The 65,830-nt window shown below is 51.8% G+C and overlaps 1 protein-coding gene across 1 annotated transcript; it reads right to left on the reverse strand.

The window, feature by feature from the left end:
• Positions 1-32,633: 32,633 nt before the first annotated feature.
• On the reverse strand, positions 32,634-36,888 carry EN1 (engrailed homeobox 1). Its single transcript, XM_049615734.1, has 2 exons — positions 36,012-36,888; positions 32,634-32,950 (listed from the first exon to the last, which is right to left on the reverse strand). Exons 1-2 carry the CDS (start codon positions 36,886-36,888, stop codon positions 32,634-32,636), a joined length of 1,194 nt encoding a protein of 397 aa, XP_049471691.1.
• Positions 36,889-65,830: the final 28,942 nt, after the last annotated feature.

Genomic DNA, 65,830 nt, shown 5'->3' on the forward strand with positions numbered 1-65,830 from the left:
GCACGGGGCCTGCTTGGGATTCCCTCTCTCCGTCTCTCTCTCTCTCTCTCTGGCTTTCCCCCCACCCGAAAAAATAAATAAACTTAAAAAAATTAAACACGTCTGTTTGCATAAAACTGACAAGTGCACTCACTTGCTTCGTGGAATGAAGGCCAGAGGGACACAGAAGACTTTACCCTTTCTCTCTACTTCCAGCCTTCTCTGCTACCCAAAACAGACAGGAAGCAGGCCTGGACCCCAAAGACAGAGCCGTACTGCGTGTTCAAGCTTCTCCACAGGACACGGTGTTAGGGTTAGATGGGACATCCAAAAGCACCTGTTTCACAGAGCTTCAAATGTGCTCCAACGGACCCAGGAGGCCCTGAGGCATGGCTGGCACAGCATCCAGACAAGGCTGGCTGACAGGCTGCAGGGAACCTTCCATCTTCAGCCAGCTCAGGGCCACTGTTGTCTTACTAAACTTTTGAATAACATGCTACTTAAACAATGGAATCGTGGAATCCAGTGGGCCCCAAATGTTTAGAAGCCACGATGAGGTCTGAGCCCCTCGTAGGGTCCAGCAAGAGGATGCCGTTAGTCAAGCTGCTTCGGATGTGGAGGCTTGTGCTGTGCGGAGCACAGACTGCAGGTGTCTCCAAGGAATCCCCGTCCTCAGCCTGGGAGCACCTGTGAGAGAGCTGAATGGCTGGGGATACCTGCTCCTGGCAGGCAGAGCATGCGTCAGGGTGCCAGCAGCCCAGGGGGGACCAGGGGGCTACAGGGACTCAAGGTATCTGAGGGTCTCCAGCAGAAAATGCCTGTGTTTCAGGTCAGAAAGCCTGGGTTCAGGCAACAGCTTACACACAGCATGAATGCAGTCAAGGGTCTACACAGGCCACGCCAAGGCCCCTGCATGCCCATGGACTGGCCAGCCAAGTGCGGGTTTCCGCACACGTCTAAGTGACCCTCGATACTTTGGTCTCTCTGGGCTTCATGTTCCTCAGCTGCAAAACTGATCCTCTCCTCCCTGCAGGATCAGCGCTCACCCTGGGACCTCACGCACGTAATTTGAACTCCGTGTGCTTCAGTTTCCTTCTCAGGAAAAAGGGCTTAATAATTCCCCCACCTCATATTCTCACAGCAGTTAAATGACATAACATGCGTAAAGCACCTAGAACAGTGCCCTGCGCATAGCAAACACTTACACATAGTAGCTGCTGCCATTGTCATTACTGATCGTGTTAAACCATCATGGCTGCGTTTGGGTGTCTGGGGGTGCGCTGGGACCCTGGCGGTGAGGCCCTCATCTGCTAAGCTGCTCGGTGCCCCTTGTGGCGTCTGGAATGCTCTTCAGCCTGCCTGGATAACCCGGCACAAGCGTTCCTCTTCGATATCCCCTCCCTGAACACCTCTCCTATGTCAGTGGGCACTGAAGACATGCAGGTTCCCAGAGGGCCTGGCAGGAAGCCGTTGCTATTTTGAATTGGCTGAGTAAAAATCATAATTGTGCCCACACTGCCGGGACGGTCGGGGCCGACTTTAGAAGCCCCTTGACTTTCATAATGGGTTCAAATGACACTTTTCTGGAGAACGGCCCCGACTCTCCACCCCAGTGGACCCACAAGAGAGAAGCAGGAGGTATCTTCTGCTTCTCCCATGGCATAGAAGAAGGCCTGTCGGGAGTGCCCCAGCCCTGACCGCCATCCTGCCCTGGGCCCTCAGCCCCCTCCCACCTCCAGCAGGCCCAGAGGTGGGGGTCTTGGAAGCGGCAGGCCCCAACCCTGGGCTCGGACTCCTGCCCATCCGCACTGGCATTGTTCCTTCCAGCCCTTTGTCTCTGGCTTTCTTCTCATGCAGCTTCACGAGGCTTCCAGGAGGCACCCTTCTGAGTGTGGGTTGCCATCATGTTGCACGCGCGTGCTCATACACACACACACACACACACACACACACCACCTGCCTCTGTCGGGCTCATTTACACAGAAATTCCACCCAGCCCCCCTGCCTGGGCTGCAGTCCCGCTTGGCAGGCCTCCACTTGCCCCCCAGCCATGCCCTGGCAGCCTCCGACAGCCCCGCGCCCTGCCACGGCGTTCGCCCCTGCACACAGGCCCTTTAGAAACTGCGGCAAGAGGTTGTGCACGCTGAGCACTTGCGGAAAATCTGCCGCTTCCGGAGTTTGATCCCGGAGTTTGATCCTGTCTGCCTCTGGAGCAGGTAGGCCAGCGCCCTCTCCACAACAGCCCAGTTTGCTTTTACACCCACAGTTCCCACAGGGCCCTCCACGGCAGCCGGGCCTCCTGACACGAGCCCTACACCATCCCAGACGGCAGGGAGGACTGCTATCCCTGCACGTGCCTCCACCGGGCTGCGCAAACGGGGTGCTCAGGAAGCTCAGAGGGATAATCCACCTGCCTCCGGGCACATTATTGCAGGACCTCAGCTGGGTTTCCACAAAAATCCATTCCAGAATGTCAGAGCTGGGGGGTCAGTCTTGGCACCACCAAATCTGAGGCGCTCGTGCCTGTTTCCTGTGTGTGACAAGGCAGGAGCCCAGCTTTGGGGGTGAGCATGACAGTGGCCAGCAAGGCGGCCTGCTGGGCACCTGCTAGGAGCAGGCACTGTTCATTCAGTCCTCACAACAGCCCCACCAGGAAGGCTCTGTCAGCCTCGCCCTCTTAAAGATGAGGAAACTGAGGCACAGAGTTGAAGGAACTTGCCCCAAGATCCCTCAGAAACGTGGATTAGGGAGTCAAGCCCGGGCAGCTTAGCTTCCACACTCTTAGCCACCCCACTGTGTGCTTAAGTAGGATTAGACCCAAGTCCTGGCTCTCCACTCACTTGCTGTGTGACCTCGGGCAAATCACTCCACCTCTCTGACCTGCTAAGATGGTGAGAATAATACTTATTTCGCAATAGCGAACAACAATGCAGACCAGACCTGCCCATAATGAGGGCTTGGTAAATTAACCCACTCGTTCTTGCCTGATCCTGGGGAAATCTGAGGAAAGCCCACCTCTCACCCTAGTGTGGCTTAATAAGGTTGCTACCCCTGTTCTCATAAATCCATTATTAACAGGAACTGGTTCCCTAGCTAAAACACCCAGCCTCGTGATGGAAGCTGGCCTGAGTACTTGGACTTGCCTATGAGGCACACCCCTAACCCGGACCGTGCACCTCATGTGCAGACACTTTAAGGCAGCCTGTGACTATCCACTTAAAGCTTCTGTGCCTTCACACATGCCACTCCCTCTTCTTGCGTCCTTCAAAATTCAGCGCGGACAGCATCTCCTTCAGGAAGTCTTCCCTGACTGCATCCGTGTTCACACATCCCCGCTCTGGGTTTCCTTAGCACTCTGTCCCAGTACTCACCACCCCACTTTCTTCTAGCACTTCCCACTCCATCTCAGGGAGTGACTTCTTGTCTTCCCTCTCGGTGGTCCTCAGGTTTCCAAGTGCAACTATATCCCCTATGGAGCTTTTTAAACAGACGCACGCCAAGGTCGCCTCCTTGAAGCTTTGAGATAGGTGGGGCTGGCAGGCCACCTGTGGAACCTGGGTTTGAAACGCCGCAGGGGTCGGGGTGCCTGGGTGGCTCAGTCGGTTGAGCGGCCGACTTCGGCTCAGGTCATGATTTCACACTCCGTGAGTTCGAGCCCCGCGTCGGGCTCTGTGCTGACAGCTCAGAGCCCAGAGCCTGTTTCAGATTCTGTGTCTCCCTCTCTCTGACCCTCCCCCGTTCATGCTCTGTCTCTCTCTGTCTCAAAAATAAATAAACGTTAAAAAAAAAAAAATGAAACGCCGCAGGGGTGGTTCTGCTGGGCACCAGCAGTGGGGAGCCTTCAGGGCCAATCCCGTATCCTGGTCTCCATGGTAACCACAGCATCTAACAGAGAGCTGAACCCCGTTGGCCCCCAACAATTACTCACTAAGTTAACAGGTTTCTGCCTCAGTTCCTCCTATCCCCCAATTTGTACCAATACCCCTCTGCACAAGTTTGAGAATACAGTGGCAAAGGGGTGGGGAGATGGGGAGGGAAAAGAAAGGAAATGAGGGATTTAACAATCACCCGGATAAATGAGGCCGCTGAGTTTGAATCTAGTTATTAACCACTATAATCCTTTTTTTTTTTAATTTCTAACTGACGTGCGGGTGATATATAGTCTTAGTTCCAGGCATATCACATAATGCCTGAACACTTATATACCTTATGAAATGGTCGCCACAGTAAGCCTAGTTACCATCTGTCAGCACACCAACTTACAACAATATTAGTTTTTATTGTTTATTTATCTATTTATTTAGAGATAGCGTGAGGGAGGGAGGGGTGTGGGGAGAGAATCCCAGGCAGGCTCCATGCTGTCAGCAGAGTCCGACGTGGGGCTCAATCTCACGAAAGGTGAGATCGCAACCTGAGCCAAAACCAAGAGTAGGACACTTAACCGACTGAGCCACCCAGGCGCCCCTTATCACAGTATTATTCACAGTATTCCCGAGGCCGTACTTTTCATCCCAGTGACTTATTTATTTTATAACTGGAAGTTTCTATCTCTGAATCGCCTTCACCTCTTTTCTGCACCCCAACGCCCCACCCCTCTAGCAACCATCAGTTTCTTCTCTGGAGTCATGAGTCTCTTTCTACTTTTTGTTGTGGTTCGTTTGCTTATCCGTTTGTTTTCTTTTTTAGATTCTACTCTAAGTGAGATCATGTGGTGTCTGTCTTATTTCGTTTAGCGTAATACTCTCTAGGCCCATCCATGTTGTTGCACATGGCAAGATTTCATTCTTTTTTATGACTGAGTAATATTCCATTGTATACATATGCCACATCTTTGTTTAATCCGTTCATCTATCAATGGACACCTGGGCTGTTTCCATGTCTTGGCTATTGTACCTAATGCTGCGATAAGCATAGAGGCACATGTCTCTTTCCAAATTAGTGTATTCCTTTTCTTCGGGTAAATACCCAGAAGGACAACCATAATCTTAACACCCTTGCTTCGGTGGTTCTTGACGAGTCTCAAAAGGGGTTCTTCCTGTGAAGAAAGCAGGGCAAGGATGATCAACCCCATTTCACAGATGGCCTCAAAGAATTTTAGAGAAGGCAGAGATCGAAGAGATTTTTCTGGTGGTATCCCATTCAAAACCCCATTTCACAGATGGCCTCAAAGAATTTTAGAGAAGGCAGAGATTGAAGAGATTTTTCTGGTGGTATCCCATTCATTCTGAGATCAGGAAGTGAGGCCCATGGAGAGTGAGGGGAGCTCCTGATGGCCAGGGTTATAACTCATGCCTCCAGATGTCCCTTGCTGACAGAGGGGGCTGTGTCACTCGTCAGCCGAGCGGAAGGGGGGCCAGTCGTGCTGCCAGCTTGACAGGGCAGTTCTCCCGTCACCCTGCCCCCGCCTCACTCTCTTCCTTTTTGGCTCTCGATGATGTCACGTTGAGGGATGTCCTGGCGGGTGTCTGAGGCTCACTGGCCCACTGAGCCAGCAGCATGAAGTTCAGTCCCTAGTAGCTTTATGGGTGATTCAGATCTCCCCTCTGGTTAGATCCTCTGCTCAGTGGACACACCAGGCTGTGTCCCTTCCCTGGAACTTGCCTCCGTCCCGCGGCTTCCAGGACCTCCTCCTCGCCCCCATCACGGTGTCCCTGCCTCTGGTCCTCCCTTGCATAGCAGTGCTTCTCAGGACTCTCCTCTGGGCCTCTTCTTGGCCCCCTGGGCAACCTCCCCCGAGCCCACTTTTGCTCCCGCCCATGCAACAGACCCCAAACTTACACCTCTGAGCCATACTCTCTCCCAGACCCTACCCAGGACCGCCACGGCCATGCCCAACTAAAAGGCTCCCTGACACCCAAACTCAATACATTTGTGACAAATCTCACTCTCCATCTTCACAAAAGACAAGTCTGCCCTCTTCCTGCATTCCCAGCCTCAGTCACCCCACACCCAAACCTGCCCTGAGCCTCAGCTTTTGCCGCCCGCCCCCCCCGCCAACCCACCCACCGGTCCTGTCAACTCAGGTTTATAAGCATCTCCTGACTCCTCCCTCGGCCAGCCCTCCAGACAATGCCAGCCTCACCCCTCCAGCCACCCCGAGTCAGGGCCACAACTAGGCCACATCACCCAGCTCCGCGAGGGTTCAGGCTCCCCACCAGCCAGCATTTCCGGAGGACACGGAAGGGGAAAGGGCTTCTTATACTGCCCATCACAGTGCTACACTAAGAAACAAGGTTTTGTGGTGCTTTTCAAACATTTTTTGCCACAAGTCACAGTACAAACAAAAACAATTACACGGCAGTCTAAGACACACACACACCTATCTTTCCGGGGGAAGAAAGCTCACAAAATTACGCTTCTCCTTACTACGCAGGACCAACAGACTCCTATTTCCCATCCTATTATCTACTGCACCTTTTTTGAAAGTTAGTTGCAACCCAGTGAACTGGTCTCCTGACTCACGAAGGGGTCACGAGCCACCTTCTCAAAGCCACCTGTCCATGGAATTTGCATGTCAGGACCGGTGGGCGGTGCATTGTGCCCAGAACTGTGCCTCCGAGGGAGGGTCCAGGAGACCAGAGATCTTCTGCTGGCGCAGCCTTTTGTGTTGAACGTTTGGATGTGAATCCATCAGATGAGGTGAGTTGCATATGGCAGCGCAGAAGAGCGTGCAGCCAGGGTCTGGTGGATGGGGCTCATGTGCGCGGTGCTACACCTAAGAGGAGCTGTACGCGGGCAAGAAGCCACTCCAGCTGATGTGACCAGAAATGCCCGAACGTGTGTACCCAGGTGAGGTGATAGCCATGCACTCGCTCCGAGAGAATCAGAAAAGAATCACAACAATCCCACCGTATTTCCCAGTGTTCCCTGGAGACGCGAGCCTTCTTGCGTCCATCCCTTCCTGGTGGAAGCAGGGACAGAGAAGATTCGAGAGAAGCAACAGTGGCCAGGCCCTGGGGACCCAAGGAAATTCACAAGTGCCATGGGAGAAGGTACGTGAGCCTGAGGCCCGGGAGAAGATACGTCCGCGGACACAGGTCATTGACCGGGGGAGCCACACCAGAAGGAAAAGGAGAGGCATCCAATGCCCAGAGGACCCCAGCCCACCGCGGCCACAGCATTCCTTTTCCCCATGCTTCACTCGCTGTCACTTGCTGTCCCCCACCCAGGCTTCTCCCAGAAACCTCCCCAGGTCTCCCCTTAGCCTCATGGTCACAAAAACATCACAACCACCGCGCCTCTTCCGAGCCTCTTCTTGGCCATAGCTCATAGTCTACTTACACCAGTTCACATTCTATTTCACCCAATAAGACGTGGCACAGGTGACATTCCCAGGGAGACCTGATCACACCTCGGGCTGTGTTCATACTTACCACTTCATCTGAAATATCTTACAGCGTGTAAACGTCTAAACCCTGAGTCAGATCAGGGCACCCCAGCTCGGCTGAGAGCCCCCCCATGACTCCGTGCACTGAAAATCAAACCCTAACAGCCTCCGGCTTGACCCGCAGGCCCTGCCCGCTCAGCTTCCCCATGCCCTCCCTCACCACACCCTGCCCCGTCTCCCCACACCTCCCGGAGAGCTCTCCCTGGCCCCACACCTCTTCCCCCAGAACCTCACGTGCTGGTTCCCTCTCGTCGTGCAGAACTTGGCTCAAACACTAATCATCCCCTCAACGGAGTTGGCGCTAGGGGCTGGGCTCTGGGGGAGAGCATACACTAGCTTCTTCCTCTCATAAAATCCTAAGCGGCTCATTCCAAATCAACATCGCAAATAAACTCCCAAGGACACATCCAAATAAACTCCCAACTCAAGAAAAATGCATTTGGAGACAAAAACCTCTTGCCTGCTTTCCGCCCAGCTGCCCCTCCAGACCCTGCCACCAGTGAACTCCCAGTTTAAGCATCTGGTATCCTTTTCTAGAACTAACGTGATGGCAAATTCTTATCTTTGTGTTTACCTGTTGCTTGGTTGCATCTCCGACTAGACTGTAGGGTCCACGTTGCCTGTCTCATTCAGGCCCATATTCTGGAGCGTAGCAGGTGTTCCACAGGCATCTGTTGAATGACTGGGCCGACCATCATTTCGCCAGGCCCACAGCCAAGGCCTCCTTATACAGAGACAGCAGTCTTCATCAGCAACCTTTCTGAGTTGCTCAAGACCACCTAAAGGAGAAGGGAAGAAAACACTAATGTGTATTGAATGCTAGACACTTTGCACACATGATCTCGTTCAATCCTCCTAACGGTTGCAAGAAATAAACATCAGCCACCCTGGCAGCGACACCCCATTCTCCAGGCTCCCACCAGCCACATATACCCCCGAGGCATCGGTCAGTGAACTTACTGCCCATCCTATTCCCCTCCCCGGGCAGCCCAACCCCTCTGTGCTCTGTTCCCACTGTCCCTGCCCACCTCACATGTCCCTCACTGACAAGATCAGCTATAAAGGACCCCCCCTCAAAATGCAGCCTCGGTGACTGGCTTCAATCCATCGGGGCATCCCTGGGCCCGGTGGGATATGGGCAACCATTGATAATGTTGTGGTCACAAAGACAATGTAGGAAAAAAAGTTTCTGATATCAAAGTCAAATGAAATAAAAGATCGTTTCTAGCCAACGTTTGCAACTGTCAACATGATGTGAGCAAATGGACAGGAGCCAGAAGGGGCTGCAGGAAAGTGAAAAATGGTGGTTCAGAGTAGAGCTGTACAGCTACGCTATGAATGATTTTTTAATTAAGTTTTATTATTGCTTAAATGCTAGTTTTAAAAAGGAAATATTAGGGGCGCCTGGGTGGCTCAGTCGGTTAAGCGTCCGACTTCGGCTCAGGTCATGATCTCGCGGTCCATGAGTTCGAGCCCTGCGTCGGGCTCTGTGCTGACTGCTCAGAGCCTGGAGCTTATTTTGGATTCTGTCTCCCTCTCTCTCTGACCTTCCCCCATTCATGCTCTGTTTCTCTGTCTCAAAAATAAATAAACATTAAAAAAAATTAAATAAATAAAATAAATAAATAGTAAATATTAGGAAGGAGAGAGGAAAAGGAAGGAAGGAAGGAAGGAAGGAAGGGAAAAAGGGAGGAGGAAGAAAGGGAGGACGGGAGGAGGGGTGGGAGCAGGAAAGTAAATCCTCTGCCAATTTTTCCTGGAATCTGACTGTTGTCCACAGAGCAGGAGTGCCAGAGCCCCCTTGCCACCAGTGGGCAGAGAGGTCCCTAGTAGCCAGAGAGAGACAGAGCCAAAGGCTTGGGAAAGAAACAGATGTCCAACCATGTCACCTGTCCCCAGAGCGGCAACCATGGTGGCATCACTCTCAACCTGACCCTCAGAGCAGGTCAGCCTTCCACCATCACCCCAGAACCAGCATTCCACCTCTTGTCTCTCTCCTGTACACATGCCGCCCCTAGCTCAGTCCACAACCTACCCTCCTGTCCCCTGCTTCCTGCACCCTCTCTCCTTCAATAGCCAATTCGAAACTCTCTTTTTCCTGGAAGCATTTCTGGATTAACTTTCACTCTATGACTCTTCAGAAACTTGCTAATGTTTGTCTTTTTCATATTGTAGGTTATTTCATCAGATTGCAGCAAGTCTTGAATATTTAGACAGAGCATGGGCTTTGGGGCACCTGAGTGGCTCAGTTCCAACTTCGGCTCAGGTCATGATCTCACAGTTCATGAGTTCAAGCCCCACGTCGGGCACACTGATGTCAGTGCAGAGCCCGCCTTGGATCCTCTGTCCCCCCTCTCTCTCTGCCCCTCCCCCACTTATGTGCGCGCTCTCTCTCTCTCTCTCTCTCTCTCAAAAATAAATAAATAAATAAATAAATAAATAAATAAATAAATAGAAAGAGCGTGGGCTTTAAGTCCCAGGCCTACCACCTCCTAGCTGTGCAATCTTGGGCAAGTTGCTTAACCTTTCTGAGCATCAGTGCCCAAAATTATCAAAGGGAAATACTGGTACACCCTACAGGGCTATTCTAAAAACTCTATGAGAAAAAATAAAAATTAAAACTCAGTGAGAGAATATATATGTGAATATCCCAGAGAGTGTTTGGCAAATAGGACACGGTCAGTAAATTGTTGTTCTTATTATGATGTATGGCATAAAATTCTATGAAAGCAACCTTGCAGTTGGATCCTGAATTGCATTACCTTGTCATGAACTGGATGTAAAACTCAATGAGGAAGAAAACAATCCCTTTTAAGTCTCACATCTCAGGGGCACCTGGGTGGCTCCATCGGTTAAGTGTCCGACTTCCACTCAGGTCATGAGCTCCACATCGGGCTCTGTGCTGACAGCTCAGAACCTGGAGCCTGCTTCAGATTCTGTGTCTCCCCCTCTCTCTGCCCCTCCCCTGCTCACGCTCTGTTCCTTTCTCTCTCAAAAATAAATAAACATTAAAAAAAAATTTTTTTAAGTCTCACCTCCCTCCCGAACCCCATCCCTATTCTCGTCAGAGTACATGACCCACAGTTAGCAAATGGTCAAGCAGCTGGACTCTTAGGCTGTTGAGGTCCAAACTCAAGACTCTGCCCACCAGAGCTGGGCTGCCAGTGCCCGCAGCAGTCTGGGGCCAGCTCAGGGCTAAGAAGGAGTTAGGAGAAGGGTGGGCTCTAGGTGAAACTGGGCTGGAGCCTCTGCTCCCCGGGGTTTAGTGGCCCCACATGCCCACCCTATCCTCCTGCACCAGGAGTTTGCACCCAACAGAACCCAAGACTGTATTATTTCGTGGAAAGGTATGGAAAGCAGCCTCACCTGGGCTCCCAATCATCTCGCCATGAGTGTCCCTGCTATCGTCTACCTTTTAGGAGCTCTTGCCGACCCCACAAGTTATAATATTAATAATAATGATGACCATTGCTTACTAAGGACCAACGTATGCCAGGTATCTTACAAATGTTATTGACTTTTAAATATTTATTAAATAACAGTACCATCACTGTCCCATTTTTCTTAATCAAACACACGTATAACTGCCAGCCAGAGCTCCTGGGCAGCATGAAACAGCATCCATGAACACAACGAACTCGTATTCCTCCAGCCCAAAGCAGGGAAAGGTCAAGTGTGGTCGACAAGGGCAGCCTTAGCCAGCAGAGTACAGAGGTCCTTCCAGCCCTCGCCTGAAAACATAGGTCCCTCCTCCCCAGGACCCTCCTGTCAAGGACCTCAAGTAGGCGGTGCTGCTCAGCTAATCTGATCAGTTTATCTTGCAAATGATGGGCTCACATCCAGAGATGACAAAGGTCCTAGTTAAGATCACACCGCCGGTGGCAAAAGCTAGCCACAGTATCCTGTGCTGAAAAGAGCAGCCTAGCTTCCCAGAGATGGTGGTCAAGACTGCCACACAAGTTACCCCACGCTACACCCCTCCAGTGGGAGGCCCTGAAGCCCTGCCTCAGCCCCTCCACGAAGGCAGGCACGCAAGCACGCACACCCCTCCCCTCCTGGGGCTTTGACTCTGGGCTCCTCCTCCAGCGCACGCGGCGTAGGGTTCCATCATGCGCTGGCTGGTTTAGAGTGCCCACAAATGCAATTCAAGATATAACAGCCCTACCCAGAAATTTAGGTATAAGGAAATGTCAAATATCAGATCACCTCCCCCCAAATTGTTTGAGGAGTCCTTGCTTTACCAATGCCACGTGCTCAGACTGCCCCCCCCCCCACAGGGTGTATTCTACTGCCCTCCTCATTAGCCCTCTTCCAGAGTCCTTGTTTGTAGGAGAAAGGGTGGGGCATCCTGAGGCTGAATAAAATATATACATATTACATAAAAAAATATAGATATAACATATAGACGTAAGAAACGCTTGGAAACAAACAAACAAAAAAAAACCATGCTTGCTGAGGATTAGGTCTTCCGTCACCAGCGAGGTAGTCTCAGAACTTGCTTCATGGCTAATGAATTTTTATCCATCCCTGTTATCTGCACATCTATATATCATGGGGAGGAAAGTCTTAAAAATGCAAGTAAAGAGTTTGCTACAAGACATAGCACTGCCAGGTTCTCCCATTTCACCGTGCCCTTAAAACCAGGCCATTTGATTTACATCTGAGGAACCTGCCACCCTACTTTGCTTGAAATTCAAACAAATATTCACTACTTCTCCAGCGACCAGAGGAGCAAGGTCCGGGCTGGCTTGGTGTGGCGAGGTGGGCTGCAGGACGGCAGATATACTGGCTAAGTTGTTTTGAGAACGGAATTCGCACCAACGCGCAACTTTCACAGCCAAAGCGTGCTTTGTCCCCTTCCGAGAGACACCCAGGGACTCGTAAGTTTCTTCCAAATACGCTGCCGTGCTTAAAACCCCTAAGAACGCTTCAGGAAGTGTGTTGGAAATCCCCCGTGGTAGAGAAGTTTCTTGCTTCAAGGCAGATCCGAATTTGGGAAAGAGTCGAAAGTCCTTTCAAGCCAAGTCTGATGAATAGGTGAGTGACCACACTGGGAAATGCCATTTTGAGCAAGAGTGAGGTTTGGATATAAAATCACAAGACCGCTTTTATGTGTCTGTGACAGGGCATGTGTATTAATATGTGATTTGCAAACTAAGTCATAAAGGTAGTTCTGAAAGAGAGGCTCTTCACAGATCATGAGTAGTTACAGTATTGTGGGAAGAAGGGCGTGTCCCTGCGAAGTCATTGCTTCAAAGAGGTCAACTGTCATTTAGAAATACACAAAAAAGTGTATAAACCCAGGCGTGAGATCATCGCCTTGGAACCCACTTGGTGAAAGAAAGCAGAGATCCCATCAGAGCCTGGAGTGGAATCCACTCTGAGGCCAGGCCCTGGGCTGCACACATGTTTGCATGTCCCCTCGGGTGGCAAGGCTGGGAGGGGGCCAGGCGGCCCCCTCCTGCCGGGCCTGCTGGCTTGTCGGCTCTGTTCTGAATGACACAGCTAATTAAGGTGAGTACTACTGCAGCTCTGGGCTAAAATTTCCCGAGCAGGCTAGCCTTCCTTGTGTCTCAGCTTCCAGATGAATCCATATTTCAGGGGTTAACAGCTCATCTGTAAATAAAATAAAATGTCCTCTGGGCTGCAGCCAGGTAGCCCAGTCCTGCCTTTGGCCTGAATGTGATTAGCACGTTGGGGTGGAGGCAGGGAGAGGGCGAGGGGGGTCAGCAGGAGGAGGGAGCCAATACGAGATTTGTAAGACCTCTGAGAAGTCACTTTGGTGATTGATTTCCAAGACGGGTTACACCAAACACACACACACACACACACACACACACACACACACACTACCTCCCTAGCTCCCAACTTTTGAAATTAAGAGACGAAATTAAGAGACAAAAACTAACATACTATATGAACTACTTACGGCTCAAGGCCCCAGAGCAGAAATACTAGGGCAAGGGCGCTGGACAAGCTTTGGACTTGGAAGGGAAGGGCGGAAAGAGGGGAGCGTCGGGGTTTGGCCCAGTTTTTTGTCAGATCTCAAAGGTGACAGCGAGCAGGACCCAGCAAGCCAGCAGGGACTGCGTCTCTAGACGCAGACAGGCTGGAAGGGAGGCGAGGTGAAACCACAGAGACACCTACTTGAAAACAATCCATCAGAGCCGTTCCTCTGACTAAACCTAGCTATTTTGTTTAAGCAACCCGCTATTTGCATACCCTTAACTGTGATTTTATTTTCTAAGCTCATCTTGTGTGTGAAGCCCCGTGTGTCTGCTTCAAGGGAGACAGGAGCCCTAATGAAACTACCCAAACTGCATCAAATCTAGCCTCCGAAAGAAAGAAGCCTTCCTTCTCTGGAGAATGAACTCAGCTGAAAACCTGTAACTGTTACAATAATCATAAAAATAGGCAACAGTCTCCACCACTTTCCTGTAACCCTCAAACTCTTCAAAGACACAAAGCTGCTTTAAAAATTTAAGGTGACATCACTTAGGTATAACATACACTTCTGTAGCAAATAACCAGCAGTCATACTGGGTTATGCTTTGTTTAATTTCCCAAAATACTCTCAGTATGTGTCCAGGTGATATTTTTATGTCTATTTTATACGTCTATCTATTTAGCCTCTTTAATAAGCCTGGGATGATGATGCATATGGGTTACATTAAGAGCTTGAAAAGTTTTCTCACATCCAGCAACACAAGAAATGGCTCCCACTATATCTAACTTGTCTGCTTGTCTGCTCCCTTGTGAGCATTCCAGCCACCTTTCCTTTCTTCGCCCCAATTTCAGCATGTGGTGAAGGCATTAGCCAGGGTCACAACACATTATTTCCCGGTTCCAGTTAGGTGAGGAGAACAGTTGACTGTACTTCTAAAAGTGCAGTTGGCTTTGGAAATTAGCGTTCTTCCTTTCTTCCTCTCTTTTCTTTTCTTTCTTTCTTTCTTTCTTTCTTTCTTTCTTTCTTTCTTTTCTTTTTTTCTTTTCTTTTCTTTCTTTTCTTTCTTTTTTCTTTTCTTTCTTTTTTCTTTTCTTTCTTTTCTTTCTTTCTTTCTTTCTCCCCTGCTTCCCTCCCTCCCTTCCTTCCTTCCTCCCTCCTCTCTTTCTCTTTCTTTCTTTCCTTCTTTCTTTCTTTCTTTCCTTCCTTCTTCCTTGCTCTTTCTTTCTCTCTCATTTTCTTTCTTTCTTTCTTTCACAAACAGTCCAGATGTAAGAAGCCTCTCACTTCTTAGCCTGTTGTAGTACTCTTAAGAGCCCAAATCTTTAACAATTGTTGTTCTTATACGTTAGCAAAACAAAACAAACAACAACCAAAAAAAGCACGCACACACACACACACACACACACACACAACTCAGCATTGCTATTTCTGATATCATCTTCAAAATATTTCTAACAAATCATTCCTCCATTGGGAGTTGCAAAGGAAAAGTTACATAGGACAGGGGTTTTTCTAAAAATCAAAATCTGCACAGGAGTTTCCTGCTTCCATGAAAAGGTTTCTAAAATGTGCACAGAAAATGAACTTCCAATAATTGTCTCCACAGCATTAATGGGTATCTTCTGTGGGGAGAAAATCTGTAACCTCATCAAGGAATAGAATTCAAATAAATTTTCATTGTCCCACTGCACAAAGCTAAGCTTGGCGAATCCTAATTTGTTATTCATTCTTCTTGTTTAATTCATAATTTGATGCTAAACGTGGTGACACAGCAGTGTCTCACAAATTCGATTGCATCTGTCCTCAGATACATTTCTTGCAACTACACAAGGTTTGTATTTTATACTACAAATGGTTTTAAGCTTAAAGATGTGCAGCATAAAGGGAGAGTGAGGAAGTTATTTTTTCTACACACAGGCAGCCAATGCTAATTTCCTTCTAAACTCACTTTTTACTTTGTTTATTCTTTTGTACACTTTTGTTTTTCATTCGGGCTAATTGTGCTTCGCCGTACTTCCCGAACCCTTACGGGAGGCAAAAATTCATCCTGACAAACGTTTTGGGTTTAACACGAGTGCCTGCCTCCACTGGGTAAGTGCCGTAGATATAATAAGGCTTTTGCAAAATATTCCACAACCTGATTTTTAATTTACTGCATCATCAGCTACTTTTATGATAATATTTAATCTACTGAAACAAAACCAGCCTTAGGGGGGAAAAGGCAAAGAAACAACAACAGCAAAGAGAAAGAGAGTTTATTTTTAGCACCCCGTCCTCAAGTAAGGTGGCTGGTAGGAACAGAAAGAACTTCACCTAAGGGCACTAATTCTCTCTCTTTATCCTTTCTCACTGTCTTTCTTCCTTCTTTCCATTTGTTTTTTCCTCTCCTTTTTTTTTTTCTCCCAACGGCTGAGCTAATCACGTTAAAGGTTATATTTCACTTAATTCAGTTAACAAGTCTCAATAAGCATTAGACTCCAGGAAAGAAACAGTCCACCCCCCCCCCCAAGAAAAAATGTATAGCGTGATGAATTGTGTAAATGTGGTCACCCGTGGCCCAGATGTGCAAAACCCTGAAGTAAAAAGGCGTTTAGCGAGTGCGTCACTTCACGAGGTCAAGTTTGGAAAATCTGGCCCAGGTGCCCCCAGTGCCCGGCCACGATGGTGATACTGTCATTATTCGTAAGTCAGGAACATCGGGAAGAGAGATAATAAAATGCCTCAAAATTCAGCGGGCTGCGTTCACCTAGGCACTTGAGACGTTTTATTCCAGGGCCCCTTGGTTTAGACCCAACTCAGATGAGAGAAATCTGGGGTGTCTATTTCCTATGTCTGTGAAAACAGATTTCCCGGGAACGAAACACCCTAGTGGGAGACAGCTGAGCCTCTTACAGTGCAAGACGAAAACACTCCGGCAAAAAAAAAAGAAAACACACACACACACACACACACACACACACAAAACTGTGCCCTAAAGATGCAAACCGTAATGGAAACGGAGCCAAGCCAACGGCCCCCTCCCCGAAAGGAACTGCTTCCCTATCCTAACGGGAGCCCTCTGCCAAGCCTCCGCATTTATAAGCACTGGCCCGGATCCGGCCACGCAGAGCCAGGAGAACGGGCCCTTCCTGAGTGGGAAGACATTACTGGAAGTTTCTGCCTGCGTCTTTGGGAGAAACTGGTCCTTTCCAGGAGCGCTGCGCTGGCGGCTCCCGTTTCGGCAGCGTAGGAAATGTCACTGGAGCGTGAGCCGTGGCAACGGCGTGAGCGTGTACATGCCCGCACGTAGCCTTGCCTCCGCGAGCAGCTGTGGCCGCTTCCAAGCGCAAGGCGAGCTCAGGGTGCAAGAGGCCAACAAACCCGCATCCGAGGGGGCTGCCGGTCGTGGACCGCTGTGAGAGCAAGTTCAGGTTCTGGAAGCATGTTTCCCTGGAAATGATGGGGAAGTTTCCTTGAAGCTCCGTAATTAGCTTGTGCGAAAGCTCTCTCCGACTCACCTCCCTACCCTGATTCTTACTATCATGAATTTTGCATCATTCTGCGCACAATAATGCACATAAAATTAAATAAACAATTTAATTAATTTAATTAAAATTAAATATTAAACATATTGTGTATAAGGAACCTGCGCCTTTGATTTAATTGGGCAGGAGTACCCAAAGCAGTTTGGGTAACAGCAGAAAATAATTAAAACCAACAAGTACGTTAGCCTCTGGGTACAAGAAATAGTTGGGAGCCTCCTCTTGAGAAAGGTTTATTTAATTAAAATTAAACTAATCTTTGGAAAACATTTGATAAGCATTTCATAATACAAATCATAATCCAAAAAATGAGGCTCAGCCTGGCTCTCCACAATACAGGAAAAATCATGTTAAATAATTTATCTCCGGCGGTAGCTACTTTTCTCCTTGACATACACACACAAACACGCGCGCGCGCAGTAATTCAATAGACAACGTGTTTGCTAGGTTCAAATTCTAGGTAACATTTGATTCTTCCAGAATCTAGACAAACATTAGCAAAGCGCATTCAGCATCATACGTCCATAGCGAGAACTGGGGAGACTTAGTGCTTGCTTTTAAACTGAGTGTGGATTTTCAGAACCAGCCAGCCCCATCGAAACACATTTTCATGAATTTACTTTAAAGGAAAATGCAAATGTTTTGACAAGTCAATATCCTGGTCAGTGCTAATATAGCCCTCAAACACAGAAAGAGCTGGGTCCTCCCCTGCCCTGCGACATCCTCACATACATTTAATCCATGAGACATGCAGGTTCCCTGCGACATCCTCAGATACATTTAATCCATGAGACATGCAGGTTCGTGCTCCTTACCAGGAGAGCAAGACCATTTATACTCCCACTTGTTTCCTCCAGTTGGTGTGCCTAGGTCTGTTACTCAGTTGCAGATCATTAGATAAGACTAGACACAGACCACAAAAGAAAGACAGCAACCAGGCCCACGCACATGCCTCCCCAGTGACTCTTCCCAGGGCTTGACCTGCCGGGACCCCCAGACATCCACAGTCTTTAGCAAACCAAGGCCTACTTTGACACCTATGGCCTGAGCAGGAATATCATTACAATTTGTTTCGTGGTCCAATTTCAAAGTTCCTGAATGCATGCAGTTTGGCTGACAAGTGCCTATGGGCATAACTCTGAGCCTAACTCATGTAAATTCCAATTGTCTACCTCTCACACATCCTGCACCCCTCAAGGAGGAAAAATCAAAGTTAGACCATGCATTTCCTCAAACGCTTTTCACTTCTATTTCAGTATATATCATAACTTAGTCTACCAGAGGAGTTAAGATAGTTTCTTATATTCTAATAATTCATAACGGATAAAGCAATTAGATGCACCTCAAAGCTCTGCGAGGCGTATATAACACTGTATTTTGTTCTGTTGTTACAGCAAAAGATTTTCTGTATGTATCCTGACACCAAGTCATAGTCTTCAGTGGTCATATGTCTCCAAAAACTCACTGTGGACTGTAACATGCCCACAGGTGTCAGGCACACTGAAGAATACGAATCAAAGCTTAGTCCTGCCTACACCGAGGTTATTTTGTAATGTCTTTTTTGCTCTGTAAAGAAATCTCCAGCAATGTAAAGCACGCTATTTCATAAGCAGTAATTCATAATGGCAACTGATAATTATTCCTGTAAATATCAAGCATTCCTCAAAAAAATTCAGCTAAGCTTTTAACCGCTTCTCTGTTTGGTTCAACTTTTCTTTGATCAGAAGAACAAAGTACCTTCGGAGACTTCCAGTTGGGCCCAGAGACAACAGCGATCCAAAGGGCGGCCTGCCTACTGCCAGACGTAAATTCAAAAACAAAAACAAAAACAAAACACAACCAAAAAACTTGGAGATGTGGCACAGCTAAGAAGGATGCAAGCAAAAGATCCTAGAGCGATCTCCAGTTCAATTAACTCTTTCACATAATTATCGGAAAAGGGTGTTTAACCCTCTAGAAAACACCCAACTGAGAGCCTGGTGCGGCCCTGACTTCCTCCGGCCAGGACCACAGCTGCAGAGGGCTTCTCCTCTGCCATCCAGGGTTTGTCAATGGTGTCCTTTATTTGCATGTCAATCCTTTTACATGATTAATATGTATTTATTGACCAGGAGGCCTTCCCAACCTAGGACAAAGGGAGACCGGCAGTCCCCTTTTATAGGGCAGCCATAACTTTCCGAGCAGGACGGACAATTGTGCACGGAAATAATTCTCTTCCAGAGAGAAAGCTCCCACCATTCAGACACACGGAGTGATAGAAAGAAAACAGTCCAAATGGAGTGCCCAAAGCTCAAGGGCACCCCCCTACTCCTTTCCCCATAAAGTCATTGTAGGCATTTCCTACCACTTCAGCTGGGGGGTAAGGACAGGCACTTGGAGGACAAAAATGACCCCTGGCCCAGGAGTCTGGCTGGCTCCTCCCCCTCATGAAGGCCTCTGCCCCGAGTTACCTGTGGGGAGGGACCTGCCTTCTTCAGAACGTGACTCTAGAAACGGAAGCAAACTGCATCCAACCCGTCCCCTGACTTGGTACCTCATGAATCTTTTATCCACTCAAATACACGTCACATTTCCCAGATTGACATGTGCAGTTTTATTTATTAAATGGCAAACTCCATTTTTTAAAAAAAGAGCAGTCAGGTCTACCATGAAAGATGCCCAGAAATCCTCTCCCCCTGTAATCTCTTCACTCCCTCCCACACAGGAAAATAAAGAAACAACAGATTCGAAGGACAAACCGTGGCCTAAACTTCCCTTTTCGCTCTGGCATCTGCCTGTTGGAATGCCAGAGATGAGATTCTAAGTAAGTTTAGAAAAACAGTGCAGAGATTGTGATGACCCATTTGTCCTGATGCCAAAGATAAGGAGGCCCATCATCCGAGGAGGCTCTTTCCGTCTTGACTGCAGTGATTCTGGAACTTACTCTGTTTGGTCATTGGCATCCCACCTCTGTGCAAATTAAATTCTTGGCCCCACCGAGAGGCTGGCATCACACTATCTAGGGTTCCCAAGGAAAAATACACAGAACTATCTCTTTTATAAAGGTCTTTAAATGTAGAAATTAATAAGAAGAAAAAAGGAAGTTTTCCTTTAAGTTGTAGCAGTTCAAGTGCAGCCTCTATGTAGGTACCATAACCTCTCGGAGGAAACACACACACACACACACACACACACACACACAAGGGCCTAGGATTTGAGTTCCAAACCTGAACACCAATGAGACATGAGTCACCTTTCAGTTCAAAGGCCCCCTCTTGACTCCTCCCCCTGGGGTTCAACATCCTCCAACTTTATGAAAGGTATTTGCTAGGGGTAAATTCACTTGATTTCAAAAGGGAATTAGTTCTGGAGTGCCAGTCCCTCCCCCCGCCCCCACCTCAATCTGTCCCCTTTCCTACACCCTGTGAAACTCCAGGAAGTTGGGGGCACGCGGTACCCTTTGGGGGAAGCCCGGCCACAGGCCTGCTCTCCATCCACAGTCTGGTCTGGGCAAGGTGAGGAAAGCAGTTTAAAGAGCCACATTGCTGTTTGTTTGGCTTCGACCAACTGCCATTTCACCGTGTCGTTTTTACTCAAACCAGTTTACGTGTATAGACTGTGCCTAAAAGAATCCCAGAAAGAGCACCAGAATTTCAAGAATGTAAACTTCCAGGACAACGCCTGCAATGGTGAGCTCACCGCAAGCTATTACACACAAAATGGCCCCAGTAAGACGTTTCAAATTTCTGCCCACGCTTTCCCCATTTAGAAATGCGGCGCTTCCGATGCAGAAGGTATGTTCTTGAATGTTACCCAAACTAGCCCTGGAGCCATCTCACTCATGCCCCTCCGGCTTCAGCCACTTCCCTTGACAACCAGCATGCAGTGTCACCCTGCAGCCCAGCCCTAAATGCCCAGTTCCAGACCCAAGGCCACACTTGAGATCGCTCTGTGCCAACGCCATCCCCAGAAAGACCCATCCGAAATGCAGGCACACGTAGCAGCGAAAAGCAAATACAAGGACAAGAAGAAGTATCAAGGAAAAGCACACCTAACCTCTAAATTCTGTAAATCCATGGTATATTCCACTCACCTCAACAGATGCTGTGTGGCTGAACTAGGGAAGCAATCTTTTCTTTTCCTGAAGCTACGGACATAACAAACAAAGGCCAGGTGCACCTTAACCTGACTTTTGTTTTTTTATTCTACGGATCATAAGTTCAGCTAAGTTAACCCACCAAAAAAGGTCCCAGAGGGATTGTCTCTGACGTTGCTAAAGTTAAGAGATGGGCTTACCCTACGCCAAACACCTGGGCGTAGCCTTCAGGAGCCCATTCGGCTAATCTGAAAATCTGGGCACACCACGTGCACCTGGACCGTGAGAAATCCTTCCCACTGGTGCCCACTTTGTTGCACCCCAGACGCTCAGTTTAGGCCAGGCCAAGTGACTGAATAATTGATCAGGACACAGCAGAAGGTTTTCCTTCTGATGTTTGTCATCATTAGCCTCCAACCTCTGTTCACTAAAGAATACCTCTTGTTTTAAGTTTTCAGTTTACTGACCACCACCTCGGGCATTTTCTGGGGGGGTTGGGGGGGTGGGGGGAGGTGGGCAGGGGGGAAACCAAAACAACCCAAAAAGCCCTCTAGATTTGAAAGAAGGTTTGAATACCCCTCAACACCTCAACTCTGTCTTTGGCCCCCTCCTCATCTAATTTTGCAGGCCATTAATCCAGAATGGGCAGGCAGCAGAGCATTTTGGTATTTGCTTTCGCATTGAAGTGACTGAGTAATTAATGAAAGTTGGCAACTGTTCATGCAAGCCGCAAGCCCACTTTCCTCCTTTCCCGACTCAGTGCTGTGCGTTCACATATACTTCAAGTGGCACCCCCCCTCCTGCCCCACCTAGGGAGCCCCACTTTCCTTCACTGCATCAGCAGAAGCTCCCAGGCTCTGTGGGGTGACCTGACTCTCAAAATCCATTTCCAACTGCCCCTCTTCGCCACTGAGGACCTCTGTGGTGTATCATCCTCTATCAAGGGCAGAAAAAGCACCTACATAGGCCTGACTCCCTTGCAAGCTGTAGACAACTCACTAACTGTATAATAAGGGAAACTACATTGTTTTCAGCCTGGTCCACTGATACCAGAGGGCAAATCTCACTCTCATGCTTCCAAGGGCTATCTTCTTAAAAAAACGAAAAAAAAAACAAAACAAAAAAAAACAACAACAACAACAACAAAAACAAACAAACAAAAACCACAGGCCCCCTCTGAAACAAAAGCCGAGCTTTTGCTTTCCCTGCAACCTGTGAGCCTTGTAAGGTGAGAGGAAGAGGGGCCGGCCCCTCCCGGTTATCCACACCCCCCCCAAACAATAGGTTTTGTGTTAGAGGGGCTCCCAGTGTGGGATGGCCGGAATGTGGAGACGCCACTGTGTTGGAGTTAATAACACAGTGTCACAAAGGAATTTAAGCCTGAACTTCGGGAAATTCTCCTTGGAGAAGCTTATACTTTTCCCTCTTCAAACTTTCCTTCTCTGTCTCCAAAGAATAAGGACCCTCTGTCACTTTTCTCCTGGAGGCCATTATACTTCCTTCCAATTGTCCATTGTGAAATGACCAAAGGATCCCTGATTACGGAGGACACAACCATCAGGTCGCCAGGTGAGGTTTGTATATCAAAGGTTAAAAAGCTCTGGATCCATTTCTAAAATGACCCACCCTTTCCAGAAGGACTTGCCTTCTGGGGCTGTGCATATGTACCAAAATAAAACCGTGGGCAGAGAGCCGTCACTATGGACAGAGCCACTTGACCAAGCATGGAGAAGGTCACAAAGGCTGGTGTAAGGCTGAAATGTGAATGTGAATGGGGCCAGGAAGTGGCCCAAGGGTCTCCCGGTTCTCTCCTGCAGTGCGCCCCCAAATTCCACTGTCAATAGGAAATGACAGGGAAATGCAGTAGCGGGGGTGACTAGCATCTACTGCTCGGGCATAAATTCAATTCCTCACAGATCTTCAGGGATAACACCCTGGACTCCCCACCCCGGCTTCCCCTGGTCCCAAATCTCTCAGCTCTCAAGTCAAGGGGTTGGGGCCAGGTCTCTATCCCACACAGCCAGCGGGTGACTGCCGCAAGGGGCCCCAGCAAAGCAGCTCTTCCTTTCCCCAGGTAAGCCCACTGCAGGCGCTTTCCCCGACGCGTCTCACAGCCAAGTGAGCTTGTGAACACGGAGACGGCTGAGGATCCGAGACAAGGAGCTCGCTCGCTCGGTTTTTCCCGGGCCGTGTTTGCCATTTGCGGGAATAAATGAAGCATCGGTAATCTCCATAAAAGAGCTTTCACGCTTCATTCTCTGAAACTAAGTTGGGGCTTAGACGGAAAGGAAAAAAGGGACTTTTAATTTAAAGTAATGATCATCAACACTCTGGCTCTGGAGGGTCTCAAGGGGAGAAGGGGGTTCCCCACCCCACCCGGGGAAGCTGGAGGGAGGGCCGAGCCCCGGCCTGCCAGGTCTGGAATTGCTGGGATTGGTGGGCCAAATCCAAACGCGGCAGCTCTCCTAGGAGGAAGGCAGCGATACCAACAAAGATACCTGGGGTGACTGAGGGGGTGCGGGAGCCTAGGGAGGAAGGGATCCAGACTCGTCCTCCCTGAGAAAGGCAAATGAGCAGATTCAATGGAGACCTCGGCTTTGCCTTGGGCCACCACTGGGAGCAGCGGTGTTTTCTTCCCTGGCACTTCTCGCAGGAACGTCAGCCGTCAGCCGTGGTGGTGCCTCTCTGGTTACTTTCACTTGGTGGCTGCTTCTGTTTGGGGCCAAAGTTTGCACGCCGGGGTGCCCAGAACACAGTACCTCCTTTCCCGACCCGGTACTCCCAGGTCCTGCTGGGTGGGAGGGCCCCAAAAGTTTTATTCCCCTTGGGGAACTTTGTTTACTTTAGCTGAATACAAGTGACCTCCCTTGTGAGACCGTATACTCCAATCTCCCCCCTCCCTCAACACTCCCCCAGGACCCCGGGCGCCTCGCTTCCTTGCCATTGGCAAACCAACCAGCACTAGACATGAACCGCCAGTGAAATCGGCCCTGCGAAGGCATTTTAGACAACAGATAAAGAACTCAAGGCCTGGTGATAGGGGAACTGAGTCCAGCCGTTCTCTCTGGGGTCTACATCCCCAGTCGCCATGGCTTGCGCCTAATGAGGACACAGCACCGGGAAGGAGCCCAAAGTGAGGAGGCCAGCGGTGAAAGCCTGAGCTCCGTAGGCAGCGGGGAGCAGAGGTGGGAAATCGAGCGAAGGATCGGATCGAAGGATGCTTCCCAGCTAGGCCGAGGCCTGTCTCGCGCCCTCATCGCCCGGCCTCGCCCTTCTGGAAGCTCCAGCGAGGCCTGGGCGGACGCCGCCCAGAGAAGACACAGAGCGAGGGCAATTTGGCGCCGCTGGTTTTAAAGAAATTCCAAGTAAACAGTGAACCCGAGCGGGAAACCACAGCTGTGCATAGGCAAGCGACTTGGCCAAATTATCTCCAGAAAAGGAGAGGGAAGGTGGGCAAATGTCTGAGCCCTGAAGGTGCTCGCTTTGTTGACGGGGGAGGCAGCAGGGGACTGGGCTGCTACTGCAACTTTTTCTCTGCCCAAAAATGGATCCCGCATGGGGGATTTCGGAGGGCGCTCACCTAGTCCGGGAAAATTCAGCTGGTGGCCCTTCTGGGGCCAGGTCCTCCCCAACCACGCACGGAGGAGGCCGCCGCCGAGCCCTCTGACGCCAGGGCCTTCGGGCGGGCCAAGAGCGCGCAGGGCGCTGAGCCGGCAGGTCGAGCCAGCGAGGGCTTGGACTCCCCGTGGTGTGTGTGCGCGCAAGCGCTCCTCGTCTAACCGTTCAGGACAAGTTGAAGCAACATAAATAAAGTCGGATCTCCCAGCCTTGAGGTCCACCCCTCCTCCTTCCTGGTTTGACCCCAGGCCGGGGCCGCTCGGAGCCACGGCATGTGCAGCCAAGATTGCAAGCTGCTGCGCGTTACTGCCAGGGGAAGGGCGCTGCCCCCACCCCCCCACCCCCCCCACCCACCCCCCCCCGCCACCAGCGGCCACGACTCGGGAGCCATCGAGTCAAGGAGGGGCAGGGATGACCGGAGAACCCTGAGGGGCAGCCTGGCCGCCTCCAAGGTCAGCGCTGGTCCGCTACGCCGGCCTGGGGATGGGGGGGGGCAGGAAGGTCGGGGACGCACCAGCCTCCCTAGGAGCAGCGGGGAGCAAACTTGGGAGCTGGGCCCCGGGGAGAGGAGAGGCGGAAGGCGGGGAGCCTAAGGGACCCCGGGCACACCCGCAGCGGAGGCCGAGTCCGAGCGGCCGGAGAGATTGGCCACAGGAGGATGGCCTCCGCAGCAGAAAACAGAAAGCTTGGAGCAGAGGACGTGGAGGCACTCGGGGGCTGGGAAGCCCATAGAAAATGACAGAAAGAAACGCGAACCCGGCCTAGACGCAAATCGAAACTGCACAAAGAACAGTCACTTGGGAGAACCCGGGGGCGGGGGCGGGGGAGAGATGCGGCCTGAGCGCGAGTCCCTGTCGCCTGCTAGGAGGTCGGGCGCGAGGACCGGGCCGGAGTGGCCCTTCTCTTGGCGTCCCCAACGAGCGGAGAGGCACGAGCCACGGCACGAGCTGGAAGGCAGAAATGGGGTTTCGCGGTGCCCGGAGGGATCGCGAGCCCCAGAGGCGTTCCCGTCTCCAACACGCCACTCGACAGAGGGTGCTCGGGGCGGTCGGGGCCTGCGGCCTGGGTCGCGCTGACCGGAAGTGCATCTGCGAAGTGTCCTCTGGGCAGGGCGCTGGCCGCCGGGCAGGGCTGGGACAATGACAAAGTCGGAGTCGCCCGGCTGGGGCGGGACGCTTCTACCCACCGGCCTGGGAGCAGGTGGGAGAGGAAGGAGGGAAGCAGACCCCGCTGATTGTGGAGGGCGGGGACCCTCTGGATGGGGAAAAGACGGAACCCCCAGGAACTCCATCTGAGACCCGGGTGGAGTGCGGTGTGAGAGCAGGAATTCAGCCCTGACTTGACTAACTTGAGGGGAAGTACAGGGTCGGGGGTGGGGGCTGAGAGCCACTCCTTCTTGAGAGTCCAAAAGACAGAGACTAGCCCTGAACCCAAGTCTGCGCCTCTCCCTACCATGTGCCAAGCTCTCCCTATGCTGGAGACTTGATACTGAGCCTGTTGCCAAGGCGAGTCAGCCTGGCAGTTTACGATGCATTACTACAGTGTAAGTTTTCATGTGGTTTGGTGTGACTGTGGCAAGACGGCCCTGGACCTCACTTTTCTCATCTGTAAAATGGGGATGATAACATCCCACTCAAAGAAGTGTGTGCGGCTGAATTAAGTAAATTATGCCAAATAGCTAGCAGTGTGCGCTGGCAAGTAAATTATGATTATGTTATTAACCATTTCAAACTTCTGGAAGTGTCTTCTGAATTGCCTTCATCCTGTCCAATGGACAAGTCCCGCCGGTGGAAGTGAAGGGGAGAGGAGGACAGGGTGAGCTCCGCTGAGGTGGTTTCTGGGACTTGCTTTGTCTTCTTCAGCACATACATTACCTTCAGCTTGGACAACATTGCAACTATTACAGGTTGCTTCTCCCCAGCCCCCTGGAGGCCGCCAAGCAGCAGCAGAGGTTTGTGGTCAAGTTTCCCGTTGTGTGGGCTTTATCAGATGGCAGAACTGTGGGTCTTTCTGCGGAGTTCGTTGGCCTCCGTCAGGGCTCTAGCCCACTCTCACAGCACTTGTGGCCACATTTTAAATATTTGTGGGCCCCTCTCTTCCTGCGACTCCTTCCGTCTGGCCCCCCGGGGGTCTCCCACCCCTCTGCGCTTGCAACTGTGTCCCTCTGGCACCTGCTGGACACGTCTTCAGACCTCTAGAAGGATGAGTGCACCCTGAGGAAGCTTCCAAACACCCAATGGTGTGCTTGGGGGGGAGGGAGGGGGGCAGGGAGGAATCCGCTGGTGGCTGTTAGTCCCCTAAAGCTTTCTTGAGTTTTACCCCCTCCCCCAGCAGAGTCGAGGAGGGGGGATGTTGGTGCCCATCACTTCCCTCTACACAACACTCCTACTGCCTCTTCCCACCCCACCACTCCATCCCACCTCACTCCCGCTGCCAACAGCCCAGGCTAGAGTGAAAGATCCCAGTTCTCGGTTCAGGGTATGATGTGTGTACCTATACACCCACAGTAAATCCTGCTTTTTACAGACTCACCTATACCCGGAGTCTTCCATTACTGAGGCTGAAATCTTCCCAAATGTCCCCAAAGCAACCCACTCCCACATCTGTGGAGAGAATTCCAGAGTCCCATCTCCAGAGTGACACCTCAGCGGAGGAAAGGCTGCATTTAGAAGGAAATTCTAGGGGCAAATATGGCCCAGGACTTACCAAGCTCTCTGAAAAATCTGCTTTTCGAAACCTCCCTGCCTGAGGCCCACCATTCCCCCAGGAGATGCACCTGAGAAGGTGCAGGGGACATCGTAAGGATGGAGAGAGTTGTACTAAGTGTGCCTTGTGTCTGAGCCCAGAGCCACCCGGACCCAGCAGCCTCCTGGGTGAGAGAAGGGGCCACCCCACCACTCCCCTGGCTGCCCTGACTCCAGTCTTCCTGGCCCCCACCCAACCAACCCACCCACCTCCACCCCAGTTCCTCCTGGGGGCCTCCACGGAAGGGACAAGCAGGTACGTCCCAGGCTTGGAAACAACGCCCTGTCCCTGTACAGGCTAGACGGGAAGCCCAAGAGCTGGGGCATGCAGATGTGTATTGCACACCGCTATGTGTACTCCTGGACCATGCGTGAATGTGTGCCAGAAGCTTCTACACAGGCAACGTCCCTGTGCTTGTGGGGAACACACCTCTATAGCTCAGCCCATTCAACATTTTTTTGGTATATGTGCACATATTTTACACACATGCACATATATAGGCATAGATGAATGTATGCACCTGCTCTTTTGTGTGCAGAAGCATGTGCATGTATGCAGAGCGGCTGTCTGTGCTTCAACACTGCCCACTCAGTGGCACACAGGGAAGAACACTGGACTCAGGGGAAAGCTGGGGGGGAGGGGCGGGGGCCGGTTTCCTCTCCCTTGCTTTTGAAAGAGGTACTTACTCTCTCAGGACTTCCCCCCACCCCCACCCTTCCTCCACGCTCCCCCAACCCCCAACTTCCCCACCACCCCACCCCTGCCTGTGCAATGCAACCTTTTTATTCAAGGATCCCTGAGGACCCCCTCCAACAACGGGACTTCATTAAAAGACTGGCCTAAAGCATTTGGGGGAGGAGTGGGGGTTGGCAGGGTCCCCAGCCCTGTCCCTCTCCACAAGTTGCCACAGGAGTGTAACCCTCTCACCTGAGTTCAAAGTGAGAGAAGAACGAGTTCGCTGGTGGGGGTGGGGGGAGGAGGACACACGGCCACGTCCCCATGGAGAGGTGAGGCAAAGCTAAGGGAGGGCTGCTGCCCACTGCCCTGCCCTGCCCCTCCCACCCCTGCGCACGTTGGTGCATACCGGAAGGCAGTTTTTATTGCCAGAGGAATGGGTTTTCTCCAACACAGAAAATCTAGGCTAAGCACTGGAGGGACTGAGGAGCACACCTGAGAACCACAGTGGACACCTGGACACAGGACAAGGAATTTGAACAGGGCCTCTCCAACCGTGGCCTTGGCCTCTGGCCTCCAGGAGTCAGCCAAGCCTCACCCCTGCCCCTGCAACCAGGCTTTTTACTGAGGGCATTGGATGGGGGGGGGGGTGGCAGCAAGTTGGGATGGGGAGAGACTAGGACACAGTGACCTCCCTGGTGATAACACCTCTGGAAGTGCTGTCATAGGTCACAGGGCTGTGGGGGCCAGGTAGGGGGGCAGGCTAGCAGACCACTCCTTCTCTGTGCCCTGGGAAACCCAGCCTAGGGAGCCAGAGAGCTGGGCACACATGCACACATTCACAAACACCAGTCACTACTGGCATCCATATACCCAAAACACACACTTCCATCTCCCAAGCTGAGGCACAACTACCCAATACCGTCCCCTACCAATACCCCACCACACACAGGACAACCCACAAACATGTAAGCTTGCCCAGACACACAAGGCAGCCCCCCACACCCAAATATCCCCTCCTCCATCCACAGCCTCCCCCTGACCCTACTGAAGGAACAAGACTTTTGAGCAAGAAAACAGAGACCTTTGCCCTCAGAAAGAGCCAGGGATCAATACTGTTTAGACTCGGCTAGTGTGTATTTCCTTCTGGGCTGAGGAAGATTTAAGTTTATGGTTCAATCCGCTCATTTTTAAAAAAAAGGTAGAAAATGAGGAAGTTGGGATAGCACACGCCAGTATTTATTTCGATGCAACCTCAGACTTTAATACACAGGCGGCTCACTAAAGCCAGCCCCATAAATCAGAGAAATCAATGCCTGTTTATGATTATTATTACTTTCTTTTTTTAGAGGGGGAACAAGAAAGAGAACTGACCAAAGTCCTCTTCCTCTCTCCTCAGCCCCAATCAGGAAGAAAGGAAAATGAGGACGGAGGAAGGCAAGAAGGTGGGAAGGTCAGGGCCTTGGCCAGGTTCCCGAGGTAAAGTCAGGTGCTAAGAGTAGATATGACACAGAAGAAGACACACAGCCACGGACAAGGCACGGAACAAATATTTAAATTCTCCGAGCTTCAGTTTCCTCCACCGGACAAAGAAAATTCTCTTTGCCCATAATGTTTGGAAGATAAAAGGAGATATGGGCAAGAAATCAAATTACATAATAATGACACATCCATAGACTTCACTAATACAATCCTGGGGAGGGGTAACCACCTCGTCCCTCTCCCCCAAGGTTAAGGGGAAGAGCTCTTAGCTTTGACCTCCTGAGAGTGCTGAAATGGAGCCTTAAGGAATAGGATCGTTTCTGGAGTTGTTGCTTGCATTGGCCTCTACCCCAGCCGCTAGATCTGGTGGTCTTGAAGTGGCCTCGGGACCCCCAGGGCCACCATGAAGAAGGATGCAGAAAGGGTAGCCTTGTTTCCAGGCACTCGAAGGAGAAGGTTCTCGACAGAGCAGGGCGCCCCCAACACCACTTCTGGATGTGGCTAGATGTTCCGAGCTACCTGGAGGAGAGGGGGAGGACGGTGGGCTCCAAGTCTCTGACCCTCTAACCTGAAGCCTTGGAAAGTTTGAAGATCCCAGGCCCCCTTCCCCACCAAGGAATGCAAAGGATGTACCTCCAACCCCCATAAAACCATGCATCTGGACCACCCCATGGAAGGGCCCAGGCCTCTGCTTCCAATTCTTCACTCAAGGATTGACTGAGCACCCATTATGTGCAGAGATGAGTCTCCACACCCCAAGAAGGCGTGAAGGGGGTAAGAGGAAAAAGATTTACTGCAACAAAGTTGGGAGTCCATGGCAATACCACATCTACTCTCCAACTCCAGGCCACTGAACCTCAAGCCCCCAAACCCTTGAGCAAGAACTCGGAGCCGGCTCAGCACTGTCACCTCCCCAGATAGAGGCCCAAATCAGCGGGAAGATTTTCAAGGAAAAAGGCAGAATGACGCCACTCTCACTTCTCACAAAATCAATCCTACAAAAACAACAGGAAAGAAACCCAAGGGAAGAACACAGAAACAGAGTTCCCATGCAGACCTAAGCCCCGTAAACATACCTGCAAGCATTCTGGTGTGCAAACACAAACGACCACACGAACACACGCCATGAGCTCACAAACATCCAAGTGTGCATCCAATTACAGAGCAACGAACACTCAGCAAGCACAATAGTCACACATGCAGGGACACACAAGACCAGGTAGGTACCTATATGCACCCGTGTTTGCACATGATCACATACGCACACAAGTTCACCAGGACACCTACGCGTCTAGCCACACACAGGTACACGCACACATATTTCAGAAGACAGGAAGGAGGAGGAAAGGAGAATTTATCATAAAAAACACAAATCCTGGACAAAAAGATGATACCTCTTGAGGAGGGGCCTCTCGTTCCTCCCCCTAGTCCCTGAATATAGGGGGCCCAGTGCCTGCCCAGGAGGATAGGCCCCAGGGGGAAGGGGCAAGAGTGCAGACATTTCCCTCTGGGACGTCCACGTGTCCTAAGGGTCCTGGAGGCTTGTGTCTGCGCCCCCCTCAGTCAGGAAGCAAGCCTTTGTTGGTATTCTGAGAGTGACCCCGCTTAGGTTTGGGGTTTGGACGAGGCAGGCTTGTGCCCACTTGGGAGATGGCTCAAAGTGATCCCAGCAGCAATGTGCTGCTGCTTTGCATAGCGTCCCAGGATCCGGGCCTCTTCTCCCTGGGCTATAGGAGACCGTGAGATCCCGGCCAGGAGAGGCTCCTTGTGCCGCCCTGGCCCCGCCGCTTCGCCTACAGAATCGCTTCTCCGAACTAAGAGCGGTGAAGACCAGGCGGCAGAGAGGGCAGGCCCAGAGGCCAGGCCGAAGAGCCGTTGGCCCTGGTGGGCAGCTTAGCTGGAGGCAGCCCCTCACCTCTGCCCCGCCTTGGGAAGGCCTTCTGCTTCCGGAGGGAAAAACGTCAAGCAAAGCCCGCACCAGGCTGGGAGGGGAACGGGAGGGAAGAAAAGGGAAAGGTGCAGGCCAGAGCGAGGAGCAGAGCAGGTCGAACAAGAGGAGGCCAAAGCCAGGTTGGTCCTGGCCCCGCACCGGAGCGGCCCGACAGCCCCAGCAGTGTTTCCGGAGTCAGGACTGAGGTTTCACCTTTCTGGCTCCCTTGGACGCCATTGGAGACCAGGCGTGGGCCTCCAGACCCTCCAGACCCTCTAGACCCGGATCCGCCCGGATCTGGGCCGCCTCTACCACCGCGCGCTCGTCTGGCCCCCGGGATTCGTTGCGCGCTGGTGGGAAGGCCGGCCGGCCGGTGTGTGCGCGGTGCGCGCGGGAGCCCTGCGCCCGCGCCCTTCCCGAACCCGCAAGGAGGAGGGCCGCCAGCGGCTCGTGAGCACAGTGAACACTTTATTTCAGACTACAGGTTTCTGAACATAATAAAATCTTTGGCTTGTAGCGGCGGTTCAGTCTCGCAGTCTGTGGGGTCGTATTTCTCAACGAGTCTCCGGAAAACGAAAGGGGAGCAGGACAGACAGACCGACAGATGGGGCTTGGGAGGTGGGGGGGAGAGGCGAGGGGCAGACACGCGAGGAAACACACTCTCACGCACACAAAGAAAAGTCCCAGAGAAACGAGGGCCAGCGATGCGGGGCGGGAGGCACCGGAGAAGCAACAACATTCAAAAGAAAAAAGGCAACGAAAACGAAACTGGGCCGGGGGCAGCGAGGCGGAGGTGGGGGATAAAATAATTATAATAATTATAATAATTATAACAATAATAATAAAGGAGATTAATAAAAAGTCCAGCAAATAGAGATCGCTACACATATTTCTTTTCCTTACCTGAAATTAAATATATACAAGGTCGTAAGCTGTTTGGCTAGATAGAGCTTTAAGGAGTTCGCAGTTTCGCCCCTTATACCGTGAATAGAGAATAGATCTTATTTTTCGATAGCACCTGTCCGAGTCTTTCTCCCTTTTTAAAAATGTTTCGTTCAAACGTGACTCTCCATTCTGAGAAACTCTCTCTGTCTCTCTCTCTCTCTCTCTCTGTCTCTCTCTCTCTTCCCTGTTGCTCCCTCCCTCCTGTGCGCGGATTCTTTCTCCCCCGGCGTGGGGCCGGCGAGGCGGAGGCGGCGGTGGCGGTGGCGGTGGCGGTGCCAGGAGGGGGCGCGGGCGCGGCGGCCGGACCGCGCGGCCCCAGCCGGCGGCGGCTACTCGCTCTCGTCTTTGTCCTGGACCGTGGTGGTGGAGTGGTTGTACAGTCCCTGCGCCATGAGGTGCAGCGCCAGGCCGTTCTTGATGCCTGTGGCTTTCTTGATCTTGGCGCGCTTGTTCTGGAACCAGATCTTGATCTGGGACTCGTTGAGGCTGAGCTCCTGGGCCAGGGTCTGCCGCCGCTGCTCCGTGATGTAGCGGTTCGCCTGGAACTCCGCCTTGAGTCTCTGCAGCTGCTCGGCCGTGAACGCCGTCCGCGGCCGCTTGTCCTCCTTCTCGTTCTTCTTCTTCTTCAGCTTCCTGGTGCGCGGACCTGCAGCGGCGGAGAGGGCCGGGTGGGGGTGGGGACGGAGGGCAGAGGGGAGGGGGTAGAGGGCAGAGGAAGCCGTGAGAATTGCAGGGCCGAGCGGGGATCGCGCCCTGCGCTTCCGGGGCGTTTGCGGAGGCCCTGCGGCGCCCCCGGCTCCCTCCCGCCGGCTAGCCCCTAGATCAATCCATCGCCTGGCTGCTGGGGTCGCCGAGTTCCCTTCTGGGGGGCGCCAGACGGGCCGCGGAGGAAAACTGGCCGAGGTTGTCTGTACACCCCACACCCGAATTCGGAACCAGAGAGCCGCGTGCCAGGCTTAAATCCCATAATCCAAGATGGAGACACATTTGGAGCCTCATCCGGTGGATCCCAGACCTGGAGGTCAGGGGCCTGCTGTCTTCACAGCCCTGGAATAAAAAGAGTCTCAAGACTGGACCAGTGAAGACACTAGGGCAGGACTGCCCTGAGGGAATTGCCAGCCTGCAAACTAATCCTCCCTTCCTCCTCAAAGAGCCACCTACACCCAGCACGGACAATAAGACCCCATCTGCTTGTGGCTATTGACCCCAGAAAATAAGGGGATAAGAAGGGGACTTGGAGGGGCTTGCCTAGATCCAAAGTCTTTGCTGTATGTTCTCTCCACGTCTCCTTTCTCTTTGGCCTAACGGAAGCCCTTTCTAGAATCCCAGGGAGACACTGACCACCCCGGTCTCTGAAGAGAGGAAAAGACATTCACCCGGTTGCATGTCTTACCCACATGACCCTGGCCCCCAGGGTTCTCCGCTTGGCCCCTTGCATGGTGCCAGTGAGAAAGCGAGAACCCTCCCCACTCCTCCACCGGGCTCTCTCTTTTGAACACATACGCTACAGTTTCAGGATTGAAAAATCCTGGATTAACAAAAACAGACCAGATATGCTTTCCCTGCCCATCTTAAGACATTTGCAAAGAGACTACATCCCTCTTGACCCCATCCATGAGCAAAATATGGGCAGAGGGACAGAGACAGAGGGAGAATACTGCCAGAATTTTGTGCTTCGCCCCTACGACGAATATGGGAAGAGGCCCCAGCAAACCTCCCCCCAAGAAGGTGAAATCTCTCCCAAAATCTGGTCTGGGAAGAGAGCTGCTATGGAGCCCAGCCCTGAGAGAGGAGGGGGAAAGAGGAAGCAGCCTTTAAAGCCTGCACCTCAGTCTATCAGCCTCACACCCAAGTCTTCAGGCACTTACTTGGTGGGCCCTGTCCTGATTATGGGAGCTTACTGAGCCAAGTTAAGTCCCTGTTGGGCCTTTTAATATCTGAAACTGTCTGGAAAGAATGGTCTTCACCGGAGTCTCCAAACCTAGCAACAGAGGGGTAAGCTGGGCTGCTGGCTCCTGGGGCAGGCCAGCGCCTGGGGTCACCAGCTGTCCTATGACAAAAGAGTCCAGGCCTGGCTAACTGCAGCGACTCAGGTCTGGGTTGAGGTTCATCTCCCTGAACTGCCCATGCAGGAGGAGCCAGTACCCTGCCTCCCCAGGCCCATAAGACGGAAAGCGGCCAAGAACAAAGGCAAGGCCCACTCCTAAGCTCTGTGCAGAGAGGACTAAGAGGTAGGGTGGGGAGGGAGGACGGCCTCAGTTTGGATTAGTAATTAGCTGAGCGGGTAGAGAGATTGCCCAGGAAATGTGCACATCTCCAGAAAGGCCCCGCTGCGCGTTGTGCGTCCGGGACGTTGTTAAGAGTGCTGTTGTGTACGTGTGTGCAGAGGCACGGACACTTGTAATAAAATCGTAGCCTCCTGGCCAGCCTGAGCCGCACTGCCTGACAGCTCAATCACTCTATCCATCAGGCGAGTCAATCAAAGCAGCTTTTCGGAGGTTCAGGGAGTCCGACGTGTCAATAACGGGGCTCGAGATGGCGGGGGCTGATAGCGCGCATCGATCCGCGCCCGGCCGGCAACCGTGGGGGAGGCTAGACAGCAGCCGGAGTAGAGAGGCGCACGGCTACGCTGTGCCCGGCCTCCTGCCGGACCGGGTGCCCGGAACGCCAATTGTAGGCCAGAACCCCTGCTGCCCTCCTCGCAGTGCCCACCCGCCTCCCTGGTGCTGCCGTCCCGGGAGGCGGGCAGGCCCCAGCCTCCTCTCCCGGGGCCTTGGGTTGTCCCAGCGCGGGTCTCCTCGGCCTCGGGTTCTCCTAGCGCAAGGGACAGGCGGAAAAAGGGCCGAAGGAAACCAACCTACGGCTGGCGCAAATCTGCTAACTGGCAGATACGGGGAAGAAAGGAGTGGAAGAAGGAAGGGGCAGAGTCGGGAGGATGTCCGAGCCCGTGGCACGGAGAAGCTGCCCAGGAGGCTGTCAATCATGTCCTGTGCCCCCGCGGCCTGGCCCGAGCCTGACCGGTCTCCTCTCCTCTCCCACTGTCTGTGAGCGCTAGAGAACCAGGAGCCACGGGCTCTCGGCACCGACCGTTTTGGCAACCGTCTTTCCCTGGATTCTACCCACCCGGGTCAGACTCTCTTGCCTACCCGGCCTGGGGAAGAAGAGACAGCGATCAGAGGCTTTTCTCTCTCTTTCTGTGTGTCCTCAAATCTATCTCGATGTAAAGAAACTCTCCCCAGAAAATATAGAGATGGTGTTTGCGTGTGTAAGAACACAAGGCAATGATTTCTCTGATCAGAGCCTTGCTGGATTTCGGCCTCCTCCGGACCTGGCTGGCGGGATTTCAGACCCAGATCACTAGGCCCACCTTCCCGCCGGCTCTAAACATCTCTCTCCCTGGAAGAAAATCAATGACTGACTGTGTCTTTCCCAAGAATAATAAAGGTAAAACACAAAGAAGGCCCCAGGGGCTCGGACTTCAAAACCAAAGGATCGAGCTTCTCGTGCCAGGAGCTGTAGCCTCTCCAGTGGTGGCCGCAGAGGCCAGGAGCGCTGGACTGGGGGCACACCCGGCTGGGACTGGGACGGGGGTGAGGCGGAGGAAGCAGGCGTGAGAGGAGAGAGCGGCGGAGGCCGACTTTGCTCCCCCCGGCACGGTGGCGGCTGAGAGTTCTGGGGACAAGGCGCAGCCGGGGTTGGGTACTCACCGGAGGACGGACGATCCGAGTAGCGCGTGCAGTACACCCAGGCCGGCCAAACGAGGGGCTGCTGCGAGTCAGTTTTGACCACGGGCCCGCCGTTGGCTGAGCCCATAAGCAGGATGGCGGGGTTGCCGTGCTCCGGGTACTTGGCACCCGGCGCACCAGGGCTCCCCACGCCGCCTCCACTGCCGCCGCCGCCGCCGCTGTCCGAAGGCTTGGCCGCTGCTGCCGCCGCCGCCGCTGCCACGGCTGCCGCCGCCGCCGCCGCCGCCGCGGGGTTCCCGGCTTTGGACGCACCCGCACCGCCGCCGGCGGCTGGCGGAGAGCCGTCGGGTGGGCCACAGTTCACGTCCGGGGCGCACAGGAGCGAGGCGGCGCCTGGCGCCCGCGTGCCCAGCGGGTGGACAGGGTCTCTACCTGCGCCGGTCTGGCCTCGGTCACGCTCGACCCGGCCTCCTCCTGCGCCTCCTCCGGCCGCCGCCGCCACCAGGAGCTGCGGCGGCGGCTGCTCTTTTTTGCAGCCGAAGTCCGGCCTCAGGATGTTGTCGATGAAAAAGTTGGTGGTGCGGTGCAGCTGGGCCGCGGGCTGCGGCTGGTGAGCAGGCGCCGCGAGATGCTGCTGCGGCGGCGGCGGCGGCGGGGGCGGGGGCGGGGGGTGCGGGGGGAGGTGCGGGTGGTGGGCCAGGGGCGGCAGGCAGGGCGCCGCGGGCGGCGAGGGGGGCGCGGGCTGCGGGGACACCGGCACGCTGTCTCCATCGCTGCCGCTGCTGCCGCTGGCGCCGGGGCTCAGGCTCAGGCTCAGGCTGCCCGGGGCCGCCGCCACCGCCGCCGCGCCGAGGCCCGAGTCGCGCTGACTTTTAGGTTCCGGCTGCTGTTCTTCCATGCTCGGCCGCCCCGCCGCCCCGGCCGCCGCGCCGGCCCCCGCCCCCCCCGCCTCGCTCCCCACCCCACTTTGCCAGCGGCCCGTGGGGGTGCGCGGAAGAAGGAGGCCGGCGAAGCCCCAGCGAAGGCACGGGGCGGGTGCAGGAAAAAAAGCCCAGGCGCCTGGCCTGGATCTCTCGCTCTTATCGAGCAGATAGATCTCGCTGTCTCTCCCTCTCTCTAATTTGTAGACATCCAGATATGGAGACACTTGGCTATTTCTTTTTTTCTTTCTGCAACCAGATTCAATGATTTGTTTTAAATGGGGAGTAAGCCACGGCCAAAAAGGAAAAGAAAAAAAAAAAAAGAAAAAAAGAAAAAAGAAAGAAAAAAGAAAAAAGCTCCAAGAAATTTTTTTTTCTTAAAGGGAAAAAATAGTCTTTAAAGTCTAGCCATCTTCCTAGGCAGGAGTGAGGGGTTTGACTTCCCCGAGTGTCACGCTCAGCTGTGCCCAGAGCGCGAGGCTGGCAGCGCCTTTAATCGCCTTTGCTTTTTTTGCAGCGAGAGCGCGTCTCCGCCAGCGCCGGGGCTGCCTTTTTTTTTTTTTTTTTTTTTTTTTTCTCAAATCTCTGACAGCTCGGATCTTTGCACAAACTCTCTCGCTTAAAAAAAAAATCACCCAGGCACACTTTTTGCCTTCAAACCGGAAGCACGTGAGTCAGGCCGCACGTGTGCGGGGCCAATGGCGAGCCAGGGTTCGCGCTGACACCCGGGCCCCGGCCCAATGGGCGCGCGCGGGACTTTGCGGATAAATAATCCGGGGGCGGCGGCCGCTGGCGGAGAGGGGGCGCCGCGGCCAGGGCCCCGCGCGTCCGGCCCGCCCTCCCCCACCCGCGCTCGGGCCCCTCCCCCTCTTTCAAGCCAGGACCGAGCCAGAACCGAGGAAGGGGCAAAGGAGACCAGGGAGGGGTGGATTTTGGGGTGTAGGCAAATAGAGAAGCAACTCCATAAACAACTTGTTGGAGAAATGCAGGATTATGGGGGCGTGCGCGCCGGGCATAGGGTCAGGAAGCAGGGGCCTCCGCTCTTTTACATCCCTTTGCCTAAGAAATTCAGCCTTTTCTTTTCTTTTTCTGTTATGAAGGGTGAAATGGGGTCGGTGTGTGTGTGTGTGTGTGTGTGTGTGTGTGTGTGTGTGTGCGCGCGCGCGTGAAGGGAGAGGGCTGCGACGAAGAGGGTCAAAGATGTGGAATAGACCTAGAGTTAGTTACTTTGAGATAATCAGTTTATTTTTCATAAATCACAAACCCCGGAGGCCAGCCGCGCCTAGCTAGCACCGTCTGTTGGTAGGTTTTGCAGTGCTTGCCGGCCAGCTATTGCGTGTGCTTTCCGGAGTATCCGTACCCACGTCCTACCCTGTCCGGACCTTCGACAACCCCCGGGAGCTGTCCTGGCGCCATTAAGCCAAGCCCAGAGGGCGCGAGAGAGCCCAAGCGCCGGGCGCGCCAGGCGCCTGTTCTTTTCCTGGCGGTCGGAGTGGAAGCCATCCGGGCGTCTTAGAGTTGTCCTGGGCGGGCCCCTGGGCCAAGCAGGTCAGGGTGCCGTTGTGCTCGACTCAGGGCTTTTGGGTTCAGGGCAACCTCCGTGTGAGATTTTCCTGCAAAGTGAAGTCAAACAAATGTGAAAGTGCTGCACCTTAAGTGTTTGCCCTAGCCTGCTGACGATGTGGACAACGAGTTTGCCCTGGTGGCCCAGAGCTCTCTGGAATTACCCCCGACCCCCTGGAGATCCCTGGCTCTATCCCTGCGTGTTCTTCCCAAGCTTTGGGGGACCGCGGAGGCTCATGCCACCCCCACGGTCAGGAAGACCAGTCTCCAGTCCTCCGGTCTCTTTTTTGCTGTTTCCTGGTCGAGGCACCCTAAAAGCTTTCTGGTGGCCAGGGATGGGGGGTGGGGGTGGGCAGGTGAGGCGCTGGACACCAGCGGGGTTTGTCTGCCCAGCTGTGTTGGAAGGCCAGGCTCAGATTGTGTCCTGAAGCCTGCGGTACCGGAGAGTGGCTAGAAAGACTCCAGCAACTTAAGGCCTTCTCAGGGATGTTATCTTGGAGCTCCGGCGAACCTGTTCTCCCTGACGGCCGTCTGCAACAACTGGGACAGCGAAGAAAGGATCTCTGGGGATGTTGTCTTAGAGGACAATGCAAAATAATTCCCTCGTGCCCCCGAAAAGCCACAGAAGGTTAGGAGGAAAATAAAACGAAAATCCCAGCAAGCTAAAAACCCCCGCAGTAGCCGAAGTTTCTCAGAGGGGCTGCTGGAGAGCGGGAGTTCTTGTTGCTGGCTGCATGGGTCAGCCCAGCCGAGGGTCTTCCTCTATGGGGGGGGGGGGTGGTTCTCAGAGCTCCTGGTTAGACCTGCCCGGTGGCCTGGGGGCTGCCAGGACCATTTTCCAGGGCGCTGCGCTAAGCAGGCCTGCCGTGATCTCCTCAATCCTCCCCAGCTGCCCCCCAACCCCACCTTGGAGTCGACCGGGTCCTCTTCAGTTCTACACCCAAGGGCGCCCCGAAATCTCCCGGTCCCCCATCTTTTCTCCCCGAAATGGGGGTGGGATTTTATTTATATTTAAGTTCGCAAAATTGAAATCTTTATCCCGCAAGCGAGCGTGGGTACTTAATTAAATTCTAATTAGGACACTATCAATATCCTATTTAGCCGCGTAGCTTTTGTGCGCCGCGGTCCCTTTCAGCGCCGTAAATAGGGTCTCGACGCCTTATCTCGCCTGCAGGAGACGCCTCGAGAAGGGCTGCGGAAGATAATTTATAGGTTTTAATTACTCTTCATTCCGCCTGATCAGCTTGGCGTTCATCACAGGCCTGTGAATAAAACCCTGGTCAAAAGCTCTGTCACATCGCGCTGGCAAGACGCTTAATCAAAGTGAGCGGCCCCGCGCGCCGCGCGGCCCGGCTCCTCCACGTAATTTCCAGCCAGCTGATAAAGCCAGCTGAATAATGCGGCGGCCCTTTGGAGACACCATTTACAGAAATGACTTTATTGACGGCTTAACGTCGGTAATTCATTTTACCTTTCATGTAGTGGAGCCCGGATTTGTTACAGTAATGGGATGATAAATGCACCCGCGGCCCACGAGCTCCGGCTGGATTAGGCGGCGCTCCCGCGCGCTGGCTGGTCCCCCCCACCTCCCCCAGGCCAGGCCCGGTGCGCCCCGGATGCTCCGCACCCAGCGCCAGCGCCGTCAGCTCTCCACGACCCCCCGCCCGGGCCCACACTCTCCTCTCCCTCCTGAAAATGAGCATACCTTGCTAGCGGGTTGGTGTCCTAGCAAGCCAGGAAGTGAGATGTGTGAATGCTAGGAGTGAGCAAATGTTGGCCAAGATGGGTGTGTAAGGGGTCCAGAGGACTCGGAGTGGGCTCAGGACTGGGCGTGTGGGTAAGGAAGTGCCGGCAGGGTGAGTTGTGAGTATGTGGGTAAAGGGGTCGGGTGTGTATGGAGCCATGTGTGTGCACGTCTGAATACATCCGTGTGCCCGTACGTTTCCCGTCCGCATTTCGCATTTCTGCCTTTGAGAATTAAGGAATTTCTTCCAACTTGATAGATATCCAGGTGGAGATGGCCTGGAGGTAGACTGACTGGAAGCAGGTTGGGGGAATCTAGGAGGAGGAGAATGAAGTCCCTTTCTCCAATGGCCCTCTGCTCCTGGGCCAGAGGTGTGGATGTTTGGGGGCACCCAGTGCCCATTTGCCTTGCCTTGAAGTTCTGAGTTGTGCAGTTTCCCCAAGGCAAGAGGCTCCACAGAAGGCCACTGACCCAGCCACATCTGTGCAATAGATTGTCCCCAAGTTCCGCTTCCACACCCAGCCCACATTCAAGTGGAGGATAAGGAAAAAGAATTTTTATTTTAAATGACGAAGGGTGGGGGGACCCTTATGATTTACTTACCCTCTTGAGGGAAGGAGGGGACCCAAAGAGGCTTTCAATGGTGGGGGAGTGATACAAGCGGGATGGAGAAAGACCCCAACCCTACTGACTCTCTCCCATTCCTGTGTTTCCTCCATTATCTGCATTCTCTGCGGCCAACAGAGACTTCCCGTGAGCAAAAGACACCTGGCCAAACACACAGGAAGTGTGTTTGTGTGTTTGGGGGGTGCTAGAGAAGGCTGAGGGTCACACAAGGGGAAGACTGATGAGTGCTTCTCAAGGTGAAGGCTCAGAAATTATACCTTTGTTTCTCCTCTTTCCCATTCTTGCAAAAACCACTTATCAATTTGCAGTGGCCCAGGGCTGTGGGGGCCAAAGCCCATATTTGTATCTATTTGCTTGTATATGTGAGAGCCACAAACAGAGTCTATAAAAACCCTGTTTGTGTGTCAGTGTATTTGTGTGCAGGGCAGGAGGCTCGCTCGCGTATGGACACTTCAGTGTGTATACCCCCGTCTGCCCCACCAGCCAGTAGGGCTCAGAGAAACGTGTTTGTGGGGGGTTTGGGCGCATGCTGTTCAGAAAAGAGAGATCTAACGCCAGCCTGCGCTCCCGCAGAATTTTGGATGTCATTTAGGCAGAGACAAATATCATGGTCCTGCTAGCTTCCACCTCTCTTTTGAGGAAGAGAGTGAGGAGAATTGTGAAGGAAACCCTTGCAGCCTGGCCAGGCGTGTGCGCGACGGGCCGAGAGTGCGAGCGTGTTGCATGCACACGGTGGTAATCGCATTTCGAGTGTAGATCAGATGGCGGTGGGGCCTCGTGGCGCGGGACATGAATGAGTTGTCGCAACACAATAGCGTGCAGCCTTCCTACGGGGACTGGGTGACCAGCGGTTTTGTTGGGAGTGAATGCGAGGAGATTTCTGCTACAAGTACTGCGGTATTATTATGAGCCAGAAGGTCAGACTATACATTGCAGGTCCCCAAAGCCTATAGACCTTGGGAAATGTGGGGCCTCGAGCCACGTCATTGTACCTGACAGTCCTTTCAATAGACTAATTCAATTAGCGCTCTTGGTTTTGGTCTTCATTTGGAGGCGATAATAATGTGGGGGGTGGGTGGGTGCAGGGGGATTCGTTGGGTATTGGTTAGGGATCTTAAGCAATTCTGCCTGAAGCTGGGAATGGGGCTGGGGGAGGCGAGGGGGGAGAGGGAAAAAGCTGAGATGGGTGGGGGTGCGTGGGAGGCAAACCATGAAAAATAAAATGCTCTGTTGACTCTTGAAATTGGGGCGGCAGCTTTGTTTGTAGACGGTCTGGAAGGCTGGGGTGGGGGCAGGGGGAGCCAGGGAGAATTTATTTTTTGTGTGTGCATGAAATAAGCCAGTAAATGTACAGGTTCTTAGGAATTTCGAAGAAAGAGAGGGAGAGAAAGAGAGAGGGGAAGGAATGAAGGAAGGAAGGAAGGAAAGGAAAGGAGGGAAAGAGGGAGGAAGAAAGAAGGAAGGGAAAAGAAAGGAAGGGAGGGAGGAAGGAAGGAGGAAGGGAGAAGGAAGGAAGGAAGGAAGGAAGGAAGGGAGGGAGGGAGGGAGGAAGGAAGGGAAAAGGAAGGAAGGAAGGAAGGGAGGGAGAGAAGAAGGAAGGGAAAAGGAAGGAAGGAAGGAAGGAAGGAAGGAAGGAAGGAAGGGAGGGAGAGAAGAAGGAAGGGAGGAAGGTAGGTAGGTTGTCCCCTTTGGGGATTTCAATATTTGGATCTATATCCCCACCATTCTGCCTACCCACAGGGTTTTCTCCCTTTTATCCCAGGGAGCAGTTCACAGCAGGGACCTTTTTGTTTCAGAAACGGTTTGCTTTTTTGTTTGGTTCCCCCGGCCCCTTCTAAAGCCTAATCAAGCTGAGAAAATTAAGCCTTTTCTTCACCTGACTGTGGGAAATGGGGGAAACATTTCAGTGATTTCTGTAAATTGCACCGGGTGGTCAGGATTCGGAAAGGGCTCCCCAGGCCCTGGTTTCCTTATTGAGCCCTGCGGACAGCCTGCGGGGCCGGGGCTGGGGCAGGCGTCCGGGACGCCAGCGCGCAAACCCCCGTCCGGTTGCTGCTGGTGGGTTGACGAGCCGGGTGACTGCGCGGGGATGCTGGAGAGCGAGACGCAGGACGCTTCGGCTCCGGTTACCGGGAAAGCCTTCCCCTTCCCTCTCTGTATCCCCAAACCACTCTGGAGCTGGTACCACACAGCTAGCCAGGCCCCTGCAGCCGAAGATTTTAGAGCTCACGGTTCCCGAAAGGAAGGCAACCACACACACTCTACATATTTTTCTTCACTTTAATCAGACATCCTGCTTTTCTCCTTACACCGAATTCCACCCAGACACCAGAACAGAAACGCTAACATTGTATCCTCCCCCACAAAAGTAATAAAACCCTGAGTAAATTCAGCGTCTACGCTGGAAATTTTCTGCTCTCCTTTATTTTGCTTTTCGCCCTCTCTCACCCCTCCCCCTCCCTAGGAGGTGTCCGGAGTCAAAGCACCCCTTGTGGCCGAAGGGGCCCCTGGCCCACCCCAGTCCCCACCTGTCCAAGTGGCGGCTCCCACCTCGATCCTGCTCGGCGCGGGTCGGAGTCCACACCGACTGGCCTCGAGCGTGTGTACTCTGGTGGGTACCAGTGTGGGAGCGAATGAGGAGGGGCCAGCGCGGCTTCTGGGTTCTCCTGCCCCCTCGGCTCAGTCCAGGTTCCCGGGGAGGTCCAGACCCAACTTCAAAGTTGGGGACAAAAAAAAACAAAAAACAAAAAACAAAAAACAAACAAACAAACAAAAAAACCAAACTCGAGAAAAGAAGAAAAACCACAGCATCCAAGTCCTTTGCACAGGAATGCCCCTGCAGCTCCAAACCGTGTTCTTTCTGCTGGCCCCAGAGTTAACTGTCCTCCTTCTCCTTCCCTTGACTCCCTTAGGGGTGAGAGGTTGTCCCTGGGATCATCTCCCATCGACCCGGGGAAAGGAAGCAGAAGTCCGCGCACCCAGCTCTCGCCGCTCTGGCTCCTGTCCCGCGCCTTCCCACCTCCCTGCCGGCGGGCTCAGGAGCGCCAGCCAGGCCGCGCCCCTCTTTCGTCCTTTCGGACGCAGCCTCCCGACCCTCCTCCCCGGGAGGGTGCAGGACAAGCCCCCGGCTCCGTTCGAGGTCGGCGCCGCAGGGGGCCGGCGGGGAGGTGAGGGTGGGAAAAGTTTAGTCCGGAAGAGGAGCGGGCAGGGAAGGGAAGTCTCAGGAGCCTGGAGTGGAGAGGCAAAAGGGGCGAGAACCTGGAGTCTGCCCCCCCACTCCACCCCACCTCCTTCTTTCCCAGACTGGATCGCGTGCGGGTGAGGTGGGAGGGGAGGGGTCGCTGCACCCCCAAGGCCTTCCCCAGCCACCTTCCCCGTCCGCTTCTCCTGCAGAAACCCGGGTGAGGGACGAGTGTGCGCCGCGCGCGTGCGTGTTTGTACGTGACTCTGTGTGTGCGAGGCTCCAGGTGAGCGCGTGTGTGTGTCCGCGTGTGCATGGGAGGATGGTGTGCATTCTCTGTGTCTCTCTAGTCCCAACGTGCTTGCGCTACGTTCGGGTGTGCAAGTGTTGTGTGTGCATGGGCGTACGTGCCTGTGCGTGTCCCTGCTTAGGGTGTCCTAGAGTGTGCGTTTTTGTGCGAGCTGGAAATGGGAGAGCAACTACCTTTACCGAGGCTTTGGAAGTGCAGCGTGTTAAGTGCTCTGATCCCAAACCAACTGCCCACCTCCCACCCCCATCGGTACCCCACACCCTCTCCCCACCCCACAGCCCCACCCCCCCGTCGGGGAGCTACTGCAAAGGCAGAGGAGACAGTTGTTTAAATGTAGAATAAAATAGCCACTGTGTTTTTTCTTCCCTTCCAAGACCCGCTTGTGCAGCTCCGAAGCCCTGCAGAGGGGGGTTGATTGGGGAGGGGGGGGGCGGAGGTGGGCAACACGTGGCAAGGTCAAGATCAAATGGACCTCAGGGAGCGCATGGGCCAAAAGCCCATTCCACAGATGACACAACTGGAGACCTGGAGAAGGGAAGGGACTAGCTCAGGGTCCCACAGAAGCTGTCACTTGTCTTAGGGCCGGCCAAACCTGGCTCAGAGCCACAGGCGTCTGAGTTCTGTCCTGTGGCCTAAGTCCCAGAGGAGAGCGCAGGGATGAGGTGAGGATTGGTGGTCTTCTGCTGATGGCCAACCCACTCCATTCACCTCCAAGTAAGGTTCGCTGTCTCCCCAGTACTTGTGTGTGTGTCTTTGGGGGTGGGGGAGGGGGATGAGAGCCCAAGGCAGGATCTTTTGGGGCTAGGAATGCAGTGGGACATGAGGTGGAGACACAATCCCTCCTCTCCTAGGGTCTCACTCCACCCCCCAAGGAGTTAGCAGCTTCCTCTTCTCCCCCACTCACCGGCGGAACTTTCCAGGCATGAATGGTACTGTTAGAGATGGGGGGGGGGGGTTGGCTGGCCTCACTTCCTGCGGGGATAGGGTGGGATGGTAGAAAACCGACCCCAAAGCCATTCCAGGCACGTCCCTCCCCTCCCGCGCCAAAGACGCCCGCCCCAAAATTGTTATGCAAAGGAGCCAAGTGTGTGATCTTCTGGTGATCAAAGCCGCAAAGCCAAATATTAGAGGAGAAGTCAATAATGGATGAGCAGATTAAGAAACCCATCTCGCGGACAATTATCGTCGCAATTGAAAAAGCTCTCTCTTCCTCTAATTCTCCCCCCCTCTCCCTCCCCCTATATAAAACTAAAAATTAGGTGAAAGATGGGAGTTGGGGAAGGTGAATAGGAAAGGCTGCAGCCGAGCTTGCGTGAATGAGCGCGTTCATGGATGGCTTTGTTGAGGGGAGATAACGCCCCCTAAGCGTGACCCCAGTGGGTCCCCGTGTTTTCTCTGGTCAAGCGGCAGAGCCTTGCCCTCTGCACCCAAGGTTCATTGACCCCTTAGAGCGTGAAGTTTCTCTGAGCCGCACGGCTAGAATCAGGGTTTCTAGAGATTTTCTTTTCAAAACGTTAGGCACCCAGCCTGAGCTCCCCCGCTACACCCCTTGCTTTCCCCTTTATCGGGAGAGGGACCCTAAGGCCGGAGGTTAGGGCAAGGAGCAGGGTCAGAGGGGCGCAGGCGAATTCCCGGCCAGTTTTCCTGTGAGGAACGCGCCACCTGTTGGTGATATCGCAGAACTGCACCCGTGTGGTGCTCAAGGGTCCACCAGGCTGTGGGGGAGAGGTTTGTGATTGAATTCCCTAGACCCCGAGAGGAAGAAATCTGGCCTCTGTCCTGTCAGCCAACGCCTGACCGAGGAGAGACAACGGAATTCCAGGAAGGGGTCCTTGTTGGGATCCCCTCGCCTCATGAGAGCCTAAACTGGAGAGAAAACCCCAGGAAGGGCTATTTCTGATTCAGAAAAGCAGAAAATACCTGAGACATAATGCGGGTGGGGTGGGGTGGGGTGGGGTGGGGGGCTCTGCATTGGGCGTCAGGGCCTGGGTTCCTTCGTCCCCTCTGTCTGTCCCCTCTGTCTGTGCTATGTGACCTTGAACAGGTCCCTATTTCTCTCTGAGCCTCTTTATTCCTAAACTGAAGGAATTAGATTAGATTGATCCCCTCTCAACTCTGACCTTCAGTCTGACATTGAATCTGAGCTATGTCTGTAGGAAACCTGTGTCTTATCTTCTTCCTAGTTCTAGCTCTTAATAGATCCTGGACCTTTATATGCACTTATAGGCTAATCTCATGTACGTATTCAATGTATAGCTGCTTTGATTATATTACTGTTTTCTCAATTATCCAAGGATTTCATTTGACAGGGGTCAGGATGTTTCTTGGCCCGAATTATCTTCATAAGTGCCCTTTTCCTAAATTCTTTTTTTTTTTTTTTCAAGAATCAACAAAACAAGAAAACTGTGTTGACTTCGCAGTGTGAACACATCGGGGATCCGAGTCATGGGGCCAGTGAGAACACAACAGCTGTTCATGTGGAAGGCCACCAGAAGACCCAGGCCCCAGATTTCGCCCAGTGTCAAAGAAAGGACGAAAGAAGAACCGAGGCTGGAGAGAACGCTGTAGCCACGGACACTCTGAGCACCCCCCTCCCCCCGGGAGTGGACTGACTCCTAACCAGAGGGTTCCTGATGGACGGTGTCCAGAGAGCAGAAAAGGCAAGCGTCCAGACAATGTAGGATAGCTCAAACCTCAAACGACTTCCCCTTGAACTCTCCATGAAATTAATAAAGCGCGGAAACCGGGAGGTGGGGGCGATATTTTCCTCGAGTTACCGGGAGATCGCGTGTAACCTCAGCTTGGAGTTGCAGGTTCGCGCAGCTGGAGGGAAGCGCGGGTTCCGTGCGGTGGGTCCTTTCCGCAAGGCCTGGCACCCAAGCTTAGGGCAGAGCAGGGCCGAGTTAGGCGGATCCGGCAGCCCCAAACGGCGCACGCCTGACGGAGCAGCTGCTGGCCCGCTGTCCTGGCCTTCAGTTCCCAGAGGGGCCAGGAAGGCCCTCTCCGCAGCCTCCTCCCGCCGCTGGGCGGAGGCCTGCGCATCCCTCCCCAGGGAATAGGAAACTTCCCTTGGGGCAATCAGAGAAACTGCCATTTTGAACCCGGGACCCTTTGCTTTCCGAACGGAGGGGACATTTCTAGTCTTTCGGTGGGGGAATCCAAGAATCGTTCTGGGACCTCCGGGCCCCCTCGGAGGCGGTGAATTTCAGCGTCTTGACCACCGGCGCCCACGTGGAATTCAGGCTTAAGGTTAATGTTCCTATTTAGAGATGGGAAATTGAGGTCGGAGCTCCGGTCATTTGTTCTGTGAACGGCAGTCTGAATGCAAACCGAGGCCTAAAGGGTTAGTTGGTGGCCTGGCCCTGATTGTGGCTGGGAATTTTTGGCCAGCTTCCGGGAGGTCCGGTCCCACTCCTGACCAGGGGAGCGGCGGTTCTGGTCCTCTGTGCCGCAAGACTCGCAGGGCTTGTGACACCAGCGCTTTCCCAGCCCCTCAGCCCTGACCCATGGGCTTCCGAACTTTGTCCCTTCCAGCCTGCGTGTAGCAGTGCTGGGGTCAAGCGCCTCCCCACTAAGGCAGGTCGGCCTGGGAAACTGGGAGCCCCAGGCCTGGGCCTAGAGCAGCCAGCACACTGGGACCTGTGGCCAGTCCGGGGCGGGGCGGGGCGGGAGCTGTGGGCTGAGCTGGGTGGGCCTAGGGACACTGTCCCAGGATGGACCGGGAAGCATCCGGGACTCTGTATGTATCCTGTCTCGGCCTGGACTCTCCCACGCGGGCCACGGAATTGGATTCTGGAATCAAGGTCAAGACGCCACAGGCAGTTGCTTTGCCCAGAGCTGACCGACAGGCGGGAACCTTCCAGAGACAGCCGCAAAGTGGCCTGTGCTGGGCCGGTGAATGCCAGCTCCGATTTGCACTGCTCAGACCAACTTCGGTGGTGGGACTGACAAAGGAGCAGGAACGGATTTATTTTAAACCTCTCACATTTCACTCAGATGTTTCAGTTTTACAAAGGGGAGAGCGGTAGGGAGAGAGACACACACAGGTAGAGAGATGAGGGGAGGGAGGAGGGAAAGGGGGAAAGGTTAGGGATGGAGACAGAGAGGGAGAGAGAGAAGAGGGTGGGAGAGAGAGCGAGTGAGCGAGCCCTTCCTCCAAAAGGCAAGGGAAGGATGTTAGAGAGTAGATAGCCTGTGTACATCGGGTACTTGCTCTGGGCTCGGCTCTCGGCCCTGTATTCGGGTTAGCTCATTCCATCTTTACTGTAACCTGTTGAGGTATGTAATTATCACCCTCTCCAGCTTACATAGGAGGAAACTGAGGCACAGATGGTGGTAAACCAGCCCAAGGGCTTGTCCTTAGCAAGCGGGGAAATGAATCTAATCTGTCCCCAGTCCTAGAAGAGCCAGGTGGGGACCAGTCGGTTCAGGGGCCTCTCAAAGCCGCCCCTCGGGCCCCCGAGGAGGGGAGGGATTCTTATTTCCGAAGCACAGACGCGAGGCCTCAGCGCTCCTAAGCCCTCAAGTCGGCCGCGCTCCCGGCAGCCGCGCGCGTTTGGCTGCGGGGGTCGGTCCGGGGAGCCCTCAGCCCGCGCCTTCCACGCTGGCTCCGGCCCCGCCCGGACACGACCCTGGAATCCCAAAGCCTCGGCCCGCTCTGGGCAGACGACCTTCGGTTTCGCACGGAAGGGGCCCGCTCGAGAGCCGTGCGGAGGCCGCAGCCTCTCCTTGCTGGTATCGTCCGTGTTCATTCTACTCGCATCCAAGCGCAGTGACCGTGGAAAGCGCGGAGTATCGGACTCGGCCTTGGTGGCCTACACCGTGCGACGGGGGCAGAAATGGCTGATCTGGGCAGGCCCGCAGGCCCCAGCTCCCGGAGTGGGGCATCTTCGCCACCCGGCCTCCCAGGCTCAGTGGCTGGTCTGCTAAGGTGATCGCCGAAGCCAAGACTTTTTCAGACTTGCTTCCGGGCTAGGACCTTGACTGGGATGCGCTTGGAGCTCGGGTCCCACGGAGACGACAAGTCTCCAGGGCTTCCCCCAGAACCGCTCTTCAACTATCCCTGCGCGGATAATGGGGTTCCCAGGGGCGAAGGCGCATGGCGAAAGGGCCATGGCGAAAACTTGCGAACACCCAGCGTTTCCTAACAATGCTGGCGCGGTCATCCTTTGAGATCTCTTCACTCCCGGGCCCCGCGGTCCGTCCAAGGGTAACCAGGTCTCATGGAGCACCCTCTAAAAGGAGGGGAGTTGGGGGTGGGGGGGAAGGGACGTGCAGCCTGCCGGAGGGATGGGGGGGACCTAGGACCAGCATTGCCAGGAGACATATCTTGACCCCAAGTCACCGGCAGGCCAACGGGAAACTTCACCGGCCCCCCAGAACCTGCAGCGGGTCCTGCCCAGAAGGGGCTCCGAATGGTTCCCCCAGGCCTGGTGGAAGGAACTTCCCCGCCCCCCCCGCAGAGAGAATGCAGGTGTCTGACTTGCTTTAGGAAAGCACAGGTGTGCGGAGAAGAGGGACTGGCATTGCCCCAGGGTGGTGGGAACCACCACTAGCCGCCTGAGATTTCTGTCCTCCTGCAGTCGGCCCTGACTGCATCCCTCCCCTTTCTCTTTGCTGGAGCTTTCGCCTTTAACCAGGGGAGCAGAACAGGAGGCCTGTACCAAAAAGGTCTCATTGTCTCTGAAGTAGAACCTATGGTTTCTCAAGGCCCTGCTGGGGCTCTCCGGGGGAGGAGAGCAACCCCTAGGGCCAGCAGAAGGCAGCCCCCCTTGGCCTGCACCACTCCTCGGTTTTAACAGACTGAATTAGAATTAGGATTTGTCAAATACTTAAAAGCTTCCTACCAGAGCTGCCTTTGGTTTGGGAATCACCACCCTGGGATTTTATAGTTACTTTAATGGAATGGTTTGGAAGAAGACTAAGGGTGTCAGCAGTTTTGAATAAGAGTGAACTTGAACTTGAACTTGACACAGCCCCCCCCCTTTTTTTTAAGTGTCTGGACCTTGGGTCAAAATACATCAAGGAAGAGATTCCACCCCCACCACACTCAGGGAACTTACAAGTACCTTGAGAGTGGGGCCCTGGGGATTGGGGGTGCAGAATTTGCCGGGAGTAGGGGAGGTTATCTTGGCTGGGTCACCAGAGAGAGTGGAAGCCAAGTGACTGTGCGGGCATCCCCTCTTCCCCATCAACCTTTCGCATTTCTCTCTTCCCCCTGTCAGTCTCCCAGCTATCAAGTGTGGACTCGATAGGAATGTTGCAAGGAAAAACTAATTAAACGGCAGCACAATGCTTTGAAAATATTAAGTGTCATGTAAATGCCTAATGCTAATAATAATCTTGATGGTGGTAATTATGTGCCAGGAAGCACATCCCAGACAGCCCAGCACTGAGCCCAACTGTGCATGTCAAGGAGGATCCCAGGGAACGCCCATCCTTTGTGTTGTGGAGCCCCAGCCCCGAATCGCCTGGTGGAAGAAGGGAGCTCCAGGTCACGCCCCCAGCACCTGGGAAGCAAACCTAGGCTAACCCCAGGGGGAGTCCTAAAGTTACTGCTCTCTTTGCCGGAAAGCCCCCTTCGTTGCCCTTAACGTGGGAAATTTGAGATTTCCAGGGACTGACCGTACCCAGGAGGCTCTGACAGGCTCCACTGTATGTACGTCCACGTCCAGGTCTGACCTCTGTGAGCTGAATGCCTTCGGTTTTCCAGAGCTTCGTTACCACGTCACTGCTGAGCCTCTAGGTGGATTTAAAGAGAAGAGTGTTCTCTTGGGGACACACATGCCTCGCTCTCTTCTTTCCCTGAACTCTGGCTGGGAGGGGCATGGGGTGCTTGGATCTTCCCTTCGACATTTTTCTAGTTTGATGAAACACCAGGCCTTCCCAGGATTTACAGTTTCCTTATAAGGCAATTTTGCCAGCACCCATCCCTCACCCCCATTTTCTCCCAACGGAAGCTTCCCTGCTACCACTACCGCTGGCCTGGAGCTTTGGGGCCCTGAGGTCTGCCAAAACCCAGTGGGGGCTTTGAGGGCAGCAAATTAGAGTGAGTCACTATGGAGGCTTTTGGGAATTTCCACCCCAGAAATCACTGGGCCTTTTGGGGGTTTTGTATAATCACCTAGATACTTTAATGACACTCCTGGCCCTTGAACTTGCCCTCGTTTCATTTCTGAGTGACTGGAAGAATAGTTACAAATTTGGGTTCATCCAGCTGCCTTTTTTGGCCTTCTTCAATTTGTTTTGAGGTTCAGTTTTTTACCGCTACGTGATGACATACGCCTTCCCATTTGGGAAGTATATAGCTGACTTTTAAAATTTATTATTCAAGAGAAGCAAATTCTTATCTACATCTATACACAAAACGCTTTGTTCTGTTTCGGTTGGGCTTCAGTAACTCAAAAACCCCTTGCTTTTAAAAGTAAGCCTGTTTACATATCCTATAGAAACAGGTGGTTTCCCAGGTAATTTCTTTTTAAGAAGCCACTCAAATCGGAATGGTTATCAACCGTGGCAGTGTTAGGGTTTGGGGTTTAGGCCATGTGAGATTCAGTCAAACTTGGAGGAGGTTTATGAGATCAGACACCGACCACACACACACACACACACACGCACACACAAATGCACAGTCAAAAACTCTGCAGTTTGCATTTCACTCCTTCCTGTCCAAGTACAGATTTTGCTTTTTATTTCATCTTTATAATGAGAAGCCTGGTGCCACATGGCCCAGCCTCCTCGTGTATGTTCCATTTGGGAAGTGGTGGAAGCATGTGACATGCGAGCTCACAGCAGCAGTGAGAGGCAGGCAGACTGACCTCAAGCCCATGCCCTGTCTACTATGCCCTCCTCCCTGCTGCTGCTTTGGATAAGGAGGAAACTCTGCCTGCAAAACCCCTCCCCCTTCCCAAATGGGACCTTAGGAATTGACAATTCCTGCAATTCAAAACTAGGAGCCCCCCAGTCACTTCCCCAGCCTCTCCCGCAACCTCGAAGGCATGCAGGCACTTTCCAGGCTAGATCGTACAGTTATACTTCCAGGACGATGGGACAGTGAACCTGGCTCATTTTCTGGTTTGGAGCTTCACCCCTGATAATCACTTCACCTCAGGGGGAAGCTGCGGTCTAGGAACCTCTGGGGGGGAAAGTGGGGAGTTAATAGGCCTACCATCACTTTTGTAACTTTCTAACGAGTTTGTTTTGTTGTTACTGGTATCCTCACCCAGGATTCCTGCTGCATCATGAAGAATCTGTTTCCAAATCAGATAAGTCACGGACTGAGACACACTGGATGTTGCAGATAAGTTTTTACAACAGCTGTGGAGTGAGCCTGTATGTTTTCACAAAGATACTGTTCTCAGGCTAACATCCCCTCCTCCAGGAATTTCAGAGCAAATAGCTTTGGTTCACTCTTGTAGCATTTTGGTTCCTCCTTGGTTGGTGGTAGGGGAGTGGGGGTGGAGCTGAGGAGATTGGGGGGCAGGTTCTAGACTCTAGGGAAGAAGCAAAGAGAGGATGGGGCTCCGGAACAGAGGACTGTAGCCAGAAACCCCAGGCTCCAGCCCCGGATGCCGCCCTGAGCAGGGCAGCTGGGCCAGCTGTATTTGGTGTTTGTCACCACCGCTCCGAATCTTTATTTGACATCTGTAATTCTGTGCTGGGTGATGTGCTTGTCCGGAGCTGTGGGTACCCCATGCATTTTGTCTAATAATTTTTCTTCATTTCTTTTAAAAACACTCTGGTCTGACCAGGCTTCAGGAAATGGGGCTTCTGTTCTGGGGTGGCAAGCCTTTCTCCTCCACCTCCTCCGTGGGCTGTCAGCACAATGCCTGACATTGATAAACAATCCCTCCAGAAATTCAGATGTTTCTACACTGTAGGCTGCTTGGCTCTGAGATCTGAAATGTTCGGCATTTTCTCCAGATAATAAGCATGTTAGCAGGTCCCGCAATAGCCTGGGAGATTGGGTTCACCCCCCCCCCCGCCATAGTAGTCTATAGAGTAGAGTGGGTCAAAAGTCTATAGAAACCACCAAACTCAAAGGCTCCCCTAAGCCTTGGGGGGTGGTGTGGGGGGGAGGGAGCGGACGCGGATGGTGTGGCCACGGCTCCCGGAGGCAATCCCATTTCTGTCCAATGGACGCTGGATGGGAAGGCTGGCAAACTCAGCATTCTCAGTGTGGAGTCAGGGCAGCTGGTGGGGGTGGAGAGATGGGAGAGGGTTACGGGGCTCTGAACTCTCTTTGCTATGACGATCTCCAGTGGGCCAGAGAAACCGTTCCTCTGTAATCTTAGTCTTTCCCATGGAGGGAGGACTTTGCAGCCCACATCCTACTGTAAACTCATGTCCCGAGTCTCTGAAAACAGCGAAGAATGTGTCACATGTAGGGTTTAACAGATATGAAGCTTAGGAGAAGCTGATGGCGGAATTTCAGGCATTATCCAGCAGGTGGCAAAGAATCCGGGGAGTCCAGCCTGTCTCAATGCTGGCTGATAAATCATCCCTGCACTTGGGACGAATTCGCCCTGGTCCCGGTATCCCTTCATTGTATGTAAACTGCTTCTCAGAGCTGCTGCATGTAACTTTGTCTCTGCTCTGCCCAGGATAGTGGCCACTGAGACCTTGAAATGTGGCTGGTCCGAATTGAGATGCACTTTCAATGTAAAACACACCCCAGATTTCAAAGACTAAGCATGACAAAAAGAAGGTAAAGTATCTCATTAACTTCTTAAATACTGATTATATGTTGACAAAATAATATTTTGAATATTGGGTTCCATACAATATATTATTATAATTCATTTCATCTGTCTCTTTTTATTTTCTTTTAATGTGCCTCCTGAAACATTTAAAATTGTATCCTCTGTTCAAAATCAGGACTCACTCACATTTTATTTTTATCAGGACAGAGCTGGTCTAGGTAATCCCTTCCCTTCTGAAACTACTTTGAGGACTTGCTTATTGGTTTCTTTTGTTAGTCATGGAGGCAGCTCAGAGCTTCGATAACATCCTTTCTGCTAGATAAGAACTGAAGGGCGGAAGAAGTTGGGAGCCTTAGCGGAGTCATCGCCAAATACTGGCTTCTGGTGACATCGTGTGGTCACTTCTGGGTACTACACCAGCCACAGGCTGCGTGCCAAGTCCCCAGTCCCCTCCTGTAGTGAGTGACCCTCCATGAATGAGCCAATAAATACTGGGGGGTGGGGGGTGGGACGCCTGGGTGGCTCAGTCAGTTAAAAGCATCTGACTCTTGATTTTGGCTCAAGTCATGCTCTCACAGTGATGAGATAAAGACCCGCGTGGGGCTCCTCAGTGACAGTGCAGAGCCTGCCTGGGATTCTCCCTCCCTCTCTCTGTCCCCTCCGCGCTCATGTGCTTGCTCTCTCTCACAAAATAAATAAACAAGTTTTAGAAAGATAAATAAAATAGGGTCACCTGGGTGGCTCAGTCGGTAAAGCCTCCAACTTTGGCTCAGGTCATGATCTCACGGTGTGTGGGTTCGAGCCCCGCGTCCGGCTCTATGCTGACAGCTTAGAGCCTGGAGTCTGCTTCGGATTCTGTGTCTCCCTCTCTCTCTGCCCCTCCCCTGCTCGCTCACTCTCTCTCTCTCTCTCTCTCTCTCAAAGATGAATAAACATTTAAAAACTTTTAAATAAATAAATGTATGATACCACGATGATAGATACATGTTATTATATACTTACCAAATCCCACAGAACATCATAGTACAAAGAATGAACCTTAATATATATATACTTTTTTTTAAACCATTTTAAACCATTTAAGAGGGACAGTGGATCCTCTGAAGGCATGCACATGGTGAGAAGAGAATTTAACTGTACTGCGAATAAATAAACCATGGACTTTAGCTTGTAACAATGTATGAGTATGTAACAAACATACCAGACTAATGTCAGTTGTTGACAATAGGCGAAAGGAGGTGAGGGGGCACATGGGTACTCTTTGTACTGTTTTTATTTTTAATTTTTATTTATTTATTTTGAGAGAGAGAGAGAGAGAGAGAGAGCACAAGGGTGGGAGGGCCAGAGAGAGAGGGAGAGAGGGAATCGCAAGCAGGATCTGCACTGACAGCATGGAGCCCCATGTGGGGCACGAGCTGAAATCAAGAGTCGGGCGCTCAACCAACTGAGCCACTTGGGTGCCCCATGTATTCTTGACAGGCAACTTGTCAAATTTTACCAAAAGAAGTCCTCCTGGGAACTTACTGGGACTGCCCTGAATGCGAAGACTGGTTTGGGAAGAAGCACGTTCGAAATACTGAATTTTCCTATCATATGATATGTCTCCTGATATCTTTATTTCACAGAAGAGAAAACCAATGAGGTTCAGAGAGGTTAGGTGACTTTCTCCAGGTCACCCAGCTGGTTCCGTGGGAAAGCCACCATTTTCACCCAGGGCCATTGTTACCCAGAAGCCCTTGCTCTAAACACCTAGCCTACACCACTCATTAGTTTTTGGGAGGCCTTGCTCCTGGACATTTATCTCCGGTAGATGGATGCTTTGATTGCCCTTGGTGGCACGGGCCTGAGAGAGGGGGGGGGTCTCAAGACTTGCTGACCAGCCACCAAAATGAACATGTGGGCATCTCCCAGGAGAGGAGAGCTCATACTGAAGAGAGCGTCTCTATGCCCTTGGTTGACCCATGGCCGGAAAGGGAATGGTTCTCCTTTTTAAACTCAGCCCAAGATCTGTGTGGGAAGAGCTGAAGTTGTGGACTGAAGGGAAGAAGGCTGGGGAAGGGGACCGGGATTCAGATGAGTCAAACCCCACATGTCAGAAGGTTTCAGTTGGGGTCCCAGCTCTGCCACTTTCTAGCTCTGTGACCTTGGGCAAGTCACTTAACTTTTCTGAGGTGCCGCTGTCTCACCTCTAAGGAGGAATACTTACTGTTTCTCCCAGATACCCTCCGCTGTGGGGATTAAATTAGATAATGCATGTAACAGTTTTGACCTCGCACTCACTGGGCATCCTCCAGTGATACTGTGATTAGCGTGTGAGCTCTGATCGCCCCACCCTCCTCCCCTGCTCCAGGCTCCGGGGAAGCTGAAACTCACAGCCCATCCACTTTAGATAAAAGACTTTCATGGACAGAAGGAGCCGCATGAGGAAGGTTCCTGAAGACAGCAAGCTTGCACATCCACCAGTGAACTCAGAGTGACCGGACAGCAGCAGCGAGCCCCCCACCCCCACCTCCCGTACCCCACCTCCCACCCCTCGGCTGAGTGTTGCAAAATGAAGTTTGCACCACGCCTCCTGCAGCTCCGCAGCTCGCAGCTCGAAGCACTTTTTAACAGGTTCTCGGGGAGGCAATTAGGTCTTTGCAAGGCTCCAGGGGCTCAAAGCAGTGGTTGGGAAATCTGATCCGATGAACAGATAAGAGGTAGTTATAACTAGCACACTCAATGTGAACACAGTGATGGTGCACACAGTAATCTCAACCATCAAGATAATTCTCAAACAAGTGTTCGCTCCTAAGGAGCCTCACCGTGTTCATTGTACACACTCCCAACTTCCCTGTTTTCACAGACAGCCATTAAAAGCCCCAACCCAGCTTGTCCTGTATGTCTGCCAAGCCTGAAAGCAAAGAAGTAGGATGAGCTGGCATTTAGTATTTTTAAGGATGTCTTTACATTTTTTTTTCAAGTGAGGCATAACTTAAATTCAGCAAGTTTACAAACCTGGAGCTTCGGTCTCACTAAATTTTTACCTCTGTATACACCTGTGTGACCACCACCCAGAGCTCATTATTCAACATAATTTGCCGCCCCCAGAATACTCCCTCATGCCTCTCCCAGTCAGGTCCCCACTGAGAGGCAGCCACTAGTCTGACTTCAGTCACCGAGGATTAGTGTTTGCCTGGTCCTGAACTTCCTATAAATTGAATTATAGCACATGTGCTTTTTTGCCCATGGTCTCTTTAGCTCAACGTCACCTCTGTGAGAGCCATTGGGGATATAACATGCTGCTTTTGTTTGCTTCTTACAACTGCTGTGTAAAGGCAAGTTGCATGATAATGCCACACATCATTTTACTACTGGTGGACAGAGGGGTTGTTTCCAGTCCGGGGCTATTACAAATAAGACTGCTGTGAGCATCAATGAGCATGTCTTTTTTTTGTATGAGCTTTTTTTTTTTTTTGGTAATGTTTATTTATTTTTGAGAGAGAGAGAGAGAGAGAGAGAGAGAGAGAGCGTGAGTGGGGGGGGGAGAGAGAGAGAGGGAGACGCAGAATCTGAAGCAGGCTCCAGGCTCTGAGCTGTCAGCACAGAGCCCGATGTGGGGCTTGAACTCACAGTTCGTGATCATGACCTGAGCCAAGGTCAGACGCTCAACCGACTGAGCCACCCAGGTGCCCCTGAGCATGTCTTTTAGTGCATCTGTGTGCACCCTGAGTTTGTATGAACCTAGAAGTCAAATTTCTGCGTTACAATTTTTTCTTCTTTCCTTCCTTCCTTCCTTTCTCCCTCCCTCCCTCCCTCCCTCCCTCTTTTTCTTTCTTTCTTTCTTTTTCTTTCTTTCTTTCCCTTCCTTCCTTCCTTTCTTTTCCTTCCTTCCCTCCCTCCTTTCCTTCCTTCCTTCCTTCCTTCCTTCCTTCCTTCCTTCCTTTCCATCATTCCCAAAGTTCCCTCCTGCTCCCTTGTGATCACTTTCGCATCCTCAGCCCCCAGAAACCACTCATCTCATTTCTGTCACTACAGTTCTGCCTTTTCTGGAATTTCTGATAAATGGAAACAGACATCCTATAGTCTTTTGTGTCTCATTTCTTTCACTGAGCAGAACTACTTTGAGGCTCATCTGTGTTATTGCATAGGTGAGTGGTTCACCTCTTTTCATCTGGGGGTGATCCATATTTCACTATGATGTACCACATTTTATTTCCCCACTTACCTCTTGAGAGACATTAGGGATTTTTTTTTCTATCTGGGGGCTCTTGTTAATACAGCCACTATCAGGGCTCCTGGGTGGCTCAGTTGGTTAAGCATTTGACTCTTGATTTTGGCTCAGATCATGATCTCACGGTTTCGTGAGTTTGAGCCCCACCTCGGGCTCTGTGCTGACAGTGCAAAGCCTGCTCGGGATTCTCTCTCTGCCTCTCCCCAATGTGTGCATGGGTGCTCTCTCTCTCTAAGAATAAATAAATAAACTTAAAAAAATAAAGCAACTATCAATATTTGCTACAGTTCTTTGCACACAAATGTGTTTTTATTTCTTTGGGGTAAATACCTAGAAGTCGGGTTATTGGGTCACATGGTAAGTAAGTATAATGTAACTTTACAAGGTATTGCCGAACTGTTTTCCAAAGGGGTTGTACCATTTTGCTTTCCCACTAGCAACGTATGAAAGTTCCAGTTCTTCCACCTACATCTGGTATTGTCAATATTTAAATTTTAGCCAACTGTAGACATGTATAATGGTATCTCATTTTGGTTTTAAAATTAGCTTGTCTTGTACTTATGGGCCATTAAGTGTTGTTCATATCTTTTATTCTTTCAAAAATTGAATTGTTGGGGTGCCTCGGTGTTTCGGTAGGTTAGGCATCCAACTCTTGATTTCGGCTCAGGTCATGATCTAAGGGTCATAGGATCGAGCCCTGTGTCTGGCTCCATGCTGAGCATGGAGATGGCTTAAGATTCTCTCCTTTTCCCTCAGCCCCTGTCTCTCTTTCTGGTACTCTCTTTTTCTAAAATAAAAAATAGTAATAAATAAAATAAAATAAAATAAAATAAAATAAAATAAAATAAAATAATAAAATAAATAAAATAAAAATTGAGTTGTCTTCTTCTTAAGTTGTAAGAATTCTTCATGTATTCAGTATAGAAGCTTTTTCCAGGTATACATTTTGGGAATATTTTCTTCCAGGCTGTGGCTTATCTTTTTGTTTTCTTCATAGTGTCTTTCAAGAGCACAGATTTTTTATTCTGGTCAAATCCAATGTAGTACTCTTTTTCTTTTATAGCTTATGTATTTTGTGTTTTATCTAAGAAATTCTTGCCTACCTCAAGACCACAGAGTTTATGCCCATATTTTCTTCTGTAATTCTCATAGTTTTGGCTACATTGCATTTAGGTCTATGATCCATTACAAGTTAAGTCCTATTCATGGCACGAGATAAGGGTTGGAAAATGCTTTTTTGCATATGGATTTCCAGATGGTCCAGCACACGTGTTGAAGAGTTTATCCTTCTCCCATTGAGTTACCTTGGCATCTTTGCCAAAAAATTCCATATGTATCTGTGCAATAGGGTTGTTGTGAGAGTTGAGTGAAACTTTGAAAGTGCTAAGCATCTATACCTGGCACGTAGTAATTGCACAATAAATATGGTCACATTTGTAATCATTCATCATTATTAATTTATCATTTATCATTTATCATTATTTCTGTTAGCCTTCCAGCAAAAATCAAGGTAATACTACACACCTTGCAGAATTTTGTGAGAATCTGGGTGAGGAGTCATGTAAACAGAACTTCCTAACAATGTCTTCATGTAGAAAGTTCTCAGGAAATAGTGTCCTTCCTCTTCTCTGCATGACAGCACCTGGAAGTAGACACTCTTCAAACAACAACTGTTATCATGTGTAAAGCCGTAACCTTTCCTAGGACAGACAACACACGAAAAGATGTTATAAAATTGCCAATGCTAATATTTCATATAAAACAACAGGAACTTGTTTTCTACCTTTTATATTGAGCAAGATATTTTTTTTTTTAAATATGAAACCCAACATTGCTGAAGATGAGGGAGAATAAGTACTCTTTTTACATTGTTGGTAATACTGAAAATTAGCCCAGATTTTCTGCAGGGCAGTCTGGCAATATGAAACCGAACCTGTTAAAACACGCACGCATTGTGACCCAGCAATCCACTTTTTAGGAATTTCAGCCCAAGAAAATAATGAAGATTATGGGTTGAGAATGGTGTGCAAAGCTGCTCGCCGTAATAATGTATATAATCAGAAAAACGTGTAACTACCTCAGAGCCTGACACGTAGTTAAATAAATCACAGTACATTCATGCAGTAATATACTAGACCCTTTCTTTAAAATGACGGAGTAGAATGTTTTACAAGGTATTGAATGAAAAGAACAGATTACATACCAAAATTCATTTTTTCGTTCAGCAAATATTTGTTGCCTAGGTTGGGCACTGGTGCTAAACGGAGAACTAGACAGATACGGTCTCTGTCTTTACGAGGCTTCCAGAAAGAAAAAATGCATTTATTACAGGGTGCTAAGTGCTGGGATAGGTGAGGGGAAGGGTGCTAAAAAAAACATGTACAGGGGTGCCAGGATCAGATTTGACTTGCGTTTGCTGTTTATATGGAGTAGGGGGAGACCCACAGCGAGCGAGATCTTAGCAGACCCTGAAGCCCAGGCAGGGTCTAAGAAGAGGCAGATGTGGGGTTGGGGTCAGGAAATGGAAGAAGGCTCCGGGGCAAAGGGAGCCATGTTACCACCCAATCCAGGAGACTATCGATAGCTTTTAAGCTAACGAGTAAACTGATCAGGTTCACACTGGAGAAGGACTTCTCTCCCAGTATGGCGGGTGGGATGGAGGGGACCATGCTGGAAAGTAGGGAGAGCAGTTAGAGACCGTTGGGTAATTCAGGGACAATGATGGCCTCATGTAGGGGACAGGGTGTAGTGTTGGAAAGAGTAGGTGGATTAAAGAGATATTTACTGAGGGTATTAGACAGGACTCAATGTTTGACTGGAGATAGGCAGACAGAGGAGGAGGAGGAAGACATCAACCAGGTTTCTGGCTTGACCCCCCGGATCAAGAGTGAACCACCCAGGAGGTGGGGACACAAGGGACGGAAACTGGGTGGGAAGGAGGAAAAGGTGTTGGTTTCCGCTTGGGCTGCAAGAACTCCGAGTCCTTCTGTCTACACTCAGTAGACAGTTGAGCATCAAAACTGAAAGCAGAGATTCAGGAGTGGCTCACCTCCTCCAAAGGTGGCAATCAGACACAAGAGAGTGAGTGCGAACCCCTAGGCCAATATAACCCATTAGTGGATTATAAAATCAATTTAGTGGAATACGTCCAGCATTAAAAAAAAATAATAAGAGAGTAAAAATGCCAGAGCGTATTCACAAGTAAGGGCAAGAGTTGTTTCATGAACTTTTGTTTTAGATTATGCATGAATAAAATTCTGTCAGAGGTGCTAAGTGGATCAAAAAATTTTCATCAATTTTTTTTATTTTTATTTTTTTAACATTTATTTATTTTTGAGACAGAGAGAGACAGAGCATGAATGGGGGAGGGTCAGAGAGAGGGAGACACAGAATCCAAAACAGGCTCCAGGCTCTGAGCTGTCAGCACAGAGCCCGACGCGGGGCTTGAACTCACGGACCGCGAGATCGTGACCTGAGCCGAAGTCGGCCGCTCAACCAACTGAGCCACCCAGGCGCCCCTCATCAATTTTTTTTTAAAGTCTGTTTATTTATTTTGAGAGAGAGACAGAGCAAGCAGGGGAGGGGCAGAGAGAGGGAGAGAGAGAATCCCAAGCAGTCAATACAGAGCCCAGCTCGGGACTCGAATTCATGAACTGTGGGATCACGACCTGAGTGGACATCAAAAGTCAGATGCTGAACTGACTGAGCCACCCAGGTGCCCCATGGATCAAAATAATGACTTAATGCAATGACATGACAGGTAAGGTCACACTGTCGGGAGGTCAATGAAATGATGGAGATGAGCTTACGCAGTAGGCTAGAGGGGAGGTCCGGGCCCCCAGCAGCACGATCGAAATATACCCTGTGCCTAGCTGCAGCTTGCCTCCGCTGGATGAGTGTGAACATGTACAGAAGCTATTCCACTGCGTGTATTTAAATCAATACTTGTGCCCCCTAATAGGTCACAGCGGGGAGGTTCTGTTGGGAAAAAAAAGTTCACAGCTGAGCTCCCAAAGGCATTCATCAACTAGTAAACGGGTTTAAACATATGGGAAGGCAACTGACTTCCGGATTGCACGTGAGCTAATTTTTCCCTGTGAAGATTTTCTTTTAAAGATAGTGGAAGTGAAGTTGGTTTCATGGAGGCACAATCCCCCGGTGGGCGTTCCCTTGTCCCTGGAGTCGGGAAACATTACTCTCATTCCAGGTGACCCTTTGATGTCAACTTTCTGAAATTAACTCTTAGAGTGCAATTATGTATGGCAATATACATCAATTACAGCAATATAAATCTTTAAGTTCTTGGAACTCAAAGAGGTAAACTGGGATGAACTGGGTAGAGAATGACCATGTCAGGAAGCCTGGGAAGGAAGTTTGAAGTAGAATGATGGGGTCTGATGGGAACCACATAGATGGTGAAGGAACCTGGTATTGGAGTCCTTGCCGTCTGCCTGGTAGCTGGGGGATGCACATTTCTCAGTGAGCCTCTGTTCCCAGACTCATTAAAGAGAAACATAAAGCCTTCCTCTACAGATCCTGCCTTTGCACTGAGAGTGTCGAAACGAGATGCAACATGGACAAGGACTTTGTGAACTGTAAGTTACGTATAAATTCTTGACAGTGTTACTTGCATTAACAGCCCTTGGATAGACTCGGTTTTTTTTTTAATTTTTATTGTTTTATTATCTTTGATTTTAGAGAGAAAGAGCATATGCAGGGGAGAGGAAGAGCGAGGGGGTGGGAGAGAGAGAGAGAGAGAGAGAGAGAGAGAGAGAGAGAATCCCAAGTAGGGATGAACAAACAGTGTGGAGCCCAACCCTGGGCTTGATCTCACAAGCCTGGGATCATGACCTGAGCTGAAATCAAGACTCAGACACTGAACTGACTGAGCCAATCAGGCACCCTTGAATCAACTATTTTATTTTTTTAAATGTTTATTTACTTTTTGAGAGAGAGAGAGAGAGAGAGAAGCAGATCTTGAGCAGGAGAGAGCAGAGAGAGAGAGGGAGACACAGAATCTGAAGCAGGCTCCAGGCTCTACACTGTCAGCACAGAGCCAGACGTGGGGCTCAAACTCACGGAGTGTGAGATCATGACCTGAGCTGAAGTTGGATGCTTAACCGACTGAGCCACCCAGGTGCCCTGACTCACCTATTTTAAAAACAGGGGTAAAACAGGCTCCCAGGATTCTTCTGGCTGTATCATAAACTCCCTTGTTCACTCCAGTGGACCCAGTCAGTGGAGTGGTTTAGGAAGGTATACACAGCGGAGAATCCACCTTGCTCCCGTGGTTACTGTCGTACAAACAGCAACAGGAGGCAGCAAGCGTTCAGACGCAGCAGACTGGTGTTCAAATCCCAGCTCTACCACTGGCCCGCTCCTTTCTGGGTGCAAATATGAAATGAACGACAGCACCCTGTTCAAAGGATTGTTTGAAGATCTGATGCAATAACCATGGGAACGTGGCACACGTTCACTCATAATCCTCTCTGAGGGAGCCCTTCCGAGATAGGCAGTGGTGAAGGACCTCCATGGTGGGCTCCTCAGAGGCTGGATCTGTCATTCTCAGACCCCTGCATCTCAGAGCTGCCTCCTCTTTTTTTGCCACACATTCCTAAACTTTAGTGTGCAAATGTTCTTTGGTAACGAAGTTAAAAATTAAGTCTCCGGACCGGTCCCCCAGGCGATTGAGACGCACCTGTAAGACCCCCATCAGTGACCGGTGGTCAGTCCAGGGCACTGGCCACCCTTTGGGGCTCTTGCGGGAGCACGGACTCTGGTTCTGCTCTGAGTGCCATCATTTAAGGTCAGGGTTAATGGGAAGCACTTACGCAGACAAAGGAACATGCTGGTTGCCCATGCGGCCGGCTGCTTGGGGAAGTGTGGCTCTTGGAGCCAAGAGGTCTCCTGCAGGCTCCCCACCCAACCTTGTGCCCGGGTCCACTCCAGGAGGCCATGTACACACTTCCTGCCCTCATGTACACCCGGAATCACTGTAAGCTAGGAAGAAACAGCCTTCACATCTTCAGGAACAAGGGAAACCACACCTTTTTTTCTCTGTTTCAGACAGAAACACCGGGTTGGCTCTTAGGGTTTCACTGAGGTTTCTGATGGCCCTCACTCACCTCTGGGAGTGACTCCATGCCTGAAGTCCTACTGGCCATCTCCTGCTGTAGCCTTTCCTGTGGGCTACCATTTCTGCAGGGGCAGGGCCTTGACCTGGCCAAATGCTGTTTTCATTTCAAACCCATGTTTTGGATCAATACAAAGGCAATTTTCTAGAAAAGTTTTCCTCCCACTTGGATAAGATCAAGAACAACAATTGTAGAGACAATATAATTGTTGTCGTAACCATTCTCGTAATTACCACTTTCCCACAATCCCTTCTTTGTGATCATGAGTCCATAAAGGGCTCGGAAAACCATGCTTTTGCACAACTTGTTTGGCAGTAAATCTTTCCTAAATGAATGCGAAATCATTTCTCTGCCTTGGTTTGAATACTCACCCGCTCAGGGTGTTTGATTACGGGGTGCTGCCCAGACCTGCTGGGAAAGCCGGGAAAGACAGTATGTATCCCACACACGTTCCTAACCCACTCCCCAAATTCTGAATTTCCAAAGGCGGCTGGCTCCCAGGATCTTGGATAAGGGATCAGGGCCTCAGGACAAGAATGGTTGTCGATGCTGTTGCTGTTATTTAAGATTGGTGGGGGTGTGCCCCTCTGGCCCCCTCCTGGCCCCCTCCCCCCACTGCTGCCCTGGGGATTGTTGGTCCTGACACCACTGTTACTTGTGCTGGATGGGCTGCGCTGGCTGCACTGGCTCCCTCTAGGACAGACCATTGCCATCACTGTAACCAGGACCAATTCCCCAGGCAGGAACCCCTAGAGCTGTGCCAGCTTTCCCAGCCCACATGCACATGATAGCGTCTCCCGCCGGGTTGCAAGGTGTACCGTGGCTCCAAGCCCCAGGCAGAGCCAGGGAGACGCCAGGGTGGCTGTTGGCACCCGGCAGTGATGAGTCGCAAGGAGATTATCTCTGGTCCCCTCATCAGAGGTGCCTTCCGCCAGAACCGGGAACCGGCTGATGCCAGCGATGTCCCCTCACCCCATGGGCCCCAGCGTGTCAAGCAGGCTGAGAAGGCGGAGCACCAGGGTCTCTCCTGAAGGAGTTTCTGGATGGAAGCAGGGGCTGCTGGGACCCTGGCAGACCCCAATGGCTCCCGAGATGCCCGTGGGCCCCAGAAGGATAAAGCCACGCCCATTTTATCCTCCACTGTGTCCCAGGCTCCTAGCACAGCACTCAGCATTCAGGAAGGCCTCATGGCTTATTAGTTCAATGAATTGATAAATCCAAATGACAGTGAATCCATCAGATGGCAGAAAGGAAGGAAGTCAGAGACCCTGGGTGGGTCAGTAGTAGCTGTGGGAGCTTTAATGTGGTGCCTACTGTGTACAGAGCCCTGCTAAGTGTCAGGTCCTGTCTAGTTCTAGACTTTATGACACCATGCAAAGGAGAGATTCTTTTCTTTCTTTCTTTCTTTCTTTCTTTCTTTCTTTCTTTCTTTCTTTCTCTTCTCTTT

Source organism: Panthera uncia, assembly GCF_023721935.1.
Source record: "Panthera uncia isolate 11264 chromosome C1 unlocalized genomic scaffold, Puncia_PCG_1.0 HiC_scaffold_3, whole genome shotgun sequence".
In the NCBI taxonomy this organism is placed as follows: Eukaryota; Metazoa; Chordata; class Mammalia; order Carnivora; family Felidae; genus Panthera; species Panthera uncia.

Excerpts from the sequence above, each read along its gene's own strand:
- EN1 (XM_049615734.1), bottom strand. The coding sequence starts at position 36,888 with ATGGAAGAACAGCAGCCGGAACCTAAAAGTCAGCGCGACTCGGGCCTC. Across the intron at positions 32,951-36,011 it reads CTCGGATCGTCCGTCCTCCG|GTCCGCGCACCAGGAAGCTG; the intron begins GTGAGTACCCAA and ends CCGCCGCTGCAG.